Below are 60948 nucleotides of genomic sequence, written 5' to 3' on the forward strand. Positions count from 1 at the left end.
AAGCGCCGTCCCACATCTTCCACTAAATACACCCTGCCAGTTTGAGACAAAAAAAAAACTTAATAATTCATACAATACAAACAAATCAGAGATAACATAGTTCAAAGTCTAGCATAACCTTCGTGTTTCGAAGCCATCAAACTCTGCACATTCTCACAGTATTCGCTCTCACCAGAGCTTGTCAGAGTTATTTAAATTTCTAACAAATTTAAAACTATCAATATCCTAAATCTTTCTGCCAAGAAAAATAAAAGATAATTCATTACAAAGAGATAAAATTTACCGAATCATAGAACTGGAATTCCCGGCCACCTGCTTCAATGGCAACACTCACTGGTTGATTTGCAACTGCCTTTTGCAAAGCTTTCTCATTATTTTCAGGAACATCTTCGTAATTATCAATTGTAACAACCTTGGCATTTTTCTGCATAAAGAAAAAAATACAGGGTGAGAAGTAGTCTCTAATTAGTATTTCCTTCTTGAAAGCAAAACAATTCACTTACCCGGTATGTGTCACATCTGCCATCAACAGCCATGTAGGGATAATCCTCTTCGGTGTCAATGCCACCATTGTTAATTATGAACTCAAAGGCATAGTCCATCAGACCACCATTACATCCTTCATTATATGATGTATCACAGTCCACTAACTCCTGCTCAGATAGAGAGATAAGGTCACCTGTAACTATCTTGTTTATACCTTCCACGGCTGCAATTGTTGAAAATGCCCAGCAACTCCCTGCACTCCAAGCAGATATAATCAATATTTTCTTCCTAGTCAACTGCTGATCTTATATACGTAATCTAATATTTTATCAACAACTAATAATTAAAAACTAATCATTAAGCTTCAATATAGAACAATACTTGTACTTAACTTTACCCAGAATTTTTATTTTGTAGGAAATCAGAAAATAAATAATTTTAAAATAGGCGGAGATTCATATAAGTATTGTTTGGATATCCATTAGTGATTGCATATTTTAATTTTGTATTTGATAGTAAATCTATAGGACCATTCAATATCAGTAATCAAATAAAAACAATTGGAATAAGCGTAGTTTGTTGGCATGATCCAGGTGCAAGTGAAAGGACCGGCCACGCAGAGCTGTGAAAGGCTGAAAGCTGCCAAGTCCTGTGGGCCCTCTCTCTACGCCGAAAGTGTATGGATATGGCATGTATACAATAAATACTTACAGTAGGTTCTGTGAATATGAACCAGATTGCAGCTATGTGCAATCGACTACCAATCCTACAAGCTTTAACTTTCCCCTTTAAACGTAACCAGATTCTTCTCCATGATGTTTCTTTTGTCAGATAAAATATTTTTTTTTTCAAGATAATTCCTCCTTTATCACCAACAACAAAAATTTAAAAAAAAAAAAACTGGACAAAAAGCTCAAATCTCGATTAATCCAACTCTATCGGAAAAAAAGCCAGAAATCCGTGACAATTGATAGGGACAAAGTTGTCTTAGCAACAGTGGAAGTTCAGGTTGTCTATTGGCACTTTCCCTACTGTGTTCCACTCTTTAAACATAACATATTCTCCCATAATCAAATTTAGATTCAATTTCTGGACAATAATAATATACAGGAATAATTAAGACTTAAGAGGACATAAAAGTCAACTTAATTTGATACATCCTTTGCTTAGCCGATGACAGATTTCAAAACATGTCTGAATTCCAAAATTACCCTTTATCATCTTTCTCGTTAAAACTTAAATCAAAATAATATACGATAATCAATTTAAACTGAAAACGATTTTAAACATTTGATGATAATTATAATAACTCACCACAGCTTCCTTGATCTTTAACCTCAACGACGGCGCCCTTCTTCCTCCAATCAACGGAATCCGGCAACTCCTCGCCGACACGTGGCTGATAACGATCACTAACCTTTGACTTCAAGGAGTTCTTCCTAAAGCCAGTCCTTGCTCCCAGGTACTTGGACCGATACTCCTCGTTTGTCAAGTCAGCAAACCGGTTCAACCCAACCTTGTAGGTCCGGTTCTCCGAATTATGTTCATCAATAAACCTCAAATTATCCTTAAAAATCTCAAACCTCTTTTCTTTTTCACCCAAACCGTTGTATGCTTTCCCATGCTTTACAAGCCATGTCTCGTACATAGCCATAACTTCATCATCGGTCCTCCAGCTAGATTTTGAGGCATGGCTTTGGTCGTAGGAGATGATCGACATATCTAAGGCCGATGATAAAGTAAATAAAAATAACAAGAAGGTGGCCATAGTTATCGACGATCTATGCAAACCCATCTTGGTTTTTTGCAGTCCACAGTAGTGTTTTGGGAGTTGTTTTGAGAGCTGTTGATGGAAAGGAGGTGGAGAGTAGTTTTTATAATGGCAAATGGGGGAATAAAATAAAATTAATGAGAGCAGACAAAGTAAGAAATAAAATTTAATTAAAATGGATTTTTATCAATCAATGAAGAATTAAATTAGAGATAACAAATAAGACTTGGACATGTGGATGAGGCATGATAGGCTGGAGCAAAGAGAAGTGGAGCGGTTGTAAATAAATGGAGGGTGGTCCTCACGCGCGGCTTCGTTCAGTAAAAACGTTTCTCTTTCTACAAGGCGATTGTCTTTGCTAGGTGCAAGGTAGCTTAAATGAATGAAAGACAGTGACTGTGACTGGCGTTTTTGTCTTTGAAGTAGGACCCACAAGCGCTCGAAGTTGGAAGAGAAATTGTTTTTTGCATCAATTATTTCGTCCCCTTTCGCTGTCCATACTGCTCACCACCAACCATACCACTTTTTCTTTTTTATATTTTTAAAAAATTTTGAATTAAAATGTGCCTATCCTCATACGAGATTTTTTTATTTTATTTTATTTTCATTTACTTATTACACTTAAATACGTTCTCACTCTTGACCAAATGAATCCGCTATATAAATTCAAACAACAAAACTTTTGTTATACAGTTAAACAAATGATCTAAAATTAAATTGGTTGATGGTGATACCAGGATCAACAAGCCAATCACAATAAAGGAGATGGATGACACCAAAGATATTTATGTAATTTACCAATGAATGAGTTCTCTTGATACCTTTATCAATTGCATTTTTCTATTTTGTTCTTTTTCTTTTCATTTCAATCAGTAATTGTAACTAACATGATTGACATTATTACTTAATAATAATGAGTTTCTTATTTGAAGATTCTATATTCAAGGAGCACTATAAAAGAAATAACAATGATGACAAGAATCATTTGAATAAGAGGCGCAAATGCAATGGGCCATAACCCATAAGATGGAATCTTTAATTATTACAATTGATGGTTCACGACAAAAAGCGTGATGTAATTTCAGACTCATAATATGATAACAACAATTAGATGGTGATAACAACGTTCCGTTCCATTAAATAACAATCATACAAGTCTTAGTAGGAAGATAAGATATTTTAGGTGTAATTGCTTGGGATTTCTTTTCTTCATCAGTTGTTGAACGGCAGTGCTTATCATTTTAGACGAGTTTTATCGTGTAAGAAGACATGAGAAAGGAATAGGATATATCTTTGATAAATAAAATAGTATATCCTTTTAGGCATCTAATTACCCGACACATTTACAATTTTATGATAATTCATTTTTGCATGATTTTCAACTATTTTGGTTTGCAATAGGCTTGCATAAGTTATCTAGATAAGTTGCAATTGCACCATGATCCATGTATATAAGATAAAAGGATTATTTCTGTTATCCCATATATTGTTTATGATATGATATCTCCATCTCCAATCATTTATGTACAGGAAATATAACATGTGATTTGCTTTACTCTTCAAAAAATAGTGGCCCAATACGTAACCTGAACCGTCTTGTGAATTTATATTTTGTGTGGTGTCCAATTAACTCCAAAACATGAATCTCTTATCTCTTCAATTGGGTGTTGGGGCTCTTTGCTCCCATGTGATGGTGAAACAAGCACCATTCTTCATGGAATATTAAGGATCCAAAAGCTTGTGCATACGTGGATTTGTTCCTTTCTTCTTTCCATTCTCATCTTTTAAAATTACTTATGCACTTCTAAAAGAAGAGCTTCAAGATTCTGAATTGTTTTCTTCTGAGTTGGGTAGTGTGGGAAAGTGAAAATAGGGACCATCTTTTCACAACTTGTTACTTAAATTACTTTCTTTGTTGTTGCTTTGGGCCCCATCTTTTGTTCTATATTGGTGGCATTATGACCCACTTGTGATTGACAGTTTAAGCGCCCATCAACCATTCATACTTGATCATCAACTGGGCTGCCGACTAAACGACATTAAAGGCTAATATTAATGGCACGTAATACGTATCTTGGGGAGCTGGTATAATCTATCAATACAACGCGAACATGCATACGAATGACAGAGATTGGATCTTAATTAGAATCCATACCTGTTATCAATTTGCTGAAGAAGAGATCTCCCCCACGTCTTTAAAGCTGGTATATGATGTTGATTGAATCCTCACCCAATATCTCAACATCTGTTTACCAATTCAGATCTCAAATGTCAGTTAAAAATCAAGAAAGTCAAACTGGAATTCTTTTCTTCAATACGAAGATGGTATCTTGTACAAAAAGATTAATTGAATCTTGCCTGTTTAATTCTAATATATATTCTGAGACTTTACCTCTCTCCCTAAGCCAGCTAAAAGTCTAAAACTTTTAATTACTCCTTTTTTAGATAATAATTTATTATAAAATTAATCGTCATAAATGGGACATTAGTATTACGTGTGACCGGCCAGGCGGCTCAGGCCTACCGGGTACTCATAACCTACCCTCTTTCTTGAACTGATAAATCTGCTTGAAATGAGAGATTCAGTATGAATATGATGGAAATAAATGCTCTACTCTTTGGAATGCTAAATTTAAACATCCTCCACTGTAGATAGGGTACTTCTTTTTTTTTTTTTTTTTTTTTTTTTTTTTTTTAATTAGGGTACCGGATAAATCCTCTGGCCATCCTAATAATGGCTGGGAGACTTTTTTTTTTTTTTTTTTAATTAGGGTACCGGATAAATCCTCTGGCCATCCTAATAATGGCTGGGAGACTCAAGCCCACGTTAGATTCCTTACTCTTTTACAGGGTATTCAATGCTGGCAACAATCATTTGTAGGCGGCTTTTCAATTGCTCTTGACTGAATAATTTCATCAGCGTAAATTTGTGAATGAGGCAAAAAATACAGGGCCAAATATAGTCAATCATCCAAGAGCCCAGGACTAAAGAAGATCTCACATAATCGTATTAAGTCTTGGGCTCTGTGAGAAACAGTGATTTTGGGTCAAGGCTCAGCCGAAACTAAATCTTTATTTTTGATACACAACAAGCCCACTGGTTTGGTTTACAGTGTTTACATAATTGTAGAAGAATGAACGTGAACCCGTCCTTGTAAGTATTTTTATTTGAAACAAAACACTTCCTCCGGAATATATAAGCTCGTAATTTACAAGTTTTTCCAGTTCCCGCACCACACCCCCTGATTACACTCATACAACTATCAGAAAATGAGGACTAAGTAACTCACTAAAATCAGTATGAACTTTTTACGATTCTATCTGAAACATAAACAAATAATTAATATTATTGTCACATATTAAACGTTGGAAGTAAATACATTTTGATCCTGGGCTCAAAATTTCCAAAGTAAAACTTAGTTGTAAGCTCGAAAAGATTAAAAATAGATGGAACCATTCATCGCAAAAGCAAGATGTCAGATGTCACTAAGCATTGAATTTATAAAATTAAAATAATTGTCACCACATTGTAACCAAAGAGTTTTTTAATATCAGTACGAACCTCTTCTGCTCCCATATCTCTCTACATTGTATTGAAGCATGAATTGACGAAATAAGGAGGTATGTGAGAAGAAAGAAAATAAGCAAAAAGTATTCTAACTTCGATGTCAACCTAGTTTAATGAGGGGAACAGAATCAGGCATCAGGGAGGAATTATGCAGTTTACTAATTGTGATTAACGTCAAGACTTAAACATATGTATATGATATATTAATTACTTAGTTTTTCATGTTTTGAAGATTTAGTTGTGATCATGGACTCGGATGTCACAATTTCAAAATTGGTTCTTCGTTGAATATGTTAATGGAAGTAATTTAGAGAGGCTTCTGATGAATTTGATCCTTGGTAACCAGTAAGGAACCAGAGAGATCTAAAGAGTGGCAACAAGATAATATGGCTTTTATAAGAAGCACTCTCAAAACTGGAGTGATGTAAAAAATCTGTGAAAATTGAAAGACGCGTAAGAGCCAGAGTCCAGAGCAAAATAAATATATAAATGCATCAGTCATGAAAACTGTGTTTCTAATGTGATGATTTTCTGATTCAAATTTCTGCATTAAGATGTTAGATGATTATAAGATTTATGCTATTGAAAAGAACATGATAAATGACCCAATACCCTAATAATTTTATTTATGGATAATTTTAATAAAAATAATATGAAATAAGGGCGCTGTGAATAGAATTAATTTGGCTGTAAATAATCACAACTAACTCACGGCTATAAGCAATCAAAAGGCTACAGGAATTGAGCAATCTTTTGAAGTAACTTAACATTCAACCCTCCCTAAACCCCCAACCTCTTTTTGAATAAAGAAGCACAAATAGTCGCATTATAGAACAAAAATGTACTTATATTATGTGACTCGTTTTATCAATGTATAGTTTGAAACTTATAAAGCTTAAACTACACTACACACGTCAACTCTCCATAAACGAGTATAAACTTGTCTTGGGTAGTAAGTAAGAACCAAGTTCACACTATTAGTTCACGGGTAAAAAGTTATTTGTTTAATATACAAGTCATAAATTGTCATAAGCAACCATAGAAATGATGACAACAAAGTCAACTACATGATATCCAAAGTCCAAGCCATGGAAATAAGAACATGACTTAAATTTTCAATTTGTCACAACTTGACAAGCAACGCGTTAGGTAGAATAGACAACCTGTGGAAAAAATTTGACGTGCGAGCAGGATCGGACACTTCACCACGAAACTGCATGGCCTTCATTCTTTTGTTTTGAATATCATATTAGATTTACATTCCCATCAAACCTATAAATTGGTCACGAGTTTCATTCCATCCATGTGAAAATGCTTTTTTTATTTTATTTAGACTTTGATTGCTTCCGAGTAATAGGACGAGCATTGAATTTGAATACAATACTCTCTAAATATCCTCTGGACTTTCTTTGAAGTTTCTTGCAAACAGAGCTGTACTGTAGCAAAATCCCATAAGTAATTATTTCTTGCAAAAAGAATTTAGCCGCAAATCCTTGTGTTGCTTGGATTAGTATAACTTTGTTTACAAGCCTTACTCAATAGTGTTCTAAATTTATTTTACATGGGAAAGTTATGGGATTTCAGCAGTCGGTGTCTTTTGAGTTGAGCCAAGAAGAAAGCGAAAGATTATTAAAAAGGGGAAACATGTGAATAGTCAACAAAAGAAGGAAGCAAATAGATAAAGATAAAGAAAAACGTTCACAACCAAGACATTTGCTGACCTGGTTTTGAGGCTCACCCTAGATCCATGCATGTTGTATAAGTGTTCTAGTTGAACTTCTCCATCTAATTACACTACCTACCTACCATAATTAATATATTATTTTTAAAGGAAAATAAAAACAAAAACACCAGAAATCAAGAGATTTTAATTTTAAATTTTTTTCTAAATCAACTGAAAAAATGCATCAGAGAAATAATTTAGCCTTGAATTTTGGAATTCAAGTATTCCATGTCAAAATAATTCCATTCTTAGTCCAAAGTAATTCAATGAAATGTAATTAGGGTCAGTAGAATAATTCAATGCTATATCTCAAAAAGTCCAGCTTTCAAAATTTGAATAGATAAACCCACTATCAATCCTTCTAAATAGAAACAGAAGCAAAATTTAAATAGTTCAAAATTACCATTAGGTTCTCGGTTCTACATTCATAAAACCTACTGTTGACATTCCCGAATATTTTTTATTCATTGTGGTTAAAACTATATTAAGGATTTCTGTATTTACCAGATCATCGTCAAATAATATGTTAAACATAATCATCTATTAAAATCCAATCTAATGCAGAACGTAACAAAGAATAGGGGTTTAGCGTGTAAGCAAACTATGTCTCATAGTTTCGATAAGAAAACAAGACTTGATGATGTCAACAAAAGCAATAATAAACTGTTGGTCAATTATTACTGTAAGCATCTTTTTGACTTTTAGCCGTTCGATGTTTTTGTTCATTATTATTATTATTATTTTAATGTGGAGATGTTACTTGGAGGTCTAAATTACCACGTCACCTTCTGCATTCTCACTTTCCCTTCTTAAAATAATTTTGAAATGTTGTTAAAATGTTTGAAAAATAATCCAAATATATAAACGTAGAAATATATAAGTGAAATTCCTATAAACAAAGAAAGAAGAATAGGAACGTTTAATTATTCCACAATAGAAATAAAAATAAGTATGTTGATACAGAAATCTATACCAACTAGAGAATTTCGATTGACCCTGTCAGAACCGAAATGGATGTGGACATGATTTAATAAAAATCAACAATTGAATAATTAGAGAGAAAATACAAGGAATGACAAAAGACAATTTTTAAAGTGGTTGAATCTTGAGCCTACGTCCACTGTTTCTATTATTGAATGAGAATTATAAATGATAAATATTTTCCTAAAATAATTGCCCCGCCTCCCCAGAAAACTAGTTGTGATTAGTTTATTTAGCACTCAATTACATGATAAAGTTGAGATAAGATTTAAATACGTAGAATTAGGCAGTTACATGATCTTCGGCTACCTTAGTTGGAATCTAAGTCAATTTGAATATCCTCTTTCCAAATTGAGCCAATCTAACTATCTTCTCTCCTCATAGAGAATTATCCTCTCCAAATTTTCTGCACAACAATAGCCCCCTAGTTTTTGGAGTGCGTAATCGCGCTTCAAAAACTCATTTCTTTGATCTAGACGGTTGTCGCACTATAGGTTGCAGTTTCGAACAAAAGAGTTTGAATTATGCCTAGCACGATCTGAGAGATCTTGAACACGTGATCTCAAGCAAATGAGCGAGCTTATGAGCTCAATCAGAGAACATGGAGCGCTTGATCTAAGAATATAAAGAGTTCGGTCATAGAGCATGAAGCACTCGATCTGAGAACATAAAGAGCTTGATCAGAAAGCATAAAGAGCTCGATATAAGAGTGTAAAGAGTTTGATCGAAAAGCGTAGAAGCTTGATATGAGAGCACAGCTCGATCGAAAAGCATGAAGAGCTGGATCTAAGAGCATAGCTTGGAAAGCATGAAGAGCTTGATTTAAGAGCATAACTCGATCGAAAAAGCATGGAGAGCTTGTTCTAAGAGCACCGCTCGATCTGAAAGCATGGAGAGTTTGATCTGAGAGTACAGCTCGACCGGAAAGCATGGAGAGCTTGATCTGAAGAACAGCTCGATCGAAAAGCATAAAGAACTTAATCTGAAGCATAGCTCGATCGGAATGAGAGCATGGCTCGATCAGAAAATATGGAGAACTTAATCTGAGAGCATAATTCGTTCAGAAAGCATGGAGAGCTTGATCTGAGGGCATAGCTTGATCAGAAAGCATAAATAGCTTAATCTGAGAGCATAGCTCGATCAGAAAGCATGAAGAACTTCATATGAGAGCATAACTTGATCAGAAAGTATTGAAAGTTTGATATGAGAGCATAGCTCAATCAGAAAGCATGGAGATCTGGGTGAGCAATCTAAAGCTGAGGATCAAGGTGCGCGATATGAGAGATCTGACCGCGCGATCTAAGATAGACTTCAATATCTTGACAATAACTTGAGTTGCAGACTTCAGAGTTGGATGATTCTTGAACCGTTGGAAAGCTTACTCGAATATTTACAGGTCTTATGTTTACCACTTTGCCAGACCCATGCTTTATAATGCTCAATACTCCCCATCTGCCAGTAGCTTCGATTCCAATGTTTGATTTGGTGACATGGATTGTAGCTATGGCTGATTTTTTTGTGATTGGAAGATGGAAAAAAAAAACTGCCGAAAAATAGAGAGAGCTCAAAGTGTTTAAGCCCTCTTTCTAGTGCCAAAATATTGATACAGAAATCTGCACTAACTAGAGAATTCCGATTGACTCTATTGAAACCGGAATTGATGTGTGTGTGATTTAATGAAAATCAACAATTGAATAATTAAAGAGAAAATACAAGTAATGACAAGAGGTAATTTTTAAAGTGGTTTGGCAAGTTTGAATCTTGAGCCTACGCCCACTATTTCTCTTATTGAATGAGAATTACAAATGATAAATTTTTTTCTAAAATAATTGCCTCGCATCCCCAGAAAATAAGTTGTGATGGATTTATATAGCACCCATTTACATGATAGAGTTAAGATAAGATTCAAATATGTAAAATTAGGAAGTTGTATGATCTTTGGCTACCTTAGTTGAAATCTAAGCCAATTTGAATACATTCAATTTAAATTGAGCCAATCTAAATAACTTTTCTAGATGGCACAATAAAATAAATTTAATAAAAGAATAAATTTAATAAATTTAATTTTGATAACGTGTCCAATTATATGACAATGTCGTACGTCACGTTATTTTGTATGAAAGTGTTTATATAACCGTAAAATTACTATTATTTAATATATAGGTGGATGTCCAGTTGTTGGCATCTTTTTCAAGGTCCAATTGGAAGCATCCAGCAAGAGGTCTACGCATAGTGTGGACTACTAAAGCCGGATTCAGCGTATTCATTAAAAATATTTTATCATAAAAACTAAAAAGTGATATCAACGGTAGGAAATTGATCAAAGGTTTAGTGGTGTGGGGTCAATACAAAATAAAGAAAAGAAAAGAATCCCATGTGACTTGTGGGGTGAGAGTTTGACGCAGCTTCCGGTGTCCGGTAAAGGAGGAACTCCTGGACCCATAACCCCACCTCTTCACTCAATGACTTTTGCATTAAAAGCTCTTAGAGGTCAACTCTACCTCACTGTCCCCAACTAACCTCTGTATTTCTCTCTCCCCATTTTACCCAGTCATTAACGCAACGGCCTTTTGACCTTTATCTCTCATAATTTCACACGCTCTCCAACCGGTTTATCCCGTTTACTTTACCCCACATCAAAGATGTAGTCAACATCTTGACAAAATAGACCACGTGGATGGTTATTACTGGCAAATAAGTTTGACGGCAGGATGTTCACAAGCGACAGGCCTGTCATTTTGATGCCTTGCGAATTGCTATAGGGCATCAGTTTGACTCGAATCCAATAAGACCCCCTCTTTTTCTCATCATCTTTAGCATTCTTTCTTTTACTTTTAATTTTTTTAATTTTTAAATATCTCTTCTTTTGCTTTCTTTCATAATCATTTTTTCTTCTCCTTGTAAAACAAGCCCGGCCTGTAACTATAAAGATTCAAATATACCCTTTTGCTATTTTCAGTGCATGGTGTTAAAAGAAATGGCTGTGGAGCTTATGATGGGTTATGGTTGCGCTGATGGTTTTGCAGCATCAACCCAAATGGAAGAGAGTGCTGTACGGGAAGCTGCATCTGCTGGTATGCAGAGCATTGGTGAGTTCATCAGATTATTGTCTCGAAATCAAGTCCCCGAACAACATTTTCCAGAAGCCTCCTCTTCTTCAAGTCTTGAACCTGACAAAGAAATCAAGGTTGCTGCCGAAGTGGCTGTAAACAATTTTAAGAGAGTTATTTCTTTACTGGATCGACCAAGGACTGGCCACGCTAGATTCAGAAGAGCACCTTTGAGTCCTCCACCTGTTATTCCTCAGAAAGAACAAAAACAAGTTCCAGAACCGGGGCCATCTGTTCTATCTATTAATCATCAATCAAACGAACAAGGTTCTGCTTTTAAGGTCTATTGTCCTACACCAATTCATCGTTTGCCTCCTTTACCTCATAATCACCACCCACATCAGATTCATAAGACTCCTTCTGTGGCGGTGACCAAGACTGTGTATACAGAGAGAAGTGATGCGCCAACTACTATCAATTTTTCACCTTCAACTTCTTTCATTTCCTCGCTTACTGGGGATACTGATAGCATACAGCCTTCTTTTTCCTCTGGATTTCAATTCACTACTCCTTCACATGTTTCATCAGTTGGTAAGCCGCCTTTATCTTCGTCTTCACTTAAAAGGAAGTGCAATTCCATGGATGATGCTGCTCTAAAGTGTGGTTCATCTTCTGGCCGCTGCCATTGCTCCAAGAAAAGGTCAGTCATCTTAATCCTTTATTTGTTTCATTGTGTTCTTTTTTTTCTCAATAAATGTTGATTCATCTGATTTGATGTTATGTTTTATATGAATTAATTAAGCAGGAAATCAAGGGTTAAGAGAGTTGTTAGAGTCCCTGCGATTAGCTCCAAGATGGCTGATATTCCACCTGATGATTTCTCTTGGAGAAAGTATGGCCAGAAACCCATCAAAGGTTCCCCTCATCCAAGGTATGTGTGTGTTTTGAACCGTTTGATCACGTCCTCTGCTTCCTTGCTCTTATCGTTTTTTTAGATATAATCGTTTTTTACTAGAACTCCCATACAACGAATGATGCCATTCAGCATTAATTGTTTTTGTCCAGAGTCATTCGCAGTTGTCATGGTCCTAGGCCCTTTGTGGGGCAGATGAATTTTGACTTTTTTTCTGCAAGCTGAGTTAACTCAATTTTTTTTGTTAAAGTGAGTCAATAACTCAGTCCTGAGTTTAATTGTTCGTTTGTTCATACGATTTCAGGGGATATTACAAATGTAGTAGTGTTAGAGGATGCCCAGCACGTAAACATGTAGAACGCGCACTTGACGATCCAATGATGCTGATTGTGACATACGAAGGTGATCACAATCACTCTGTGGCAATACATGATGCGCCTGCTGCTATGGTGTTGGAATCGTCTTAGTCAACTCATCAAAGGGCCAAGATGAGAAATTTGAAAATTGAATCACAACCCCTCCAAAAGTGGGAAATTGGAGTAGATGAAGCAATCACTACCGTGCTCAGATAGTCAACGAAGATGCTGGGCTTTGTCTTCAAGAAAGAAAGAAGATTGATTATTAGGTTACCTAGCGCTGTTTAAAAAAACCAATATAGGATTCCTTGTTTCTGGTTTCTCTCTTTTTGTTGAAGACTTTGTTAAAAAGGAAAAAGAAATAGGAAAGCGTAGAAATTGTTTGATTTTGTGGGAGTTGAATCTTGCAAACACAAGTAGTGGGTTTTTTTCTATAATTATTTTATTTCTTAATGCTCTTATACTCAACTCTCAGATCAGATGGAATTTTGCTTTTAATATATATGGTGGTGGATCTTGCTTTAATTTATTCCAATTATTTTTATGGGAATATGGGTTGCGGTCAATAGCCACAGAGGAATGTTCATTTCTTTAATTAGGAGATGTGTCGTTGACCTTTAATCCCTATTTTTATTATGATTAAAGAGATTTTGGTGGAGGTTGGGGTGTAGTCAGGTTTCAATTAGCCTAGAGATTTGGCAATGCAAAAGAATATCGATGTGAATTGTGATTGCCTATCTGTGACGGACTGACCCACCATGAATTTGGAATAAATGGGCAAAGTCAAAAGTGGCCGGTTTGGTTTATGATAATCTGTCCCCACTTGTATCTTTTTTCTAATTTTAAATTTGTTAGAGAACCTCTAATTTTTGTCCAATCTGCCTTGTGCCACGATACCCCAAGGATTGTGATGCTCTGTTGCTGGATTCATGCGTAAGAAATTTAAAGAGTTGAAAATTTTGTTTATCACTTTATCTGTTTTTTTTTTTCTTTTTCAAAACGAACATATGCTGGAGTTTACTTTATATATTTAACGACTTTTAACGGGATGCTCTGCAAGATTGGATCTATATCGGTAGACCTTGGATGAATATGGTTGTTTCTTTCTGTTCAATTTTAGTGCAAGAGAATGACATATTTGAAGAAGTCAAATACTAATTTACTCTCGTGCTTAAGAATATTTCTGTCCTCTCCCATTTTTACAATGGAGTAATACTACATTTACAAATATTTCTATATAATGAGTTTGACTTCTTTCTTTAATTTTTTATCACATTACTTTATATGAAAATCTTTATAAGATTTGTTTGTAAGTGTAATATTATCGTACAACATTCATGGCTTTATTTTCCATAACTCTATTACCTTGACCTTGGCACGGCATATGTGAGGTTTGCTAGTAAATGACAACTCAACTACCCTATTACTGCACCTTAATCAATACCCAGAGGTTGCTAATTGCTAAATTTCAATTTATCTGTGATTTTAGTTTGAATTTTGGAAACTGCTTAGCCGAGTGTCTTATACTTCTTTACAAACACCTCTATTATTCATTTTTTCTGCTGTTTGTCGTAAACGAAAATTCTCCACGTTATAGTTTGCGGATTTCTAAAACATGACAATTACCATCTTCAGGCCCAAAACGAAATTCACTGTAGTGAGATTAGTGGTGCAGTGCAGTCATGTCTAGTCCAAGTTCAAATTACCCTAGAGAAATGTTGAAGCATATAATGTAATGGGCTATTTCAAAGTTGAGGTAAAGTTTTAACATGACATTAGCATTGGACTAGTCGGGCATGGGCAGTTCATAGTTTGCAGGCCCATATTTAGGGATGTGAAACTTACCCACCAACTAACAGAAGATGCTCTTAAACAATGATTTAGGATTTTCACCTGGGCTTTTATCAGATATAAACACAAAATTGTCATGAGATTCAGTAATTAATGAAAGAATAATACTACTTTTATAAAATATGTATACAAATAATATATCATATCATGATTAGGAGTATACAAACTTTCTAAGAATAATATTAATCTAAAACAAAACTAAAAATATCATAAGCTAAAATATATAACCTTTTCAATTCTCAAACAATCTTCTGATACCGTTTTAGATCTATGATAATATTGCTTAAACCACTTAAAAGAATTCCACCAATGAATTTTAAGTATTCAAAGTTGTCTTAAAATTTGATAGATTTGCTGCAGGACACGCCGTCTTCCAAACTAAAACAAGTAGTAGGAGATTTTACCTAACCTTATTTTGATAGTTGAGCCAATGCAGTTGCCTCCTCTTTTGCCTGTTGTAGATATAATTGGTATAATTATTAGAATAATAAAATGTCTGACGTTAACTTAACAATGCATTTCCTCCTAATTAAAAAATTCATTTAATATTAATTGGCACATTCTTACAACTTTACATGCAGGAAAAGTGACTTTACAGAAGAATTATAAAACATAAAATTGAGTGAAGACGACTGCAGTATGTCGCTTTGATGCTAGCTGGAAACAATGTTGGATTGCAGCAGCCGTCATTAGAAAATGGAAATTGGAATCCCAGTGGCTAAAACGACTTTATAATGTACCCAAAACAGTATCCCTCCAATCACTTGATAACATTAGAGAAAACAATTATGGGTTCTTTTAGTTCCTTAAACCGTAAATTTACAACTTTGTTCTAATAAAGTGTTAGGATTTAAGCTCATAAATATTGTTATAATTGGAAAAGGAAAAAAAAAGAGGAATTATTTGGTCAACTCCTTGTGATACTCAGAAGTTATGATTATAAAAACCTAAGCGCAGAAGATATATAGAAATATATACAGAATGCCATTCGAGATGGTTCTGAATGTAGCACTACTCCCTTTTTGTTATTCTTGCTTTAGTATTTAAGTTTCTCCTGGCATTAGCTATTGTTTGGTCATCTCTTTATGCCTTCAAGAAGACAAGCACTACAGAGACAGATACAATGAGAACAAGTGTCATTGATATTTCACCTCTCTACTACGTTCTCTTAGCTTTTCTAATTGTCCACACTATAGCTCATCAGACGACCAACAAAGAAACACTAGAATTTGTTATTCATGACAAAGGTAAAGGTCCAAGAAAAGGCTGCAATTATAAAGATCATCAAAATATACCCATTACACTGCAATGTCCACAGCCAGGAAATTCTCTTGCGTTACCACCTCTGCCTGATCTCGAGCAAGAAGTCTTACAATTTGCTGATCAAAGACTCGCCGTGGTGTACCCAGTAATCCAAAAATTCAAGTCCATAATTGCATCCGATCCTCTTGGCATCACAAAAACTTGGGTAGGCTCAGATATATGCAGTTATAAAGGGTTCTTTTGCGAGAGCCCCCCAGACAACAAAACTGCTATAGCTGTTGCGTCCATTGACTTCAACGGATTCCAACTTGGCGCCCCTGCTCTTGATGGCTTTCTTGATCAGCTACCAGATATTGCGCTCTTCCATGCAAATTCCAATAAATTTGCTGGTACTATCTCGCCTAAAATTGCCAATCTTCCCTATCTCTACGAGCTTGACATAAGCAACAACCAATTTTCAGGTCCATTTCCTACTGCTGTTCTTGGCATGAGTGGTCTAGAATTCTTGGACATTCGGTTCAATTACTTTAGTGGTGCAGTCCCTCCTCAAATATTTACACTAAATCTTGACTGTCTATTCATTAACAACAACAATTTCATGCAGAAGTTGCCTGATAATATAGGCAGCACTCATATTCTTTTCCTCACCTTGGCCAATAATAAATTTAATGGTCCACTTCCAAGAAGCATTTTCAAATCTTTGTCCGATTTAACTGAGGTTCTACTCTTAAACAACCAGCTGACAGGTTGTTTACCCTATGAGATAGGGTTCCTTAAAGAGGCTACAGTGGTTGATCTTGGGAACAATCAGTTAACAGGTCCGTTGCCATTCTCATTGGCTTGTATAGAGAAGGTGGAGCAGTTCAACTTTGCAAATAATCTTCTGTTTGGTAAGGTGCCAGAGGTGGTGTGTGAGCTAGGTAATCTGGTGAATTTCTCTTTGTCGGATAATTATTTTACAAATGTGGGACCTTTCTGTAGAATTTTGATCGAAAGAGGAGTGCTGGATGTCAGGAACAACTGTATTCCTGATCTTCCTTTTCAAAGATCAATTGTTGAATGTGCAGAGTTCTTTGCTTACCCAAAATTCTGTTCCCATATGTGGTCTTACGCTTATATTCCTTGTATGCCCTATATTCCAGAAATGGCTCCCTCACCTTGACTCTCAATTTGCTCATGCAATGCATTGCTCTGGATATATATATATTTTTTTAAATTGTAATTAAAGTTTTCACGGTATTGTAGGGATTATATGAAATGCTATGTTCTTGTAATAATGATATTCATCTCAGACATTCTGGTTGACAGTTAGGCTTTGAAAATAGCATGTTTCAGTTGGAGATGGATATGTTAAATTACCAGCAGAACGACCTCCCTTAGCCTTAATATTTTGTTCATTTTAATTGGAAAGAAGTAAACCCAAATGGTCTTGTATTGGTAAAATTTGCCTATTCAACTCTGCCCAAAAGTTGAAACCATGCAAATTCAACATGGGATCCTTAATTTTGGAACGGTAAATAAGAAACTTCGGGCCCACGCAGTTCCTTCTGATTAACAAATACAAATTATGAGCTGAAAAATGGTGTCCAATCAGCTATTGAAATTAATGCTAGTACTAAGATGAAATTATTATATTAAATAATGACTTGTCCAGTAACCCTGGTTTCCAATATTGTGCATCACATGATTGTTCGTTGGATTCTTCTCAGTTATTATTAAAATGTCTTTCAGTTCGTTTCTCATTGAAGCTGCAGCAACACCCTTGAGTGGTTGAACAGGTGTAGTAATGGCAGGATGGTCTAATAGGAATTCATCTGTCGTTGTATTTGCATTCTTGCAGCCGCCAACTATCCCCGTCATCTCATACTATTTAGTCCAACTAAAAACTATGTTTAATGTTTCAATATTTAGGTTGTTTTTTTTTTTTTTTTTTTTTTTAACCCTTTTTTCCAAAGACAAGAAAATGCATATTGTCGAATCTAATCAGAAGCCAAAAAAAGATGGTTGGCTGCTTTCTCAAAGACTACGGTCCCAGAATTTGTTCCCGGACAGACAGTGATGATGATTTAGTAATAATACCTCCTTTCTACTATGAACCCAGAACCTGCAGGTCAAGGTCACTTTGTTAGGGCAATGCCCTCAATCTAACCCCCATATATATTTTTTTATATTGTGATATTGGTGATAGGCAATAAAGGTCCCAACTGAATCAGATGAAGGCAGACAATTAACTCAACTAACCCACTGAAATTGCTTCTATTGCTTTAACCATGTGGTCCAGCTAAAAAAGTGGCCATCTTATAATACATTATCAATTAAAAATCTGATTCATAGCTTTGTCACTGCTCACTGTTTCTGGCTTTATTTGGTTATGTTTTAAATGCTAATGGAGAGGTGCTGATACCAAGTGGAAGTTTTTCTATATTTCATGATAAGAATCAAGAATATTTGATTGGATAGCAGGCGGATTTGTGCTCTTTCTGATGCAATAAGCTCTTGCATTTTGATTTACTCTTGACAATTACGAAAAGTTGTTGACAGTATTCATCCAGAGCCCAGTTCTTTCATCACCAACTTACATCCACTCGTATTGGCGTTTGATCACCTCACATCGTCGTCACCCCTACGATTTTATTTAACACAATACACTTTTTTATGTTTGTTTTTCAGAAATTACTGATTTTAATGGCCAAAAGAGTCGGCAGGGATTGTAGATGTAAATGGTTATTTCCCAACTTTCTCGGGATATTTTGACGGGTGTAAGTGTTATTAACCCAAAATGAATTGAATAAAAATCAGATCCGTTTCGTGTGGGATAAATTTTTAACGCAATTTCATGGTATTTTCAGATATCCAAGAGCAATATTCATAGTGGCTTCATCGCGAACAAAAAGAAAACCTATGATGATGATCTTTTTATTAATGTGGTAGAAGGCCCACTAAAGCTTCACTCAAACTTAAACTAAATTATTACTCCAGACGGGAGCCCTTTTTGTGGGCTATATTCTTTGGGTTAAATTATTTGAGACTCATTGTCGTTACAATACTGAGAAGTTTGAGCCCCCCAATTTAGCTGAACTCGTCGGGCTATTTAGAAGTCATGAATTTAAAACTACGATATCTGCGTCGTTTGGGCTCAAGCCCAACTTTGTGCCCATATTACACATAAAATGGAATATTTTAACTTTAGTCTCAATCCAAGCGTCATTTTAATTTATTTCTTTATTTAGGAGTTCTAAAATCTAAACTATGATACTTTAATATAAAAATAACCGTTTATAAATTTCAGAGGAAGTCTCAGGTTTCATGGAATTATAATTTCAAGCATGGAAAGAGAATTACCCAGATTGCAAAATTTTAAAACATTTTTCTTATAAAATTTCAATTAACATCTTATCAAAATCCTTAAAGTCTGAATAATACACAAAGTTTTAATATATTTATAGAGCAAAAGACGTATTCCCACCCGAGGTTTAGAGAAATCCTAAGTTAATACCTTTGGTTGTATTTATTCCAAATTCTCACCCTTAAAGTAATGTTGTTTTCTTTATTTTAACAGATTCTCAACTTTTTAATGCACGTCAGCACGTTAATGCACTGACTTTTTCGTTGACTGAAGATGAGCCTGAGCTCATTTTAGCAAAAAGCGGCTTACGTGAATAGTGTCAAAGCTAGTGGTTTTCGGCTTTTTTTGACTGATTTTAAAATCTAAAATCACTTATGAGACTACCAGTGGACTCTCCACAACCTTCTATACAAAAATCATACATTCACTTGCTGACCCTACTCACCGCTTCTGATCACCTCCAATAGTCACTAACGATATTAGTTTAAGGGTGAGAATGTAAAATAAATACAATCAAGGAAATCACCTTGGGATTTTGTTGTTAAACCTTGGGTGGGAATATGTTCGTTTACTCTATATTTGTATGGGAAAGATCAATGGCACGAAAAGTGTGTAATTAGAAGAGGGAATTAATGAAAGTAGGAGAAAGTAAGCAAGTGTTGGAAACGTAGTTTCAAGTGGATAAAGCACCATGAATTAATTGACAGCAGTTAGGACTTAGGAGAACAAAGAGTGAGTTAAAGTTAAAAGCAAAGTGAGAGATGTTTATGTTAATATTACAATTTTATCCTTTAATTGGGGGCTAATGATCAATAAAACAGGGTCTAAAAATTACCAAATCACCGATGCATCCAACTGCTCAAAGCTGGGTCCAATTTTCATCATTTTTATTTTCTTAACATTAATACTAGCTGCATGCCTTATATGACTTTATGCTCTTTTATCATTGCAGCATAGTTAGATAAGCTTAAATAAAGATATAACATGGATCGAAGTTATGGATGTTCTGTTTTTGTTCTATGATCTTTACTTCAAGTGTCTCTGGCTGAGGCCAAGCTTTGTAATCGAAAATGACTTTTAGCTAATATGGGAGATTGGAAAACAATTGAGATGCCCTCTGAATAGTCAAATAATTTGGAGGTTGGAGTTGGATTGGACCCATCATCCATGTCATGACCTGCAGCTACAAAAGGGATTAAAATACCACCTCCATTTCTGCGGTTCTGCGCCTCTTTTGCTTAAGAGCCCACATATTACTTGCCTCTCAATTTGCAATAACTGTAAAAGCAGGAAGGATCATGTTTCTGGTGTAGTCAACGATTGTTCATAGCTGTTTGTGTTCGTGAAGTTTGTAATTGTAAAAGCTCCCGTCTTTCATTGAGTGGCAAGTATTTGGACAGACGCTTTAGGAACTATATAGCCCTCTCGCTTCAACATTAATCCTATGACTATGATTTATATCCTAACACTAAATTTAGTGATAAGCGTATTACACGTACTACATTACCAACTGTTACCTCACATGCCACCGTCTATAGGTCAAAAAGTTTACCCTACAGAGGGACAGGTGTGACACACAATTTGAAAAAATTGAAACAAAGCAAAAATGAAAGGCACAAGAGTGTGGGTCTTGCAGGGAAGAGCAGACGGTCCACAGCCTTTGCCTGGCTCGGCGGGACCCCATCTACCAATCACAAAAGATTATAGTAACCGTACATAATGAAGATTTTGCTATAAAATTTTGCCAACTTCTTTCCTTCACGTGATTCTGAGCTTGCAGTCCCGACATTTGCTCCTCAGTTCTTACATGCTTTGTCATCTTCTCAATATTTCCATCACTTTTCTAGTTTTCTTTACTCTCTTAATCTTTCCCTTTCTTTCAAGTCTATGCCTTATCAGGGAATGAAAATGGAGCAATCACATTCACAGTACTCATGCAACAAAATGAACTAAGAAGAAGGAGGAGAGACCGAGAGAGCCAGCCAGCCAGTTAAGGGTTTTCTGTTTTTCAGCATTTCTCTAACGCCATGTCTACGAGAAGCAAACAATCTCTAGAAAAGAAGTTGCTTTTCCTATCAAATGCTCTTCTGTTACTATCATTTTGTTTTGCTGGTCATTCTCGACATGAAGCCAACTCATTACTACCGTCTGATGCAAAATCGCTTTTAGCATTCAAATCCAAAGCCGATTTGAGGAACAACCTTTTGTTTTCTCAAAACACAAGCTTTCATTTCTGTCAGTGGCAAGGAGTCATATGTTATCAACAAAAGGTAGTGCGCCTAGTTCTCGAAAACTTAGATCTTGGTGGCATTTTCCCTCCCGACTCATTGTCTAAACTTAACCAGCTCCGAGTACTGAGTCTACAGAACAACTCACTAACCGGACCCATTCCTGATCTTTCCGGGCTTGTCAATCTCAAATCTCTCTTTCTTGATCATAATTACTTCACTGGTACTTTCCCTCCTTCAATCTTGTTCCTTCATCGCCTAAAAACCTTGGATTTATCTCACAACAACCTCACTGGACAACTACCAAAAGGTTTAACTTCCCTTGACCGGTTATACTCTCTGCGTCTTGATTTGAACTGGCTTAACGGTTCGATTCCTCCCCTGAATCAATCCTCTCTTCAAACATTCAATGTTTCAGGAAACAACCTGACTGGTGCCATACCAGTAACACCAACATTATCACGTTTTAATATCTCATCGTTTTTATTTAACCCTGGGTTATGTGGCGAGATCATACACAAAGAATGCCACCCCAGCCCACCCTTTTTTGGTCCATCAACGGCTGTTACGGCGGCACCCCCTCCAGCTATTGTTCTTGGCCAAAGTGCACAAGTACGTGGTGTTGAGTTAACTCAACCCAGTCCAAAGAAGCACCAGAGAACGGTAGTGATTATTGGTTTTTCATCCGGGGTCTTTGTTTTAATAGCTTCACTCCTGTGTTTTGTAATGGCCATGAAAAAACAGAATAAGAGAAAGACTAGCAAATCAACGGCTATGATGACACCTGATGATGCGGCGGCAACTGCGCAAGCAGCAGCTATGATTCAAATTGAACAAGAGAATGAGTTGGAAGAGAAGGTGAAGAGAGATCAAGGAATGCAAGTGGCCAAGAGTGGGAATTTAGTATTCTGTGCGGGTGAGGCACACTTGTATACGCTGGACCAGCTGATGAGAGGTTCTGCTGAGTTGCTAGGTAGAGGAACCATGGGGACCACGTACAAAGCAGTGTTGGATAACCGTCTGATTGTTTGTGTGAAGAGGCTTGATGGTACTAAATTAGCAAGTACAAGCAAAGAAATGTATGAGCAGCACATGGAGTCAGTGGGTGGACTGAGGCATCCAAATCTTGTTCCACTCAGGGCATACTTTCAGGCCAAGGAAGAAAGGCTCCTTATATATGATTATCAGCCCAATGGCAGTCTCTTCTCCCTCATACACGGTAAGCTTCTCTTCGTGTTCATGCTACTGAGCTAAGTTCTCAGTGAGTCTGTCCTCTGTGTTGACTCAGTTTGACTGTCTGGACACCTGAAAATCCAAGAAATATTGACCAAGGTTGTTCTGTTTATTATTATTATTTTATTCTTTAATTAGGTGTTACGATAGATCATTTTAGTATCGTGTTACTAGATTTGTTGGTAGCTTTTTCATCAACAGCGAGAATCTTGCTGCTGACTGACGTTGGGAATTGATTTGATGACAAATTAATTGTTTAATTAGTTGCGTATAGGCTTCAAACGTTTCTTTTGATGTGATAGGCGTTGTCGGCTTCTGATATTAGTTGTCCATATTGATCGCGTGGATTAACACTTACAATATTAAAATCAGTAAAGAAACGTACGATCTGACACTACTGGGTCCTTCTTCTCCATTGCTTAATCACCGTTGATCTTGAGGAGATAAGAATTCAATACTACCCCACCAATCATCCATCCCCAAATTGTATTTGTGTGCTAATTCTACGCGCGGATAGCGCGCTTGTCGTTACACTCACAGTCACAGACTCACTTATTCACAATCTAATTGCATGTGCAGGGTCAAGATCAACAAGAGCAAAGCCACTTCACTGGACTTCATGCTTAAAAATAGCAGAGGATATAGCACAAGGACTCTCTTATATCCACCAAGCATGGAGGCTAGTCCATGGCAATCTCAAGTCCTGTAATGTCCTGCTTGGTCCTGATTTCGAGGCCTGTCTTGCTGACTATTGCCTTGCAGCTTTGTCCAATTCACCTCCGGAAGATGACCCTACTAACCTACCGTATAAAGCCCCAGAAACCCGTAATGCAAGTCACCAAGCGACTGCTAAGTCAGATGTTTATGCATTTGGGGTTTTGTTGGTTGAGCTTTTAACAGGAAAACCACCATCACAGCACCCATTTTTGATGCCTAATGATATGATGAAATGGATGAGATCACATAGGGAAGACCATAGTGGGGAAGATGATAGGTTAGGTATGCTTATGGAGGTGGCCATTGGTTGTATATCAACGTCGCCTGAGCAAAGGCCCACTATGTGGCAAGTCTTGAAGATGTTACAGGAGATTAAAGAGGCTGTATTAATGGACGAAGGTGAATTGGACCCACATACTGGAATGTCCTAGTTATTATTTTTGTAGAACGCCATTTCCATTTTCATGTCCATGGTTAATGCATTAAGAAAAAGATATAGACATATAGTAGATGAAAACCAAGTTCGGCGTACTTTTAGTTGCTTTAATTCCGACATTACTTTGACTACTTCTTTCATTACTTTGGTATGGTTTCTACAATTATTATGGTGGGTGTCCATCCTTTTCGCTTTATTGTTTTAGACTTTTAGTCGTAATATCTCTCAACAAGGATCAATACTGAATTAACTATGGAAACTTGTGCAGTCATGAATTTTTTTTTTCCAGAAGCAGAAGCTGTTAACGACCTATCTAGCTGATCTGCTGCAGGTCCAATTCTGGCTGTTGTATTTGTAGATATATTTTTCAACTGAAGAACATACATTCATGGTTTTTTATATTATTGTTGTTTAAATCATTTGGGATTGATAAGGTTACAAAAATACGAAAATAATGTATATTTATATTTTAAGTTTCCAGAGCAATCATGTACTTGAAGATTCTTTGAAACTAGACGTAGATAACATGCAAAAGCCGGATAAGCATCATTTCTGGTTTCCCTCTGTATTTCGTCCTTCAATGGCCGTACTTAATCCTTTTTAACATCCCATTAATGTATTACATCTATAGTACTTTAATATGAAGTTTTATTAATTTGATTGGTTTTGGAAATGAGGGAAAGTATTTTATTTAAGATAGCTTGTGTTGGCCAAGGGATTGGTAGGAGGTTTGCTCCATTCTTTTAGATTTTGAGTTTAAATTTTGGGATTATTTACCGTAATAATATTGTGGTTTATCTGATTTTTTAGATTTATAGGGTATTTAATGAACCCTAAAAATTAATTGAGGTGTACAAGCTGACCTCTTGTTACGAAAAAGAAAAATATATTAAATATTAAATACTATTAGCCTGGAAGATGGTATAAGTAGAAATGGGTAGAGTGTATTTAGTAACGCCCACCCATAAATTATTGGATACCAAAAGGAGCCCAATTGCGTATAAGGCCGAAGGGAAAGTTGAAACCCAAATTCAACACTGAATATTATGATTTATGGGAGAGACAGTGAGAAAAGGAGTGGTGCCTCTGCAGAATTTGCTGGAATCGTCTAGCATCGATACCATTAAAAAAAAAAAAAAAAAAAATTCAATAAATAAAGAAAACAGAAGGAAGCCAGATCTCAGAGGCAGCTGCAGATATTTCGTAATTGAACAAAAAGATATAAATTAAAGCTGGGAGATAAAAGGAAAAAAATTAAAAGAAAAACCTAGATAGCTAACTAGAACGACGGATGACATGGATCGTCGTACGGACGTCGAGATGATTGAAACGGAGACCGTCACGGCAACTCAGCCACGCCAGGACCAAGTCGACGTTGCAACAGAGCTACTCACATTGGCTCGCCAGCTCATTAATCAGGGCAAGCCTTCTCAGGCGCTGCAGGCCGTAAGTAATTTACACTTTCTTCAATTTATGTTTATCATTTTTTGTTTCAGCTTCATGAATAGTATCTGATGAACTTTTCCGTATTTTTTTTTTCAAAGAGAAAATATTTGTTATCAAAATTTGCTGAAGAGCATGGATTTGGTTTTCTCTGGCATTGATCAGACACATGGAGATCATTAGGTCACTGTTTGGACTTTGGAATTAGTGGCAGCTAGGTTGTTAAGTTGTTAAATTGCTTAATCGGCAGATGTCCTTTCCTTTTATCTGTTTAAAAGAAGTGATATGATATGAAAGCACTGATTTTATTTATGATATCAATTCATGCTCTAATTTGTATTGAAGGCTTGTGTTTATCTTTAGAAATGGCCAAATAACGTATCATTTCGTAGTATTCCATGGATATGATGCTTGCATTGGCGTATCGTAATGGGAAAAATTGACGGCACAATGTTCAAGTGCACAATTATTTTCTCCCTTGAGAATTCTGTGTTTATAATTAATGTTTGAAACAGGTGGTGATGGCCATGAGAACCAAAGGTGGGGAGGAAGCTGTGTTTCTGTCTCTTCACCGTGCTCGTGAACTGTACAGAAGTAGACTGCAAGAAAACACAGCTGCAGATCAGCTGGCTGCTTTATTTGCCGAATGTGTGATTGCTGAAGCTCAGCCTTTAAATGTTGAACCACCACCATGTCCTGTTGTTGCTCCATCACTTGCTGCTAATGCTGATGGAACTTCTATACTTGCTGAAACTGGTCGAACGCAAATTGTGTTGGATGCATATTCAGATGGAAGCAGCTTTTTCTGTTTACAGTGTGGGGGTCTTGTTAGTAACCATCGCAAAGATGAGCACTATGCGTACTGGTGTTGTAAACTGTGATGCAGAGTTATGTGGAATGGATATTTGCTTGAACTTGATCTGATGCACCTCTAGAAAATTATTGCCATGCTGTTGCCCTCCCTGTACTGCCATTGACTGCATATAGTCTCATTACACACTATTGCCAAGTATGCCGTGTCTGGTTATTCACAGATGATTGGCCGATTTAGAAATTAGAGGCATCAGCGGTTCGAAGGGAAGAGGATAGTGAAAATTTATGCCCCTTTTAGAGTATTTCAGAATCTTGTATTCCTGCAGTAATGACCATTATAAAAGAAAGCGAGTAATATGTTATCAACAAATGGTTATATCTCATACTAGTGTATTTCATATAGTCTGTACCAAATGGTTTGTTACTAGTGCTTTTTATTTCTTTTTTCAAGGATGAACTCACTCATATTCCAGTCATCTAATAAGTGAATTACTTCAAGAATGGGAGTTGCTAATTCAATGATATTTCCTCTTTTGTGTTAAGTCTCCACATTTGTCTCTGTGGAGATGAGCCATTAATCAAAGCTCGTGTTTCTGAAACTGATAATAGGAGATGCAAAGAGAACCAAGCTCTTGCCTAATCAATTTTGATGGAATTGTACGTAGATTTTGACAGGTGGTATAGTTGTAATGGTACTAAAGTTTCATGATTTTCTGAATGGGAATGGCTTGGAGCTGCCGCCTGCTGCTGCTGCTGAAATTGGTTTCTGATGGGGTGAGGATATACTGACAGGAAACTGATGAGTATACTCTCATCATCATGATAGGTATCTTAAGGGAGACTCGACTGTTTTATATGATTTCAGTTTTAAGTGAAAAGTGGAGGAAGTTAGTTCAATGAAGATGAGTGCGTTCCGTAAAGAATTAAGTTGCATAGTCTGAAGGCAATTGAATATCGTCTGGGTGAGAAAATAACACTAAAAATTTGTGTAATGTCGACAACGACTTCCCCTCTGGACCGTTTCACATCTTAAACCACGTATCTAATATTCTGAAAGCTTAAATAATAGTATTTGGAATTTAAAAGATTGTAAAGTTGGGTCCTTAGATTTGAGCCAGGCAGTTACCAGTTAAGTGTATCGTTATATACTTATGTTGTGTTGAACAAAGGAAGCAGTTGACACCATATGTTATTTTTCAAAGAAGTCAATAAAAAAGTGTTTTTTTTTTTTTTTTTTTTTATTTTTTTTTTTATTTTTAAAATCAAGTTCTTTTTGAGTTTGGAGGATATATTTTGGTTAATTGTTTTGAATATAGAGAGCACATATTCTGTTTCTTTTGGATTTGGAAAATGGTATCAAGTGGCACATGGGTATATGAAGGTGAGTTCGGCCGAAAATAAGACAGCTGCTAAGGTCATTCACACAATGAAATGGTGATCCACCTCAGCTCAGCAAGTTCAGAGAAAGAGGCAAAACCTTTGGGGGATTTACATTTTACAGTCAACAGCTGCGTGTTGTTGGTCCAGACACTCAACTCAGAAAGATTTCTCATTATTTACCACACAAATCACCTGCCCTCGTCATCTTTGATCCATTCAGAATACATTAATGAGAATCTACATATTTGCTGCCAAGGATATTCATACGAGGACCAATGCATATCCAACAAATGATAATTATATCACTAGACGAATTTCATTTTGCTGTAATGTTATAACAATGACTAGCTACTCCAAACCTTATAACAAAATCAATATTGTGCTTACACACAATAAAATCCAAAACAAATTACACAGAAAAACCTATTACGAATAAAATCAAAAATAAAATATCAGACTGGACCTTTGATACAGATTTATGTGACTTTGTGGGAAGAATTACACCCACCAATTTGTTGTTATTGACAGAGTGAACCAAACCAATAGAAACCATGAGTGATATAATCTTTCATTGAACATTATCACTCACGCCATCTCAGACCCCCGGCGTTCCCTTTATAAGTAATTGGGTGAATCATCGGCAGCAACCACACTACTATACAATATGCTCCCATTTTGGTAATCACATCAAAAATTTCCAAGATACAAACTAAACTTTTCCAGAATCAACTCATCCAACACAACTATTAGCAGAGCTCCTCAACAGCAATTTAAACTGCATTAAAAAAAAAAAAAAAAAAAAAAATTAATGTTCTAGTGCTTGTAGTAAACTATATTATTTTTACATAAAGTTAGCCAGTAATTAAACCAGAAGTCAATCTCGCTATCCAAGCAGAACTGGTGTCAATTGTCCAACTCAAAAACAACTAAAACTAATTTTGTTTGATGATTACTCTTTCAAAAACTTTTTTGACTAAATTTTAAATGAGTGAAGAAATTTGTTTGCAGCCATTATATCCAAAGAGAAGTCTGAAATATTAAGTTGCAGAATAAAACAAATATTTTGAAACCAGGTGCCCTTTATCCATAAAATTTAATTGTGCAAACTATTTGGAAAATGAATACTCCGAGGTGTCAACGCTACATACTACCAAAATTTATGTAAGATTGAAGATAATATTGTACCAAAAATTACCTGCTCTCCATTCTCCGCGCTTCCATGCGCCATGGATTGGGATCAGGCTTATTAGTCGGGTTAGTAAAGGGCAATAATAAGCTTGTGACCATAACCACAGCACATCAACCCACACGTGGCAGGGTTTGTTGACGAGGCCTTGCCCTGACCATTGTTTCATCACTATGCCTGATCAACTCAGAGAGTCTCCATGGCTTCTGCCACTTCCATTTAAATTGCAAAAGCCATTGCTGGTGGCTTCTCTTCCACCTCCATAGCTTTCCACCTTGTCCTACAGCAACTAATTTTTTCCTTGACAGCTGCCCAAGTGGTACCATCTGCACTAACAGCAAAGCTGACCATCTTAGCCAAAGTAGGACAACATATCCCAATCCAATAATAAAGGATTGAAAAGGAGATGAACCTTTCGCTTATGATCTATGAATGCTGCTGACACTCTCATTGAACCATTAGCAATGCCTGGTGTATATTTCAGCTGCTTCTGTGCCGGCACAGACATTGGAGATGGAGGACCACTCACATCGTCAGCTGAGTGTTTCAATGAATTGTGTGTGTTCTCCTGTTCATGGTAACAAAGAATTAGACATAGTAGAATAATGATTACAACTTCCAAAACAATAAAAAAAATGCATTTCAGTCCAACATTAGGAAAACCACAACAATACCCAGCAATAGTGAAAACCCATATAAAAAAACATCAAAGTCCGAAAATTTAATTGGAAAATTATCTCATTAATGAACTTTCCTACAGAGATAAAGTTTTCAGTTAGAGCTCTAAGTTCGTTCTAAAATTATCATGCAGAAGAACAAAAGTCAAAAGTGAGAAAGAATCTCACTGAAGCTGATGTAGACAGTGCAATTGCAACAGCTTGCTCCCTCAATTTTAATTCCTTTTCTACTTCCTTTCTCCGCACCTCACTCTGTCGCAACAGACCTACTAGTTCTTTAAGTTGCTCTTTCATTTCCTTGAATTCTACTTCTTTCTCCCACAGTTGGCACCTGTTGTAAACATACAAAGAGATTTAAAAATTTTGACTCCGCAAATGAATTCTATTAACCATAATATTCAACTGGATACTCTGATATTTAAGAAGAACTGCTACTTATGTCAAAGGAATTGCTTTCTGCATTTTCATCCACACACCTGAAGCCCACCCCATTTTGTTCATGTTAACTCTTTGTTTTCTAATTTTCTTTTGTTTATTCTAGTGCTACAGGTGGCACCATCCCGTTCCTTCCCTCTCGTTTTTTCTTTTGCAGTTTTCCACTGAATCGTATATTTTGCTGTTAATGCTGGAAAGTTTTCTGAAATCTATTTGGAGCAAAATTGGCCCAACAGATTCATGTTCAACTCAGAATTCTATGTATTACTAGGACAAATAAATTAAATTTCAGACAGAAACCAAGGTGAAATAGTTTACATCATCACTAGTTAGTAGAAAGTACCTTGTATCAGCAAGGGAATTGAACATGTATTGAAGTAAATTCTTTGCATCTCCCATTGAACGCAACTGATTCCAACGTCCACGGTTAGTGAAGGCACGCTCCCGCTCTTCTGCCTCTGAAAGTTGTGAAGCCATTGCTACAAGTGAATTAGATGATATACTCAGCATGTTCTCAAGTGAAGATATTCTGGCCATTCTTGCATTTGGTGACATGGAGGATGCTCTGAACAAGCAGTAAAAACATATTAACTTTCAAACTGTTTTTCATCAACCTCAGACCAGAAAAAAAGTAGAAAGATGGAATTGATTAGAATAAATTACTCCACAACTTATACCTAGCAAACCCATTCTTCCCCCTTGGAGGACTAAGTCCCTTTGAAGTAAATTCATCCACTTGCTTCAGCACAGCCAACTCTTCTCCCAGTGCAGCTCGCCTGGAGATTAAGCAGTAGTTAAATTTAGAACTGGGATAATGGTTTATTGGCACAGCAGATATTACATAAATACAAATTAAGCACATACACTTGGCTCTGCTTTTCATATTCAAAACGAACTTCATGCACATTCACCATGACTTCTAGCTCATGATCAAGCCAACGCTGTAAGGATTTCTCATTGCTCTATGGACACAAATTAAGTCAAAATCAAGCTAAAACTTAAGTTGAGCAAATATAGAACTTATCCTGAGAAATTAAGGATAGATCATTACCAGCCCATTTGTGCCATTCCCATTGGTGATAACTGGAACATGGCATAAAATTAGCAAATTGAAGCATAAAAGTGAACGCCCTGTAATCTAAGAATCCCAAATTTCTAGTAAACATATAGCTTCTCCAGCATGTTAACTTACTTGAGTTGTCTCTGGCAGAAGGTTTACGGGATTCAAGCAACTCTTTTAGCCTCTTGGTGGCCATTGCAGCCTCTTCTGTCTTTCTTTGAAGAACCTGATGGAAAGAAGTTTTTTCCTATAAACTGCTGCATATTATGTTTAACAAACATAAATCAGGGAGAGAAGAGAGATGTGCTCACCAATTTCTGGCGTTGATTCAAAGCTTGCAATTTATGCCTTTCATACTCGTTTCTCCTTCCCTCCTTCCGCAACTGTTTTTACCAAACCAATTCTTTGTTAGTATATGTAAATAAAATATAAATAAAGCAAAATGTCAAAAGCAATTTTCAGGTACAAAGCATAGTCAAAGACAAGTTACATATCTATGTGTCTCTCACTATATTCAAAATCGAAAATACAACTAAACCTAAAATTTCCTTGTTTAACCTCTGTAACTATATTCCTCCTCACAGATTAATACGAAGTAAAAGTTAATAAGTTCACATAAATGATCAGGTTAATAAATTAATGCAAGGGTAAATGCGAGTTTGCATGACAAAAATTGCCAAATTGTTGATTTTCCAGGATATTTAGACTTATAATCATCCAGTAGCTTGCCAATTAAAAAAAGAAGGTTAGACAAAAATTGTTTATCTTCTCCATCTGCCAAATACAATTGATTATCTTCTCTTGTTATGCAACATAAAAGGTCAGAAACAACTAATTGGCAAGACCATAATAGAGGTGCTATTGTGTAACTTTTGTCAAATCATTTATTTCCCAAAGTGAAGATTAAAGCACCTGCAAGAGTTCCTTCTCTCGAGAGGCTTTCCACTGACGAAATTGTTCTGCCTCTTGTTTTATCCTCTGTTGCAGTTGAACCTACACAGAGAGAGAAAAGAGAAGAAATAAGAAGAAAATTAGTTGCAGATCGCATGGAGGTAATAGATAATGACTATAGAAAGTAGGAGAATTAAAAGCCAAATGAGATTTAACCTTTTGAGCCTTTATAGATTGAATTTCATCTTGCAATCGCTTTGCTGCTTCGTCACTCTTTTGTTTCTGTTTTAAGAGTTGAACCTGGTTCTCTTGTTTTTTCTTTAGATCCAGAATCTGGTATTTAGTTATGAAGATTGTTTAATGGTTGAATATGTTATGTTTTTTAATCCAAAAATATATGAAATTTGGGCTAAAGCCTACTTCACCTGTGCCTCAAGTGATTTTAATTTATGGGCGTGGACATCTTGCAATTTTTGTGTTTGGCCATCGGAACTGGCAGCACGATTTTCAACTTCAGCCAACAAACGATCTCTTTCTTGCTGCAGAAATAAAACAGGGGCACAGATGAAACAACAATAATGAAATTTCAATGGGGATACAATAATAAAATTCCAAGTAAATTCTTTTTAACCTGCACAGTCCAATTTTCATCCTCTAATTCTGCTATTTTCTTCCCGAAATGTTGCTTGAGTGCCACAGTATCAATTCCACCAAAAAGTTTCATCTCTGACTGCTCAGACACCAAAGGTGACGTGAGGTTAAAAATAAAGAACATGTACTTCAAAATTTCAAGGGTGCTGACAGTGAAAATAATAGTAAATGTAGAAGATATACAAAGGCAACTTAACAATAAACCATAAAAAAATAAAAAATTTATGTATTCACAAACTGTTCGGATTTCATATCGAGATCTCACACCCACCAAGTGTGACACTTAAGCTTAGGGGTTGTACCATCTATCATGCCGGTCTTTTGGGTTAGGCTCTCTCTTGAACTTGAGTTCTAACATTGGTGCTTTTGTTGAGAGTTAAGTTGCAGAAAGGGTTACCTATAGGTTAGATTAAGATGTACTGAGAGGGTGTTACATCGAATAACAAACAGGTGAGTGAAGGCGCCTAAAGGGGGAAAAGGCTTCCGTCGGGTCAGTGTCAATAGCGTGAAAGCTGCTGTAGACGTCGACTTTTGAAGGGGGTACTTAAGCCTAAGGGCTCTACCACCTATCAGAGCGGTCTTTTGGGTTAGGCTCTTCCTTGGTCTTGAGTTCTAACACAAACTACCCCACACCTTTTCTGATTTCTCTTTTAACTGAGTCCAAATTTCTAAAATAAAATGAAAAATCGTTAACAATCTTTTCATGGCATCCCAGACCTGGCCAAGAAAAATCATCGGAATGCTTCTAGGAGAAGGAGATTGAACTGAAGAGCAGTATTTTCTCATGGTCTTGCCTTCGATGTATAGAACTTTTGGGGTAAGAAATGTAGTTTTCCAAAAATTACAAAAAGAACCTACATATATGTAGCGATGAAATAAAGTTTTAATATGATATAAATATTCTTGTCAATGCATTGTAAGATAAATTAAACACCATTGGGTGGTCGAGTGGTCAACTAATACTCTTAGATATATTACTCCAGAGATCTTGAGTTCGATCAACTTCGATTGCTAATTGGAGTGGTCACTGGAGGCTTACTCGGTCGTTAACTTTAGGGTCTTGAGAGATTAGTTGAGGTATGCGCAAACTGACCCATGCGCAAACTGGCCTGAACACCTCCAGTTATAAAAAATAAATAAATTGAGGAGAAAAAATACCTCTTTCTCCTCTAATCGTCTATTTAACTCATGGAGCTCTTTGTCCATAGAATTCTGAAAAAGCGTGTGCTCCCACTCCTTTGCGACTTCTTCATCAATTTCCCTGGAGTCACCTGCCAAATTTGGCAATGGTATTCTAAATATCATGTTCCAACAAAAGCAAACTTGAGTTTGTATCACACAAATTATTGAAGTGAGAGATTGTAACAAAAACAAAATAAAAGATATGTGGCAACCAGAACAAAAGCTTATACACAGTATCACTAATGAGAAAGGACGTGTTTTTCCGATAGTAAATCTGGGAGTGCCGTACCTGTCATAGTTTCACCCATTTGAAAATCAGTTTGCTCGATACTATTCAAGCTTCTTTTAAGCCCATCACTTTTCATAGGACACGGACTACCATCCTGAAAAAGAGAAAGCAAAAATTTGTGTATCACACGTAAATCAAGTCTACAACAACGTTAAGGATATTGATTTTCTAGAACATGTAATAAACAAAATGGAAAAAATGTAATTGAATTATCCCATGCTTTAAGAAATGAGCAAAGGATAATCGGAAAAGTTCCAAAAGAAGCAGATACTATTACATACTTGAGCATCCGTTTCACGCTGGTCTACAACGGTGCATCTACCGCGGTATTCATGGAGTTCTCGGCAAAGATCTTCATTAGCAGCTTCAAGCCAAGCAATCCTTTCCTTCAGAACCTAGACAAATAGTTTAATAAGGTATACATAACTGAACAATATGAAACTCTCTCCAAAACGAAATTCAGTTCATCTAATTCAAGCAATCCCTTAATTACAAACCTGATAAATTATACTAAATAACAATGATCCAACAAATTTGTCTTTACAAAAATATTTGATGATGAAATTATTAATATTTTTATCTAATGGTTAATGGAAAATTGGAAATAAAAGTTGACAGAACCAAATACCTGTACTTCATCCGATGAAGATCCTCCTCCACGGGCACAAAGTTCAGCCTGTAAATACTCTAGCTGTTGACGCATCTTTATCATCTCACTGGACATGGGATCTCTGTTGACCTAGTAAAGATAAAATTCGATGATAGAAATGAATGTATCATACTCTCATAAAGTAAGCATACTTTTACCGAAAAAAAAAAAAAAAAAAAAAACAGTTGAAAAATTCTCTGAAAAGTCTTACAACAGGCTTGTTTTGGATATTTCGAGCACGGTTTGCATATTTAAGTGTGTTAAGGGTTTCCTCAGCATTAATATCAGCAGGACTAATGCAGGCTGTAGAAGGTAAACTTTTATTTATGTTAGAGAATGTGAATCACAGACAAGGATAGAGAGGATATTATTAATGAAAAATGGAAGTTACAAGATAGACAACTATGCAAGTATCAAAATCAGAAAAGAAAATTACCAATCATAACAGTTCTGCTGTTACCGCCAAGCGAATCCTGCCAAAGTTCATGAAGCAAGTCAATATATAAAAATATGAAAATATTTAAATTGAAAATGAAGACTAAAAACATGAAGCAAAAATCTGAACCTATTCCATACTTTTAAATAGATTACATCATCATCTTTATTGCTTCTGACCAATTAAAACCAGTTACATGTCAAATCCTGACAATCAAGTTTCAAATAGTAGATGCAGTTAGCTATGGACATGACTATTATTTTAGTAACCACCCTTAGTTCAGCTCTGAAATGAGCAGATCATGGAAGAGTCTAATCAATCATATACTCATACAAATTTGTTTATTAATGGTTACTAAAATTCTAAATACACGTCATTTCAACTCCTATTAATACCCCAATCAATTGGCAGGCAGATTCCAGAGTTAGTTTGGAGTGCTTAGTATAGAAATCTCTTATCAACAATTCAATCTTTCTCTTCTTTACTATTTTTCAATAACATAATGAACAAGATAATTGATCCCTTGTAATAAACTCTTCAAATATGTCATACCTGCAAAAGCCTAGTAAGTTTGCTGTCACGATAAGGAACATGTACACCTTCTTTGCGTTTTTTGTCATCACCAAGAGCGCTAATAACATTACCAAGTGCAAGGAGGCCCTTGTTGATGTGAACTCCTGTTTGAAAAATTAAAGTTTTGTCACTGTGTTTGATCAAGAAGCACTTTAAGATTCACAAGTGATCAACATCTCCACCAACCTTCCTTGAAACGCAAACCATCAGAACCAGTTCTTTTGGCCCTTTCCGATCCAGCAAGATCTACTAAATGCAATTTGGCACATAAATATTCTTCGTTCATGCTCTCATTAGGACTACTTTCACCCGGGAAAACTGGATTGAGCTTACGCATTTGCTCTAAAGTGATGGTAAATATTGCATGTGAACGACTGTATAAAGACATACCAGAAAACATAATATGTTAATAAAAATGGTGATAACTGCTACGGATTTAAAAGTAAGTATACATTTTAAGGCAATGTTTCCAAACCCATACTGGTACACAAACATAAGGTTGAAAAGTTCTTACCTAGGAAAAATAATTTAATGGATAGAAATCTATTCATGATTCCCTTATATCCAAAAATAAAACTCAAGAAGTTTATAGTAGGTAGCTTTCTTAAATATTGTATATCACAAAGTTTTCTCATATATGATACTAATTTGTTCTGCTATTTATGCAGAGTAACTGATTTAATGGAGAATTAGAATGTTTCTGGATATTGGTTAAAATGGGAGGCTCTCCAAGCAATTATTTTCAGCAGGTAAGGTTTTCTCAAGACAGTGCATGTATCCAAGAGTGACAAAAGATTACATATATGATCTATGTATCGTATTTACCATGTTAAATGTTATTTTTGAAAGATAATTGTTAGGCAAGAAACAAAAATTATCACATAGCAAAGCATCTATCTGCAATTTGAAGTAGAAGTAAGATGCATAATTAACCTTGACTGATTGTTCATGTTTGTACTCCCTGTTGCCCTGCTCAATGATCCTTGCTCTAGGCAGGCAGCCATTTCTTTTAGAGAACTAACACTAACTTCAGTAGATCCAGCCAGTGTAATAACACCATTTGATGTTTCACGGATTTGTATTGGTGGTTTCCCAGGGACAGTTACTTTTCCTGCATGCCCATTTGCAGTTTCTGGTTTGTTCAAGCAAGTGGGGTCCAGCAAATCTTGTACTTCTTCTTTTAAAATCTTTCAAATTGCAGGTTTTTAGTTAGAGATTTTCCACAAGAAGGAAAAACTTCGGGTCACAAATAATAGTATTAGAATATAAGAAAATAAAACAAAGTACTTTTGTTGGGGACACTTTACACACCTAAATAAGGAAAGATAATACACAAAGCTGATCTCATGTGAATTCATTATAAGTAACAAATATTTGACAAACATATTTTGCCTTCAGTTTCTGAAATTTTTCTAATTTTGTTCAAAGACATATTGGATGCTAAATCATAGTTCTCACTGTAACATGGATATTTTTTGGCTGCTAGGAAAACAGAAGCTCAGACATCTTCAATAAGATCCATAATTATGCAAAACGACTGACATTCTTGTAATAGAACATTCCATAGATTAAAATTATACAGTGAAATTGTAACATAGAGCCTTACTGATGACATCAAATAACTCTTGAAGAAAGAAGGCAAACCTCAATGAAGGAAACGTGCAATTGGAATTCAGTCTGATGCTTTAACGTCTCAATTTTTTTAAACAGAACATTCATAACTTGAGGAATAATCCCTGTTTGGCATCCATCTTTGAAGCCAGTGCCCATTGTATATGTTTTCCCAGATCCTGTCTGCACCATATAAAAATGTTAAATTGGAAGAAAGGAGATTTCCCAAGCATACATAATATTTGCTTCACTTGAGCAGTTTTCTATGACGGATTAACTATACCTGACCATAAGCAAGTACAGTAGCATTATACCCTTGGAACAAACCATCAACAAGAGAAGCAATACATTCTTCAAACATAGCAGATGAAGGAGAACCAGTGCTTCCATATACATGATCAAATGTAAAGGAATGTGTCCCAATTTGTACCTGCATCATAGTCAAATCAGGAGAATTATATTTATATTTGGTAACATGTAGTTCAAAGGCATTGGCAACACATGAACAAACATTGAAAAATATATATCATAAATATGTATTTAATAAACCACCTTTCTCCGCAATTCATTGCTAATGACTATTGAAACATCTTTAAAGGAACCCTATTAAATCAGTATATTACAGCATACAATACTTCACACAAGTAGAAATTATATGTATCAATCTGAAAATATGAAATGCCAAATAAAGATTGCAAAGAAGAACATTAGCGAAATTCTATAGACGGATACATCAGTGGTGTAATATATTATGTTTGCTCTTTCCTGGAGAAAGTACAATTAATTTTAGTTATATATGGTCATTGCGTATTTTGAACCCTCCATCACCCCCCTCAAAGAGAGATAAAAATCAGAGTCGTTCCGGAAAGGCACACAAGCTTGTACATAATCTTGCAATAGAACTCAAAATTGCATATTAAATCCGGAATGACAAACAATTTACTTATAATATAAAAGCTAAACAACAAGTAAGAAGGCTAGAATTCAGATGGCAACAAGACTCCACATTACAGTTCCTTTTTCATTTGCTTTTTCAGAAATTTTAGCAAGGACCACTTTGGCACTAAACTGAGCACAAATACCTTATCTCTCATACATCTATACCAGTGAATTCAACATAAGGCTCTGCATAATGGAGTGAATACACCTGTACGATTATTTAAATCTTTACATAAACAAAGACCATCGCTAAACAATTCTAAGATTGGAATTATAAATGAAATAAACTTACTAAAATACCAGATGAATTATTCCGAAAACTAGCCAAATGTAACCTGATTCTGTGTAATTTTGACCTCTGTAATTGTAAGACTCGATTATGAAACTAATCCAATAATGAAAATAACGAGTATTGACTAAATTCTTATCCCAATAAGATTTAGAGAAAACACTCTTCAAAGTCAAACATGCAGGACGAAGTGTTTAGCATCCTAAGATCTAGATCTTCATAGATTTATGAATCAACAACTCTAACTAAGCATACACTACAAGAACTATCCACTGAAATATAGTAGACTAAACCGGCCACAATGACTTGTGCACATTAAATTCACAGTCCACTCCGAGCTTTCACATTCTGACAAATGAGTGCATACCTGAGGCTTCCCAGGAATGACAGTGACACAATCTTTACAACCCTGTGCACGCTCATCAGCGATGAGTGGCCGCACGTGAACTGCAACCTTCACACAACAATCCTCTCCACCGCCCCCAGTTTCCATATGAAGCAGCTAAAGATGACAACAAATTCACTCACAATTTTGGAGGCGGTAAAAGCAACAAGAATGAGCTCTATCTATATGTTTATGAATTCAATCTTTGCTATTAACCGTTCTCATTGTCTGAGAATTTGGAGAATTTCAGACAAAGAAAGTGATACAGGAACAACAAAAACAACAGAACAGGACCAAGATAGAAACTGTGAGTCAAGTTTCAGACAATGTGTTGTAGAGAGAGAGTGTTTTCACACAAAACCAAAAAAAAAAAAATGTAAGAGACTTTAGAGAGAGAGAGAGGGAAGGGTAGTTGGGGAATTAACAAAATGGAGAGCAAAGGCAGGGGAGTGGCAACTGTTAACTGCAAAGACAACAACCACTATCATTTTCCTTAGGCTTCACTACACCACAAACAACTTAGACAGTTGTGCGTGTGAAAAAATAAACTTTCATGACACTCTTTCCTATTTTACCCTTGTCCTTACACAACGGCTCTCACCTGCCTTGCTTCAAGGTCTTGTCCCCGTTTTCTGGAATTGTTATTACGTTTTTACCCTCCTAAGTCCACGTACATATTGTTTATTTAGATTTTCTGTTTTTAAGGTTTGTGGAGCGGTATAAGTGCAAAGCCCCGCATTATGATGTTTAGGAGTCATGATTGTCCCCAGAATATAGTAGAAAAAGGGATGGCACAGCACAGAAGCCACGTGATTTGGGATCATATACGATTTGCGGAGAAATTTTGGGCACGAGGAAGATTCATATTTACATGTTAAAGATTATTTCCTCTAACTAGTATTTCTTTTTGCATGTGCTATGCATATACGATTACGCGCTTCAACTAATTACTATAGTTTAAATTATTTAACGAATTGAATTTGCTCTCTTAGAAACTAATAGAAAAATGTGTAAACTTATTCAAAGTACAGACCCACAAACTTAAAAGAGAAAGAAATGAACATTAAGTTTCATTACCTACCCTTTGTGAGTTGGGAGATAGTATGTGAATGAAACTAAAATGGGGGAAAATAAGAAAGTGATTTGAGAAGAGAAGTAAAGGGAGAGGAGGGGAAAAAGAGACCCACAAATTAGACATAGCCAGCTGGTGGTCTCCCATCCTCACATGGTTCTTTTAGTGTCAATAACCCGAGTGGACCCCGTTTAAAATTGGGTCACAGTCAGATGGTCCCAATTTTTACTGATTTTGTAGCACTTAGAAAATTCGTCTTTGGTATTTTGCAACTTTAAGTATCATCCTATACTTTCACACCAACCCACATCATGTCTGTATCTCATTATCCTGTGGATCAGATCACCTAACATTTTGATTTTACTCTTTAGATTTTAATGATCATTAAGGCCTCTTACTCTTTTATGGTTAATTTGTCACTTTAGAGTAACATATTTCCACCAAAGTATTTTAATTATCCACTCCTTGTGTTTTGTTTCTCTCCTTGTGTCAAAACTTAAATTTTAATCAATTATAACGTTTCGATTTCCATTTCAGTTTCTATCAAATAAATCTTTTTAAAAGGAAGTGATACAGTTGAACAACTAAGAACATGCATTAAGTGTTTCATCGGTCTTGAAAAAGAGCAACAGCCCAGTGCCTGCCAATTGGAGCCCATATGTTTAGTTATAGCATGTTACTTGCTAAGCGTTGGAGGTTGTTGCATTAATTGGTCGTTAAGAATGTTTAAAGCAAGTGATGAAAGTAGATAAACCGGAACATGAATTACAATAAAAGCCAGGAAAGGACGACCAGACACTTCACTCTTTACATGAAAATGTCACTGACATTTGACAGCGATACTGGGACTATAAAACTGCAATTTAAGCAGGCTTAATTAGTTGCATAGAGCATAATCAAAGGTCAAATCCTTTAATTAGTACTGAATTTTATTGGGATCCATAACCATGTATAATTAATCAGAAGGTTGATAAGATTTCCCTACCATATTATGGAGCATGCCGACCTTTCTTAGTGGGCCTTAGCTCAAACATCTTATCAACGTTTCCCTACTTGTAGGATAACTTGCAGAAACTGGCAATACTAATTTAGAAAAAAACTCTTAAAAAATTAATCTTTCCTGGTTTACAAATGTGACATATTTCCTAATTACAAGTGAAAACGCCATTTGGCAATTGGGGAAAGAACTTACTAACTGTTATAGGAGCAAAAAGAAAGCTGCTATGTTTCCTTTTTCTTGATGCGGTAGACTGCAAGTTAAGCAAACTGCTGCAAAACAACATTGTCATTCTGCAGTTATCTAACTGCTTCGTTCACAAGAAAGAATGAGGAAAAATAGAGAAAGCATCTCTGATGCAAAGATCCTAACGCAACATTTCCTTTTCACAACCTAATTCTTCGTTCATTGGATTTTCCCATTTCCGACCGTTAGTTTGGATCATCACCAAGCAACCACACAAGACCCCACTTTTAGTCTTCTGCATGAATTTTTCTTTTTTTCTTTTTTTTCGTCGTCACGTTGTAGCTTCTCTTACACTAACACCTACTGTTTTAGTTTATTTCAAAAGTTAAACCTATATATATTACCCACCGCCAAATTGGTTCCCAATAACTCATCCAATAATGACCTTAATCTGGTTTTAATTGCAATTACTGCCAAGATGATGAATTTGTTGAGATTGAGATTTGGTAACCAAAGTTTTGTTTTTCGTCACCTCAATCTATAAAATAATCATACAAAAAATGATTATGACAAGTTTGATAACCAAAAGAATTCATTATAGCATACTGTCGTCCTCAAGATTTATATACAAACAATCAAACATGCTCTACGATTTGCCACTTTTAATTAATTCTCCCACAATGGACTACTGATTTGCCAATTGCTTGGAAAATTTCCCAGTTATGACCTTTTCAGAATTGGCGAATCATATGCCAACGCTTGCTACCTATTACGTACTGGACAGTAAACAGTAAACTCAATGCAGATTAACAGGACCACAACGTCCACATGATTGAAGAAAATTTTCAATCCATTAAATCAAAGCAGTAGCTATTTGTGCGCAAGTGCTTTATTAATTCCCATCCGTATTTCTCCTCCCCCAACCAGCTTTTTCATAGTGCTTTGCATCACATGCTCCCACCTTCTTTACATGAAAAAGAAATATATGTACATATTCTCAATCACTAACTTTTGATCCTGGCTACCACCTCTCATTCTACAATCAAGTAATAAGCAACTCTTGTTTATTTACTGTCTAGTGTCCAATCCCATTCTTAATATTAATGTGTCCACTGATTTTGAAGTACAATTAACATAATCTAAGGTTTCATAGGGGATATGATTCCGAGGGGCATCATTATATATGAGTGTGGTCCTCTTGTCAACCAAAGCGAATATATTCAATCTAATTGGGTTCCTTTTAGTTTTCCCCATCATACCTTGTCTTGGATATAAACTGCAATGCTGCTAATTGCTAAAGTTAAAACGTTTGGACTTTAGAGAGTGGAGACACAGCATGTGCAACACTGCTGGTATTCATCATGCGCATGCATCACTGTTAGAGGTATAACGAGAAGTGGGGTACCTAAAAATACTTTTTCTGTTGCTATTGTATCTACGCATTCATTATCATATCTATTAAATCATTGGTTAACGGTTCCACCCGTTCATCTATTGGGCCTTTTTTTTGGATTTACATCTGGACTGTTGAAGCAGGCCCATTTAATTGCTTATCATGAATAACAATAAGCCCATATTGATCCTCAATATGTTCTGCTAAAAAAAACGCCTGCCCCTGTCAGCAAAGCCTAGAAACAAAGCTCTTATATAATTAAAAAAAAAACTTGTTTGTATGCCTGAGATTTTAAAATTACTTATATAAAAATGTATGAGTGTATTTATAATATGATACGTTTGTGTAATATATAAACATTAAGTAAGAACAATCTATGAAGTGTCACAAATTTATTCGTCTTATGTGAATACATGTTGTCAAATAAAACTTAATTTTTTTAATTGTGTATTGCGTATCGTATCGTAGGATACACATTTTTTTTAAAAATTAATAAAATAATAAATTTTTTCTAAAAATTAATATTATCCAAAGATTAATTAAAGAATTTTATAGTATTATTAGCTTTAAATTATAGTCTTACATAATCAAAATTAATCACAAAATTAAGAATCTATATTATTTTCTCCCAACCATTCATATCATTTCCAAAATCAATGTCAATATCTATATCTCCACTTATATTATTATTATTATCATGCAAGATGGGCAACACATGTTTCTCTTCACTTTCTCCATGCAAAATTGGTAAATTTGGATAGATTTTAGTGAACTAGGTCTCGGTTCAGACCTAAATTTTTTTTGAGCCTTTGGCCCAAATTAATAAAATCGTATCGATTTATATTGGTATTTTTAAGGATACAAACAGATACGTATCGTATCGTAGGATACATATCAATATATTGAAAGGTTTAGGATGCACTCTCTAATACGTATCGTTGGCGACCTGTATCGAGTCGTATCGTAGGATACTAACAACTATGATGGATATGTATACTAAAAAGTAAAATAATATATTAGAAACACAAAATATGATTGTCAAATCTCATATCGAAAACCTAATTTTTCGAATCATGTATCGCGTATCATATCGTGTCATAGGGTACGCTTTTTTCAAAAATATTAATAAAATAATAATTTTTTTAAAAAAATTAATATCATTTCAAAGATTAATTAAAGAATTTTGTGGTATTAGTGACTTTAAATTATGGTATTACATAATCAAAATTAATCACAAAACTAAGAATCTATATAATTTTCTCTTAACCATTAATATTATTTCCAAGATTAATGTCAATATCTATATCTCCACTTGTATTATTATTATCATACAAAATGGGTAACATATGTTCCTCTTCACTTTCTTCATGTAAAATAGATACATTTGGGCAGATTTTAGTGAACTGGGTTGAGTGACTCGGATCAAATCGAAATTTTTTTTGGGCCTTTGACCCAAATTAATAAAATTATATTGATATTTTTAAGGATATAAATAGATATATATAGTATTGTATGATACATATTAATATATCAAAAAGTTTAGGATACACTTTCTAATATATATTAATAATCTGTATCGAATCATATATAAGATAAGTATAGCGTACATTAGTTAAAGAATTAATTATTAGTTGTGAGAAAGCAAATTAATCCAATTCCATTAAATTAATAATGATATGGCCTTATAGACGCAGATATCCCGGAAGAAAGAAAAATAATGAAAAAAATTTTTTAAAAAAATATAAGAAATAGAGGGGACATATCTTCGAGTCATCGTCACGGTGAAGCTTCCAAGACGCGTAAGCCTCAACTCGACCTGGAATATTACAAGTCAATATCGTTTCAAGTTCATAAACTAAATTTGTTTTTCTGCAGAGAAAGAAGTAATTGATATCGTTAGATCAATTGATCAAACACCATCATCAACATGTCTGGTGGCATCGCACGTGGCCGTCTTACCGAGGAACGAAAATCATGGCGCAAGAATCATCCTCATGTAAATTTTCTTCAATTCTTACTCTCACATTCTGCTATTTCCATTTCTCTAGTCATGTTTTTCTCCATTGAATTTTGTTATTAATTATCTGTTTGATTTCCTCTTTTAGGGTTTTGTAGCCAAACCTGAAACTGCTAAAGATGGCTCCGTAAATTTGATGGTCTGGGAGTGTATTATTCCTGGCAAGCCCGGGGTCAGTGTATTTATTTATTTTTCTTTAAAAGCTGGGTTTTGATTTTTTAGTAAGATATGATACCGTAGTTTAAACCCTTCAATTGCTGGACTATAAAACAAAATTCTTAGAAGAAATTAGTGGTGTACTTTTGGATTTTGGATGGTTATATGTTATTAAATTGAGACTAACATATTTCATACTTCAATTTATAATATATGCCCGTTGGGTTTATGGAGCTATCATTCCTTTTTATTTAATACTCTTGTTTGTTGTGGCTTTCACTTTTCTTGTTACATTTGTAATTAGGAGCATACAATGTTTAATGTGTAAACATTGCTGCCGTGAAAGTCATGCTAATTTGTCAGAGATTATCGGGTTTCATCCTTTGGGATGGTAGCATTATCAGATGGAGATTGAGAAGGATATTGTAGAGACATCTATACCTATTTCTTCAGTGTTTATGCTGTGGTGTTTTACATTTGTTGGCGGAGAGGGATAATGAAGCAGACTTTGGTGTTCAACTTTTAGGGATATGCAAAATTGCTTATTATTTAGTGCCAATAGATATTTTACTGCATCCTTTGAACAGTATTGACCTTTCTGATTTTGTAGACTGATTGGGAAGGTGGCTTTTTCCCACTTACTCTCCACTTCAGTGAAGATTACCCAAGCAAACCCCCTAAATGCAAGTTTCCACAAGGTTTCTTCCACCCTAATGTCTACCCTTCTGGAACTGTATGCCTGTCAATCCTCAATGAGGACCATGTATGTTCTTCTCTGCTTTGTTGTGCACTTGCAAATCATGTCCAGCATTGGATCAGTACTATTATCAGTTTTAGCTAACATGTAGTTTTCTGTAGGGGTGGAGACCTGCCATTACTGTGAAGCAAATTTTGGTGGGCATTCAGGATTTGCTGGACGAGCCTAATCCTGCTGATCCTGCACAAACTGATGGATATCAGCTTTTCATCCAGGTCTTTTTCTATCCCTATAAGATCCCAATTCTTAGTTTAGCTTCAGTGTCTTGTTGTTGTTTTTGAAGAAATTAAAACTTTCCTAATCAATGTGGCTTTGACATTTACAGGATCCTGCTGAGTATAGGAGAAGGGTGCGACAGCAGGCCAAGCAGTATCCACCTGCTCTATGACGTATGCTTGCTTTGCTGGATATGAGTAACTCATTCATATATCTTGCATTGTTTAAGTCTAACTATCTGTGCAAGAGTGGAGCAACTTAATTATTTGTAGTAGTTGAAAGTTTTATGGGGGCATAATTGTTGCCTATTTCTGTTATGAAGGATGTTTTTATAAGATGTCTTGAATTTCTTCTGTATGACTATGGATACTGGGATGATATGAATTATGCTAATAGTCTATAAAGGTAAGAGTTGGTTTTCTAATTAAGTACATTAAGTATAAATAAATTTACTAGAAAAAAATCAAAAGTGATTTGATGCTTTATGTAATTGTACTGTGATGTCTGATGCTCATTTAAGATTATATCTTCCTGGATAGGCTTCATGTATAATTGCAGAAAGAAGAGTTTAGGTTCAGAGAAGTTGATTTGCTTTGAAAACCCTATATTTATGCCTCTTAGAGGAGGGATGTGTTAGAGGGTGACAATCTTCATAGAAGGTGTAAAAACTTAAAAGAGAGAACAGGGAGTGGCCCATGCCTGTGCCATGGTTGTTTGCAGCTCCATTTTTCATTGGCAAATTAACAAATTGAGATGAATCTCAAAGCGTGTAGACTTGAAAGTGTAGGGTTGAGTGTAATGTAATGGGTTATTTTTTCAAATAATAAATGATAGGAGTCAATATGGTTTAGTAGCTATTTATATATGTACTATCATATACTTTATAGTTCTCAAGCCGTTTTATATAGTTTGTTATCCTCAGTTAGAGCCTTCATGTCATTGTAAGGTGATAACTTGCCATCTTCAAGAGCTTTGTTTGCCAATTCTCTGGGATGCTCGACTCTTTTCCTTATCTTTACTGCTACATCTTCATCATTCGTGACTGCACACATTGCCTTGTTGTCTCTGTTTATTCAAGGTGATTTGCCTGTCGTTCACACCTTCCAAATTTCATTGCCTGTCAAGACTCAAATTTCAGCTCTTGCGTCCCCAGCTTTTTGTTTTAAAGTTGCTCCACAAAATTGGCCAAGTGACCATGGGTTCAATGGTACGCAGTACGCACCCTTTCGAGGATAGAGTTTTTGTCAGTGTTCTAAGAACACTCCAATGGCTGATGCTCAAGTATTAAATTTTTTGGTTCCCATCTCATTATGCTCAAGTATTAAGAACCCTCGAATGTCTGGTAATCCTGATTTTTATTGCTGCTCCTTGTCAACATTGTGAGTGTCCAGAATGTTTCCGACTACCCAAGTGATGGAGTATCCTGATTCTTTCATTTGCCCGAACTATTGTGTTTTGAAAAGCATTGATAGTGCTACTATTGTTATGTTGACCCTTACTTCATGTGGAGGCCTGGTGCCATGTAGGAAGGCACATTACGTGAAGCTGGTGAGCTTCTAATTCTAAAACCATGATGGATTCTCAGCGCGAGGAAGAGTTTGTGTATCAATGTATTGAATCTATTGATAGGTGAAGGAAATGCTGTTTTATGATTAGTAACCGGATGTTTATTGTGAAAGTAACTTTTGTTAGTATAGGGTCAAATGCAGTGAGTTTGAGCTGATGGGCTAATTGTTATGTGTTGCCTTAGGTTTTACTGGAGATCCTGATTTACCATACTTAAATAGAAGAAATAAGAGGAAGAGGTAGAGAAAGCAAATTTATAGTTGACCATTTATTTCTTAGTGGTGAATCAATCAGCTGCTACATTTTTTAATTTTATACAAGTGCCCCCTCTTAAAAAAACATTATGATCATTTACATTTTTTATTTTCGCTTAATAGTACAAAAGAGCCTTTCAGTAACAAGATGGGTAGGTGTCCGTGTCACATGGCAGTTACGTACTATTCAAGTTAATCGGAAAAAGTATTGACAGCCAAAGTACTTTACATGCGAAGTTGGGATAATTCAAGTACTTATCAAGTTAGTAGTTAGTACTGGCAGTTCTGGAGTTTCTGGATTATATCTGGGGCTGTAATTTGCCTTTGCCTCTTCTCTTAATCATCATTTATGTTATTTGATTCCAATTTCTCAAACAAATGTGGATGCACAACTTTTATGTAGTTCATTTCTTTAAATACTCAAGACAGACCACTATCCGTTCATTTTATATGAACGATTTGTCGTCCCCTTTTTTTATGACTTCCGTACACAATTTTGGTGTTTAGCACATCGCTATAGGATTTACATTGATAACCTTACATAATTTTGGTGTTTAGCATGTCTTCATAGGATTTACACTGATAACCTTACATAATTTTGGTGTTTAGCACGTCTCTATACATATTTTTCCTTGATCTCCTTTTTTTTTTTTTTTTTTTTTTTCTAATGCCAAGTCATTAAAACAGAACCGAAAATATATACACTTCTTCACTTCAAAGCTGACCCAAATTAAATCTTGATATTTAAAACTAATCAACGCCGACATGATTTGTCCAAATATAAAAATTTGGTCATATGCTTTGCAAGAAATTCATCTGTATAAATTCTGGTCCTACCTTGCGGAATTCTCTTAAAGAGCATATAAAACGTTTAAAAGATCATTGAGCCTCTATTATTTGAATTTCTTAACCTTGACTCTAACGTAATAAAATTCTAGATGAAGGAAGGCTGCTATCTTCTGAGTTATTTTTATTGTAATTTGGTTGAGATCCTACTTCCGTATAATATAATCTTTTTTTATTCTCCCTGCCTGCTGAAATTGACCGAGATAATAGATAGAATGAATTATATATGATTTTTTTAATTTGTTTTTGTCTGTCATAAAACATGGGCATGTGGTAGAAGCAGTCCATGAGTGAAAATATGACTACTTATACTGGGGATGGGTTCTTTCAAGCAAGCAATATTGAATTTGGAGTTGATGTGGCATTTCTCCTATGTTCAATCATATAAACGCACAACATGCTGCCAACAAATATATTTTGAAAGCATCCTATTCTTATCTTTGACCTTCCACCCGTTCCAACTTTCTCTGTTTTTATTACTTTTCTCGTTTTTGCTGTCAACTCTTAACCAAGTCCATACATCCATTAATAAACAAACTAAATTTCAACCCATTATAAATCTTTCTTAGTGTCAATTTCCTGGTAAGATGAGCATCTTGTCTTTATGTCGTTGGTCCATTCAGGAGAAGTCTTTCTACCTTTATGCTCCAATCAAACACTTTCCTAAATAATAATCTGTATCTGGGGCATTGGACAATCTTAACACTTCCATATTTTTTTTTATTTTTTATAAATTAAGCAATATACAATAAAGAGTTCAATCTTTGAATCAATTTGGTATAAACTTTGTATCAATTACAGGTAAAGAAAAACCACAACTGAGCTTCAGTTATTGACTGAGAACGCATATTAAAGATCAATAAATTGGACAAGTTTAATGAAACATTGGTATTGAATATGTACAAAGAAATGAATGCTTGAGAAGGCAGAAGTATAAAAGAAACAAGTTAGAGAAGTAAAAATACGTATGTGTAGTCCTCTAACTCTCTTTGTAAAAGTTTGATTCTCTGTCTATGTATTTCGAAGAAAAAGCTGATGTGAAAAGTCATATATGCACTAAATCCATGCCACTCGCACAAGAACCACATGATTCAAACCAAAAACAAGACAAGCTGGATGGCACCAACGCCAAAATCTGTTGATCATCCTTGTATCTTGCAGCTACAACACCGTGTTTGGTGATCTTCCAGAACTATCCAAAACAATCTCAAATAAATCGGCCTCAGACTCCTCATCAAAATCTGATGTTCTATTATGATTGCCTGGATTGTTTCCGCCTTTGGTTGTGGGTCGGTTAAGCCACTGAGAGTCAATTCTTCCCATAGAGAAGAGCTCTTTGCTATCTTCATATCCAAGAGCAGCAGCTGGGGAATTTACAAGAGGGCCAATGAAGCATGGATTTGATGTCCGTTGAGCATTTGCTGGTGCATATGTAAATGCGCTTTGCCCAAAGTTGACAAGTACCATAACAACATCATTTGCTGCAATCGTTGGATACAGTGGAGACCCAAATTCCTCAGACTTGCAATGGATTACATGCACAAGCTCCGAGTCCACTGTGAAAAACACTTTCTTTTGCCTTGGATCAAACCCACAACCAATCACCTTATCTGTTCTTCCCCATTCTGTTTTTTCGGATTCAAAAGCTAGTTTAATCCCTGAAAAAAAAAAGAGAAAACGTGATTGAACTTGCCATAAATAAAAAATTCCTTTACTATTTTTTTAAATTCTTATGGGCAGCATAAAGAATCACTTGAGCACTAAGAAGGCTGAAATGAACTATTAAAATTTTAGTTGTACAGATCATATAGCATTAGTTTTTATAATTTTGGGTTGACAGCTTTATACCTACTTCATATACATTGAACACTACTGAAGTATAGCTCTATAAAAAGATCTTAGCATAAACTAATAAAATATTATTAAGCTATTATAATTCATGACCATGTCATATAGTGGGCCTTTTCTCATCATCTTTCACCAATGTTGGGACCTTTTAGGTGATGGATTCATTCAGTGGTGGTTGCCACTTTGTCACTGATAATACAGAGAATAATTTTGTTGTCACTATTTTACTTATGACTCGATTCTACTGGCTTAAATTAAAATGATAACTGTAGATATCAAACAAATAAAATTTAAAAGAAGATAAAAAGAAAAGTGACTTTACCATCAAGATACATAGAACCGTTAGAGTTGAATCCGATTGATCCTTGATAGCTTCCTGGGAGTCTCAAGGGAAGGGAACCGCCAGCAGTGAGTCCCAAAGATAACATCACCGCTTCACCTTTGCTATCATCTTTACCAGCAAGCTTCAATTCTTCAATCTTATTTACATTATGAGTGCTGGTAACGTGGACTAAAGATTCTGAATTGGCATTTTTATTAGAATTTTCTTGGATGAGTTTTATCTTCTCACCTTCCCTGACCTTTCCAATTGATTCATGATCGTCACGAGAATGTAGAATTGTAATTTCAAAAAAAGCCTCTTGAGGAAAAGCAGAGTTTCCCAGGGGTGGCCCTGGCAAAGGCAAAGCAGTTCTAATAACAGAAGCAGCAGACATAGAAGGATTGTTTATGTTAACTTTCTCTAACCCTGAATTTAGCCTAATCTTTTGCATAAAATCAGCTGATCCCTGACATACTTCCCAGCTTATATCCGCTTTTGTTTCTCTTCCATAATCACCAACTGCACATAATCCTAATAGGCTTGACCGGGATGATGGAGATGACGACATGTAGTTTATGAAACCAAATCTGGACCATCCATTTTCAACAGCGTCTGTAACAAGTGTTGGATGATCCGCCCAGTTGAACAAAGGCTTCGTTGGAACCCCACGGCGAAAAACATAATAACTTCCTCTTCTCTTGCTATCCAAATCAAGATGATTATGTAGAGTGGATTGGTGAAGTTGTGCAATCCCAGCTTGAAGACTCTCAGGTCTAGTTTGATTGGCATCAATAAATTCCTTATGTTGCTTATAGCAACACCATCGCCAAAAGAACATGATCAAAAGGATTGACAGAACTCCTATGGAAACTGCCACCAGTACAACGTGTGGCCATTGAAGCATCTCTCTTCTCCTTAAATTATTCGGTTAATTTAAGTGGGTTAACAAGGTGGGTTTTGGAGAAATATTTTGTAAGAAAGAGGGCATGAAGAAGGAGAGAGATATAATAAGGAGAATAACAAACAAAGGGCAGGCGTGCGTGGACTAAGACTGGTTCAAGAAAGGCAAGAGCATTGAGTAACCTGAAACAGTAAAGTAGCAAAGAGGTTACAATTACATTACAAATCCTCAGAGATATGGCATTAACGTTTCCTTTTTTTTATATATTCCATTATTTAATTATTTGTAAACTGACAGTCTTTCCTCTTTAACCCCAAAGAAAAAACGCGTTGGTTGATTCACTTTTTCATTTTCATTTTTTCAAAGAAGAGAAACAGAGACGCATATTAATGTTGTGTATTAAACCAAGTAGACATAAACTCTTCTAGAAGGACAAAAACAGAAATTTCAATGGTGGACTAATGAAAAATATATATTGGATTGTGGAAGGAGACAGTGAGGCAGAAACGGTTCCCTCCCGTACCCGGCAATTCGGAGACTGGTAAAAAAGTTAAAAAGTAACATGGATCAAAACAAAGGGACATAAAATTTTATTGTAGTACGTGTTGGTAGTTTTTTGTCTGACTGCAGTTTAACTTAATCCCATTTTGTTGACATCATCCTCATGTAATTTAATTAATTAAATGATAATATAAACATCTAATTAATTTCCTTCCTTTCCAGCAAAAAATACTGTCAGGATTCTGGAAGGAATATATGTAATGGAAAATTTGTCTCATTTGGGATCAACTCTAGGCTTTGACAGAAGAGCAAAAGGCTAACAACCCCAGGATACATTTGAGGGGGCAGCCTAAGCCATTTTGGGCCGCATGTGGGGAAAAGCAAATGTGGGACTTTAATTGGCTTTCCTTTACTTCTTTCTTTTTTATTGGCATTCACTTGTTTAAGTTGGAGGCATCTTGGGTTTTATTGATATCGATTTATTTATTTATTTTATTTTTTTGGTAATAAGGGTATTAGGGCAGATTAAATACAAGTTAAACTAATCTATAAAGTAAATTGAATACCCTACAAACATAAAGGAACAGAACAGGTAAGACAAAATGATATTATGGTAGATGACTTTAAGGTTTGAAAACAAGAAATCAAAGAATAGAGAAAACATAATTGAACGTAAGGACAATACCTTAAGGGATGAGATCAGTTTATTAATGTTAGTAACATGTGATTTATCAATCTAATTGTTATTAAGTAATTTCTTCAAGTATAAGACAAGGAAATGAATGAGGTCAATCTTTATGATGGAAAAATTTCTACTCATTGCTGCAAGAAAAAAATTAGAGAAGGGGAGCAAGTGGAGTGTATACAAAAAGATACTTTTTTATTATATATAATATTGCAAATGGGCCGATATTATAAGGAACGACTCAACTACGACTACGTAAGCCCCACCAAACTTGGTTGCTTAATTCGTTATCTTTCATCCCCTGAATCAATTTGAAAATACGAAAGCAATAATCAAATTAATTTATAGTTATCCTATTCGGAAGTAGTTGATTAAGGTTTTTATCATAATTCTAAGGATAATTGCCATAATTCAAGGAAACATCATTAAAAAGAAACAAGAAAAACCTGTTTATGCTTTCTAAACCCTAATAAGACCTCTTACCTAAGAACCTAAGACAATTAAAGAATCAAAGAAGGATAAACTGCCGTTTTTGCCTTAGCTAAGAAAGATTGAAAGATTAATCGCCACTAGGTGATCTAATGATAAAAGAGCAAAGGGGTCTAACATGAGTTTTAGAGTATGTGTCTTCTCAACCACTCATAAGGGTGACCACCGAGGGAATTACCCAATTGACCACTTCAAAGGGTCGAGAGATTAATTGAGATACGCGTAAACTAGGCTGAATACCCCTCGTCAAAAGAAAAAAAAAAGATTGAAGGATTCAAATTCCTTTGCTTTTCTTGGAGTTTATTATATAATATATGTTGATCACCGCATAGAATATAATGTGCCAGTCAGAAAAAAACAGTTGGACCTATAAGAGGAGAAATATAAGTATTACAAATGCACCAGAAAACAGGATTAGTTAGAAAGAGATAAGATAGAAAATGTATGAGCAACAGAAAGATGACAAGAGACTATTATTGAAGTCAATTTAAAAAATGGTGAGCATTGACAGATTCTTTTTTTTTTTATAAAGGAAAAGAGAAAGTAAAAGAAGATAGCACAGCATGAGGATTATCACTGGGTATGGCAGAAAAATAATACTAGACAAAACCATTTAAGTAAGAGCTCATTCATCACATTTGTCTCCTTACTTGCAGACAGGAGTTCTCACAAGAAATGATTGGCTATAGAGTTGCTTACTGAATCCTCATTGACACGATAATATGGGACTTTGGAAATAAAAAAATTTACATTTGACAATAACCGGACGTTGCAATTGCATCACCATACAGTATCACAGTCTCCATTTGTATTCGGAAAAAAGTACATGAATCTCTTGACATTCTTCTAATATTTTTGGAAAGAAATATATCATTAATTAAAGAACATTGTTATGCCTAAAAAATCAGGGCTAACGTTAGCCTACATCAGCGAGCACCAATCAAAGTTTAGGAAGACTTTGCATCGTCCAGAAGTTGCCACGTTGCTCCACGACAGAAAGAATATGTATGTCACTAACCTAGCAGATTTAAGTTTTGTCTATGAGCGATTGATGACTGTACACATGTCCAAGCCCCAGATAATTTGAGGATATTTCTTAAGTTATCAGCCAATAGGAGGCAAGAAGGACTTGCACGACACCTACCCACTTGCAGATTTGTAATCATTATCTTGAATTCCTCTACTATAAATAGATGATTCCCCTTCTCATTTTCGAGATTCTGATACTGAACCCTCATTCTGATTGTAATCTTTATTTTCAGAGCAAAGATAACCTACAGAAAAGAGACTGACTTGATATTCTCTATGAATACTCAGTTATTGTACCTTTGTTCGTTGTTAGCTATATGCGATCTCTTGTAATCTCTCATATATAAAAGAAATAGTGGACTTAGGATTCGCTTTAAGCATCCGAACCACTTTAAAAATTATCTCTCTCATTTATTATTCAGTCTTTGTATCTGATCATGATCATTCACGTATGATTTCTAAGAACAGCTTAACACTTTGCACGTGCGAGTCGTTGGTGTCAAAATCACGCATTAACAGTTTAGTGCTAGAAGGAGGGCCTGATTTCATATCCGCTCTTCATTCAGAATCTCTGATCAATCAGTTCTACTTGTGAACAAATGGCTTGTGGTTTTGCAACCTAGCGAACTAGTACCAACAACGAGGAAATCCCTTGGGTACAGGATGTTACTTCTCTCGAAGTGCCTCCAATTCCTCAAGGTAATGCAGCGAACATTCCCTCGACCTCTCAGCTCGATCCAGTTGTGATGAATTACCTAGAAATGTTTAATAATACTCTTCAAACGGTTAACTGAAGGTTAGATCATTTGGATTAGGTCGTATTGCTCAATTCTGACAAGGCGATACCACCTCAAAAAACGCCTGTAGGTTGTGCTAAAGTGTGGAAACGGACAAAAGCTCATACCACGCGCACTAGAGTGCGTAAAAATAAGGGAAAACAGGTGGCTAACAATGGGCCAAAAGGCTCAAAGAGGCCAGTGAATATCGATTGTGAGGCAGGTAGAATAACTATGGCTTTGCGACTTGGTGGTATGTCACATCATGAGCTGTCTCACGCCACATAGCATGGGCACCCCCACAAGAATGCACGACATAAAGATTCCCACTATCGCCAGAATGATGGTTCTGACCATCACCGCGAGGAAAATACCCATAGAACGCGGGTTGGTTCTGACCACTGCGGAGGTCTAGATAACTCCTCAAGCTATTTAGTGCCTTCACATGGCTTTAGCTAACATGTGTCAAGCTATGCCGAAGGCTCCGGCCAAGGCAAGAAAGAGTATGATCTGCGATCTTTCCTCAATCATAATCGTGGGGAACGAACCCATATTGCAGAAAGTGATCCTCAGGTGGCTCTGCTTCCTTAGATTAAGGAGTTGCAGCGAGCTCTGGATCAGCTTAGAGCTCAGCAGAATGAGCGAGGGCAGGTTGCTGAGGCATCTCCCTTTTCTCTAACAATTTTGACAGCTTCTCTCCTATCAAGATTTAGAATGCTCGATATGTGAGCATTCGATAGGAGTTATGATCCGCAGGATCATTTCTATAAGTTTAACGACCTCATGAAGCTTCATTAAGTTTCCAACTTAGTGAAATGTCGCTACTTAGCAGTGACTCTGATTGCCCATGCTAAGCGTTGCTTTAAATCGCTTCTGCCAGGATCTATCAACTCATGGTAGTAGATGAGTTCATTATTTTTTAGGCACTTCCAGGCTAATAGGAAGTTCTCAATGCTGTTGAGCTATCTGAGCAACATACGGCAGGAGAGGAATGAATCCCTCCAGTCCTATATCGACAGGTTCCACAGAGAGCTGAACAAGGTGGCTAATGCACCCGAAGATTCAGTTCAAATTCTTAATATTGTGGGAGTTCGCCCATAAACCGACATGTGGAAGAAACTGCAATCCGAGGACGATATTTCCCTCACCCGCTTCTACAACCTCACTGAGAAATATCTTAAAATTGAAAATTCAATGGCTGTTTTGAATCGCCATGACCCTGGTCCTTTGACTAGCGCTCCCAGTCAGAGAGAGGAAAACCAAGAAGAAAGTAATAGAAGGCTTGATTGTAAATAGGCTAATTACGATCAGAGAAAGTGAAAGAAACAACGGTTTGAGTCCAAGAAATCTTATGCCCAAGTTCCTTGTCACGATCGCGACAAGAATCAGTATGTTCCATTAAACACATCGGTATCAAGTATTATGGATAAATAAGAAGAAGCTAATTTACTAGGAGAGCTAGAGCTCATGAAAAATCCCCTTTCAATATGAAATTGCAAGAAATATTACCATTATCACCGGGACAATGGGCACCATACTGATGAATGACGAGCTCTTGAATAGACTATTGAAGGCCTCATTAAAAATGGGTACTTCAGGGAGTATGTTGATGGTCCGACTCCCCTTTGGGAGAAAGATCAAGAAGACAATGGGAAGAAGCTAATTTACTAGAAGAGCTAGAGCTCATGAAAAATCCCCTTTCAATATGAAATAGCAAGAAATATTACTATTATCATCGGGACAATAGGCACCATACTGATGAATGACGAGCTCTTAAACAGACTATTGAAGGCCTCATTAAAAATGGGTACTTTAGGGAGTATGTTAATGGTCTGACTCCCTTTTGGGAGAAGGATCAAGAAGACAATGGGAATAAGCGTTGTGGTTGTAGGGGCCTCCATTTCATCAGAATTATATTTGGAGGGCTGCAGCTCGTAGGGAATTCTCGAGGTGCTTAGGAGAAGTACGCTCGGGAAGCTCGCTATGACCTTGTGAGTGTGTTAAACACGGCGTAGTGACCTGCTAAAGTGCATAGGGAGGAGGAGATTACCTTCTCAGAGAAAGACGCGGTATGATTGCATCACCCTCATAAGGATGCACTCGTCATTGCGACTGAAATAGGTCTGAACAAAGTCCACAGAATGTTGGTGGATAATGGGAGTACCGTGAACATCCTATTTCAGCGAGCATTCGAGGAAATGCAATTGGAAGAAGCAAATATAAAGCTTGCCTCTATCCCCATCTATGGCTTTACAATGGATCATCTAATTTCCAAGGGAATGATTACACTTCCTGTCACTTTGGGTGAGACCCATGAAGTGACCAAGATGACAAAATTTCTAGTGGTAGACTATCCGTTTGCTTTCAATGGCATATTGGGACGACCTCTACTCCGGAACTTCAAAGTTGTCTCCTTCATCTATCATCTAAAATTGAAAATTTTCACTCCGATAGGGTGCGGGGAGGTCAAAGAGTCTTAGCGTGAATCTTGCGATTATTATGTAAGAGCAATACATATAACATGCAAAAGGAAAGGGAAGCCAGTGGGCGTTCTCAAGTAGGCTATGGCGATCAACATGATCGAACCACAGCCAGGTTCAGTGCAAGACAACATAGATCCTTGTGTTCAAGAGGAGTATTCTCACAATGGGTCTGTTGAGACTCTATCTAAAATATCAGTTGACCAGAATGAGCCGACTCATGTATTGAGAATCGGAAGTAATCTCAACACTTAGCTCGCTCGCTCGCTACTGATGTAACGAGCTTCCTCAAATAGAATATAGATGTTTTTGCATGGACTCATGCTGAGATGATCAGGATCAGCACGAATGTAATATGTCATGCACTCAACATCGACGGTGAGGTCAAGCCAATTTGCCAGAAAAGAAGAGCTATGGACCTAGAGCGTTATACTACTCTTAAGGTTAAGGTGGATAAGCTCCTCTCAATTAGGTTCATTCGGGAGGCTCATTATCTGAGTTAGGTCGCTAATCCTGTTTTGGTAAAGAAATTCAACAGTAAATGGCGAACCTGTGTTGATGTCATGGATCTCAACAAAGCTTGTCTAAAGGATAGTTTCTCTTTGCTCAGAATCAATCAGCTCGTCAACGCCACTTCAAGGCACAAGTTGTTAAGCTTTATGGATGCCTACTCGAGGTATAATCAAATCTCGATGTATACGCCCAACGAGGAGCATACCTCATTTATTATAGATCGAGAACTGTACTACTATAAAGTTATGCCCATTGGTCTGAAAAAAGCTAGGCCGACCTACTAGCGTCTGGTTAATCGTATGTTTTCCAAGCAAATCGGGAAATCAATGAAGGTCTATGTTGATGAAATGCTGGTCAAGTCACATGTCACTTCAAATCACATAGCTAACCTCGCGGAAATGTTCGACATACTCCGGAGATATAGAATGAAACTTAATCCTCTTAAGTGTTCATTCAGAGTATCTTCATGGAAATTCCTAGGGTATATGGTTAACCATTGGGAAACTGAAGTCAACCTCGAAAAGATCTAAGCTTTGCTAGATATGAAAAGTCTTGCCAATTGAAAACAAGTTCAGAGCTTGAATGAGAGAATAACGGCTCTCAGTCGCTTCATTTCTAGAGTAATAGATCATTGTTTGCCGTTCTTCAATATACTCAGGGCCAACAAGAGATTTGAATGGACTTCAGAGTGTGAGCGAGCCTTTCAGAGCATAAAAGAGCATCTCGAAAATGTAAGAATTCATGCTTAGAAAGGGTAAAATTGGTGTATAACATGGTATAAGGTCATATGACATGTTATTGAAACTAAAATGGTGAAATTGTTACGTTTTATGGTTTACAACTCTTGTAACTTGAAAAGGAGTTCAAAATCTTCAACAAATTTGATGAAAATCCTCAAAGTAAAGTCCACCCCAAGCTGAAGAAAAGAGAGTCGGCCATGAAAGCTCAAGAGAGAGATTTTCAATCCAAATAAAAAATTAATTAAATTTTGGGAATATCACTTATTTAAATACAAGGACCATTTTGAAATTGTTCTCAAGTCCTTGAATTAATATGAATCTTGTATTAACACTTAATACAAATTCAATATTATTTTCAAGTCCTTGAAATAATTTCAATTTAATATTAAATCATTATTGATCCTAAGTCCTTGAAACAATTTCAATTTAATATTAAATCCTTGATTTAAACAAATTTATAATCAAGACATATAAAATAATCCCGTCTAATATCTAACCCATTATTGAATCTAATTCAATAATATATTTTAGTCCATCATCGAATCTAATCTAATAATGACCAAATTACCTTATTACCCTTGGTAAGTGCTAGCTTCCCATGAGTAATCATTTCTCACCAATACATAAATTCAGATGTACATATTTACATTTGAACATCGTTAACCTTTAACGATATGTATTACTTTCTCTTCTCATACCTGGTTTTTAGGTGTGACTACTTAGGTTCACTGTAACCTAGCCGTGGGACCAATATCACAATCTGATATGTTTCGTCATAATTCTTTATGATCGAAACTCCTACCGATCATGGTAGGCATCTAGCAATGCTCCATAACCCCTAAGTCACAATGAAGTTAAACTCCAATGAACCTCTTTCCCGATCGTACGTTCTATGTAGTAAAATCTCTCTGTCATCAAATCCCGATTAAGTATAGGTTCATGGTATGTCAAAACCCTTAACTTAATCTTTATTCGAATTGTCAATCAATACAATGGAACATGTCATCATGAAACTCCTTTTCATATGACTATTTTGTACTCTAGCCAGAGATTTCCTTTTTCCAATGTTTATTGACATTCGTTTGGGAACTCGGAACCAAACTATTTCAAGTCAACGGATCCCATCTTGACTATCACTTATCCTCGCACATGAATAACATATGATCAAACTGGCTTCTTACACAAGACATGAATAGTCTCGTGTATATACACCATATAAATCATATGCATCCTATGTCGAGTCCAACCGTGATGTCTCAGGTCTAAGGATTAGTGGTACACTAGTACGATCCTACGATGTATTATTGATCACATTCTAAATGTCCATGTGATTCATCGTAATCGGTCATATTCGATAAATAGTTCACCAACCTTTTATCTATGCTAATGCCCCAGTGATATACCTCTTATAATCACCCACACTAATACCATCACATGATATTCAATGGAGGCATTCAGCATGCCTATTATGCAATGTTATTGCCCATTTAACATTACTTACGTAGGGAATACTTTGATGATTTGATCTTTTAAAAATTCGTATCATCCGGACATTTCACATGCATTATAAATAATATAAATGAAGCAGTAAACAAAATATGAAATTAGAACTCTTTCTTCCATTCTCAAAAGAGTATTTACAAGATATATTGCCTTGAAATCGACAGCACAATTAGTTCCTAGGGCATTCATTAACAGGAAAGCCAACTCTTCTACCAAGCCCCTTCCCGAGGAAATCTTATTTCTCAACCTGTCTGTCTCTCAGTATATAGTCAGCGTAGCTCTCATTCAGGAAGAGGGCACAATTCATTGGCCAGTGTCTTACATGAGCAAACGACTGTTGGACGTCGAGACTTAGTATCCAAAGATAGAACGATTAGCTTATGCCCTGCTGATTGCTTCTAGAAAGCTGCAACCTTACTTCCATACCCATATCATCCATGTATTAACCAACTACTCACTCAGGTAGGTCTTTTAGAAGCCAGAGCTTCAGGTAAGTTGCTTAAGTGGGTTATGGAACTGAGCCAATTCGATCTGCATTACAGACCAAAAACAATAATTAAAGGGCAGGTTGTTACTAACTTTATTTTAGAGTTCTCTCATCAACCAAATTGGGAATCCGAACAGCCAGCCAATGAAGTTGTCTAGGAAATTGTTCAGAACTTGTGAACCTAGAGTCTTTACGTTGTTGGGTCTTCGAACAGGAGAAGAGCTGAAGCTAGTCTTCTGCTCATCAGCCTTGAGGGAACTCACATTTATGGAGCCTTCAGGTTTGGATTCAAAGCTACGAATAACGAGGCCGAATATAAGGTGCTATTTACTAGTCTGCGACTTGTAAGAGAAATGGGTTCAGATATGATCAACATTAATAGCAACTCACAACTGGTTGTCAA

At 35.9% G+C, this 60948-nt stretch overlaps 8 protein-coding genes across 8 annotated transcripts in view; 5 read left to right on the forward strand and 3 right to left on the reverse strand.

The window, feature by feature from the left end:
* Window positions 1–2372, reverse strand: part of LOC116125630 (cysteine proteinase RD21A-like) — a 3104-nt gene extending 732 nt beyond the window's left edge. Inside the window, exons 1-4 of the mRNA XM_031411338.1 lie at window positions 1801–2372; window positions 504–739; window positions 284–424; window positions 1–33 (exon numbers count right to left, since the gene is read on the reverse strand). The exon at window positions 1–33 is cut by the window's left edge and continues 420 nt beyond it. Of these exons, the coding sequence (XP_031267198.1) occupies window positions 1–33; window positions 284–424; window positions 504–739; window positions 1801–2281 (891 nt within the window). The 5' untranslated portion in view covers window positions 2282–2372. The remainder of the gene's footprint in view (window positions 34–283; window positions 425–503; window positions 740–1800) is intronic.
* A 9000-nt stretch (window positions 2373–11372) lies between these two features.
* On the forward strand, window positions 11373–13373 carry LOC116125587 (probable WRKY transcription factor 7). Its single transcript, XM_031411291.1, has 3 exons — window positions 11373–12279; window positions 12385–12510; window positions 12797–13373. Exons 1-3 carry the CDS (start codon window positions 11492–11494, stop codon window positions 12957–12959), a joined length of 1077 nt encoding a protein of 358 aa, XP_031267151.1. The 5' UTR covers window positions 11373–11491; the 3' UTR covers window positions 12960–13373.
* Window positions 13374–15684: 2311 nt separating this feature from the next.
* LOC116125586 (uncharacterized protein At4g06744-like) lies at window positions 15685–17191 on the forward strand. Its single transcript, XM_031411290.1, has one exon. It carries the CDS (start codon window positions 15823–15825, stop codon window positions 17122–17124), a length of 1302 nt encoding a protein of 433 aa, XP_031267150.1. The 5' UTR covers window positions 15685–15822; the 3' UTR covers window positions 17125–17191.
* A 4022-nt stretch (window positions 17192–21213) lies between these two features.
* Window positions 21214–24111, forward strand: LOC116125585 (probable inactive receptor kinase At5g67200). The gene is made up of 2 exons (XM_031411288.1): window positions 21214–22755; window positions 23349–24111. The coding sequence occupies exons 1-2, from the start codon at window positions 21336–21338 to the stop codon at window positions 23915–23917; spliced, it is 1989 nt and encodes a 662-aa protein (XP_031267148.1). The 5' UTR covers window positions 21214–21335; the 3' UTR covers window positions 23918–24111.
* Window positions 24112–24989: 878 nt separating this feature from the next.
* On the forward strand, window positions 24990–26561 carry LOC116125643. The gene is made up of 2 exons (XM_031411362.1): window positions 24990–25368; window positions 25881–26561. The coding sequence occupies exons 1-2, from the start codon at window positions 25219–25221 to the stop codon at window positions 26244–26246; spliced, it is 516 nt and encodes a 171-aa protein (XP_031267222.1). The 5' UTR covers window positions 24990–25218; the 3' UTR covers window positions 26247–26561.
* Window positions 26562–27840: 1279 nt separating this feature from the next.
* Window positions 27841–39243, reverse strand: LOC116125633 (kinesin-like protein KIN-4A). Its single transcript, XM_031411340.1, has 26 exons — window positions 38794–39243; window positions 37482–37628; window positions 37232–37381; window positions 36521–36774; window positions 35774–35961; window positions 35567–35691; window positions 35015–35051; window positions 34790–34881; window positions 34558–34668; window positions 34211–34324; window positions 33930–34023; window positions 33617–33729; window positions 32439–32537; window positions 32233–32346; window positions 32024–32140; window positions 31829–31909; window positions 31228–31299; window positions 31049–31142; window positions 30908–30939; window positions 30721–30818; window positions 30534–30632; window positions 30200–30421; window positions 29590–29752; window positions 29157–29312; window positions 28754–29070; window positions 27841–28333 (listed from the first exon to the last, which is right to left on the reverse strand). Exons 1-25 carry the CDS (start codon window positions 38917–38919, stop codon window positions 28858–28860), a joined length of 3111 nt encoding a protein of 1036 aa, XP_031267200.1. The 5' UTR covers window positions 38920–39243; the 3' UTR covers window positions 27841–28333; window positions 28754–28857.
* A 4944-nt stretch (window positions 39244–44187) lies between these two features.
* LOC116125644 (SUMO-conjugating enzyme SCE1-like) lies at window positions 44188–46033 on the forward strand. Its single transcript, XM_031411363.1, has 6 exons — window positions 44188–44258; window positions 44335–44455; window positions 44565–44648; window positions 45243–45395; window positions 45491–45604; window positions 45715–46033. The coding sequence occupies exons 2-6, from the start codon at window positions 44387–44389 to the stop codon at window positions 45775–45777; spliced, it is 483 nt and encodes a 160-aa protein (XP_031267223.1). The 5' UTR covers window positions 44188–44258; window positions 44335–44386; the 3' UTR covers window positions 45778–46033.
* A 2986-nt stretch (window positions 46034–49019) lies between these two features.
* Window positions 49020–51578, reverse strand: LOC116125571. The gene is made up of 2 exons (XM_031411275.1): window positions 50442–51578; window positions 49020–49929 (listed from the first exon to the last, which is right to left on the reverse strand). The coding sequence occupies exons 1-2, from the start codon at window positions 51343–51345 to the stop codon at window positions 49433–49435; spliced, it is 1401 nt and encodes a 466-aa protein (XP_031267135.1). The 5' UTR covers window positions 51346–51578; the 3' UTR covers window positions 49020–49432.
* Between the last annotated feature and the right edge of the window lie 9370 nt (window positions 51579–60948).

Source organism: Pistacia vera, unplaced genomic scaffold, assembly GCF_008641045.1.
Source record: "Pistacia vera cultivar Batoury unplaced genomic scaffold, PisVer_v2 Contig169, whole genome shotgun sequence".
In the NCBI taxonomy this organism is placed as follows: domain Eukaryota; kingdom Viridiplantae; phylum Streptophyta; class Magnoliopsida; order Sapindales; family Anacardiaceae; genus Pistacia; species Pistacia vera.

Bases quoted from the DNA above. Each gene is read 5' to 3' on its own strand.
- LOC116125587 (XM_031411291.1), top strand. From the start codon at position 11,492: ATGGTGTTAAAAGAAATGGCTGTGGAGCTTATGATGGGTTATGGTTGC. The intron at 12,280-12,384 runs GTCAGTCATCTT...TTAATTAAGCAG, and splicing joins TGCCATTGCTCCAAGAAAAG to GAAATCAAGGGTTAAGAGAG. The intron at 12,511-12,796 runs GTATGTGTGTGT...ATACGATTTCAG, and splicing joins AAAGGTTCCCCTCATCCAAG to GGGATATTACAAATGTAGTA.
- LOC116125586 (XM_031411290.1), top strand. From the start codon at position 15,823: ATGAGAACAAGTGTCATTGATATTTCACCTCTCTACTACGTTCTCTTA.
- LOC116125585 (XM_031411288.1), top strand. From the start codon at position 21,336: ATGTCTACGAGAAGCAAACAATCTCTAGAAAAGAAGTTGCTTTTCCTA. The intron at 22,756-23,348 runs GTAAGCTTCTCT...TTGCATGTGCAG, and splicing joins TCTCTTCTCCCTCATACACG to GGTCAAGATCAACAAGAGCA.
- LOC116125643 (XM_031411362.1), top strand. From the start codon at position 25,219: ATGGATCGTCGTACGGACGTCGAGATGATTGAAACGGAGACCGTCACG. The intron at 25,369-25,880 runs GTAAGTAATTTA...TGTTTGAAACAG, and splicing joins CTTCTCAGGCGCTGCAGGCC to GTGGTGATGGCCATGAGAAC.
- LOC116125633 (XM_031411340.1), bottom strand. From the start codon at position 38,919: ATGGAAACTGGGGGCGGTGGAGAGGATTGTTGTGTGAAGGTTGCAGTT. The intron at 37,629-38,793 runs GTATGCACTCAT...ACTATGATGCAG, and splicing joins TCATTCCTGGGAAGCCTCAG to GTACAAATTGGGACACATTC. The intron at 29,313-29,589 runs GTGAGATTCTTT...TACCATGAACAG, and splicing joins CACTGTCTACATCAGCTTCA to GAGAACACACACAATTCATT.
- LOC116125644 (XM_031411363.1), top strand. From the start codon at position 44,387: ATGTCTGGTGGCATCGCACGTGGCCGTCTTACCGAGGAACGAAAATCA. The intron at 44,456-44,564 runs GTAAATTTTCTT...TTCCTCTTTTAG, and splicing joins GGCGCAAGAATCATCCTCAT to GGTTTTGTAGCCAAACCTGA. The intron at 44,649-45,242 runs GTCAGTGTATTT...CTGATTTTGTAG, and splicing joins TTATTCCTGGCAAGCCCGGG to ACTGATTGGGAAGGTGGCTT.
- LOC116125571 (XM_031411275.1), bottom strand. From the start codon at position 51,345: ATGCTTCAATGGCCACACGTTGTACTGGTGGCAGTTTCCATAGGAGTT. The intron at 49,930-50,441 runs GTAAAGTCACTT...TTTTTTTTTCAG, and splicing joins CGGTTCTATGTATCTTGATG to GGATTAAACTAGCTTTTGAA.